At 32.4% G+C, this 69805-nt stretch overlaps 2 protein-coding genes across 4 annotated transcripts; both read right to left on the reverse strand.

Annotated features, from left to right (window-relative positions):
- Positions 1-14308: 14308 nt before the first annotated feature.
- On the reverse strand, positions 14309-24726 carry LOC106671040 (alpha-protein kinase 1-like). Its single transcript, XM_014401800.2, has 6 exons — positions 24690-24726; positions 22829-23001; positions 21092-21327; positions 18775-19061; positions 18451-18622; positions 14309-14686 (listed from the first exon to the last, which is right to left on the reverse strand). Exons 1-6 carry the CDS (start codon positions 24699-24701, stop codon positions 14475-14477), a joined length of 1092 nt encoding a protein of 363 aa, XP_014257286.1. The 5' UTR covers positions 24702-24726; the 3' UTR covers positions 14309-14474.
- Positions 24727-41902: 17176 nt separating this feature from the next.
- LOC106671071 lies at positions 41903-60459 on the reverse strand. Of its 3 annotated transcripts, none has more exons than XM_024227342.1 (3): positions 60213-60459; positions 45947-46068; positions 41903-43768 (listed from the first exon to the last, which is right to left on the reverse strand). In XM_024227342.1, exons 1-3 carry the CDS (start codon positions 60285-60287, stop codon positions 42754-42756), a joined length of 1212 nt encoding a protein of 403 aa, XP_024083110.1. In that variant the 5' UTR covers positions 60288-60459; the 3' UTR covers positions 41903-42753. The 3 variants fall into 3 exon arrangements, with proteins under 3 accessions (XP_024083110.1, XP_024083109.1, XP_014257359.1); XM_024227341.1 differs by lacking the exon at positions 41903-43768 and adding an exon at positions 44025-45205 and having other exon boundaries at positions 60213-60452; XM_014401873.2 differs by lacking the exons at positions 41903-43768; positions 60213-60459 and adding exons at positions 44025-45205; positions 51102-51223.
- Positions 60460-69805: the final 9346 nt, after the last annotated feature.

The raw sequence follows: 69805 nt of genomic DNA on the forward strand, positions 1-69805 counted from the left end.
AGTCGACAGAACTTGGTCATATTGGTCTTGATGTCAGTTTTAAATGCTCGTCATATTTCGCCCCTGTTTAAAACTAACAACAAAATACCATTGCTATTAGGTAAAATTTTAAAAAAGTCATAATTACTATTTTAAAGTTCTTCGGGAGCAAAATGCAGGCTTCAACCCAATATTATTAAAATATTTATATCTATAAATCAATCAAATATAAAAATTAATCAAAAATTATCATGACGAATTGTTGAGTACGTCGATTTTTGTATTAGGGTTACTTTTTTTGAACTACCGATAGAATAAATGTTCTATTCTATAAAATATAATTGAAAAATATTGGGCAAATGTTCCTCTCATATAGTAGAGTCCTGCTGATTGGAACTGATTAGGACCGATCATTATTTAAAAAACTCAAATTATCCGAATAATACAGAAGCAAGTAGTGAACTAGATCTGGTAGACACACCGTAGCAGGTGTTATAGGCACGTGTACGTTGAAAAATAGGCAGGAAGTTTTGAACAAGCAGGACAAGGGTGATTGGTGTTGTTAAGCCGTGTCGGATCGTTTTGGTCTGCCTTTCCTTACAGTTTATGCTTGTCGGGTGTGTTTCGGCTTCTCGCCATCTTCGGTTTTGGGTAAAACCAGCAACTGAAGACAGGTCAAAACGCGACTGACAGACCAAAACGCTCAGAAAGGATCAAACACAGGTTCGTCACAACTCAGACCTCGCGATTTTTGAATGATAGTGCAACACAAAAACTATAAAGGGTAAGTTTAACTCATGTTCCCCCTATTTTTTATTTTTATTTATTTTTGATCGGGCGTTTTTGGGAAAAACCCCTACGTAATAGTTTATCATTTGTCTAGTTTTTCAACAACCGAACAATTTTGATCTAAGCAACCGTTCTCAAGTTATTTCTAAAAATGTCAACCCTTTCGGAAAAACGGAAGGTGAATCGCGCTTGAGCTACATCCAGAACGTTATGATCATCAACAATAACTAAATGGTATTTCTCGCAGCCAGGCGATCGAACAGCACGTTTAATCGTGAGACTTCTTCGTGTGGTCTGCGGGGTGATGAACCTGTAATTTGATCCTTACCGATCATCTTGGTCTGCCTGTTCTTGCTGTGTCAGAAGTTTATCGGCATTTCTGGCAAACAAGGGCAGCAGTTTTCCGACAAGCATATGAAGATGGCGAAGTGCTGAAACCCGTTTGACACATCAATACATCTAGGATAGGCAGGCTAGGATGTTCGAAAACGACCAAATTACATAAAATGTATCGTTTAAGTTCAATTATATGCCTTAATTGATTGATTTTGCTGGCTTACAAACTGTATATAATATGTAACATGTTTACTAAGTTTATCTGACGTTTTTCTTTTGTTACTGTTATCGTCGATAAATGAGGATTTACCTTTGACTGAGCATTTTGAGGTAAAACAAGGAAAAGGCAGATTGGAAACTCCCTGAAGATGGTGAAAAGCCGAAATGGTCCTGACTGACCCCTAACCCACCGAGGATAAGCGAATCATGATGATCGGGAAAGATCTTATTTCAAGTATAATAATATTGTGTACAACGCCCGCGCAGGGGTTACGCAGAGAAAAGTTGCTCGATGTGCCCCACATAATAGAGGCGGGTCATGTCTTGACATCATATTGAGGCGTGTAGGCATGCCGAGTTTAGGAATGGTTCTCGAGCATGGCAGTCGTTTTCTGGGTCCCCTGTGCAGTTTTTTATAGGACGTGGGAGTATTTTATTGTATATTTCTATGTGTTTTGTCATTATTTGTTTGCGTGTATTTATTAGTGTGAGTGATGGGGGGGGTGATGGTGAAATATAATGTCACCATCGCCCCTCAGGCAGTGTATGTGTTTAGGGTCGATGGCGGAATATTTATAAATGTACCTCATCGACCCTAATTTAGTTAGATTATATTTTTATGCATGCTTGTTGGTTGAATATCCTCCACTTAACAGAATGAGTGCAATCTATGAATGTATTTATTTGTGGGACTGATTTTTCAGTTAGGCTAGATTATAGTTTGCATGCGTTTGGGGCTGAAATAACCTAGCTGCCGATAGCTCGCATTGGCATGGAAAATACGATCCTTGGCATTTGGCTTAAGGGGGATACTAGCTGGGTGGATGAACTCCCTGATGTATAGACACTAAGGTCAGCACATGGGGAATGACAACACGTCGGGTTGAAAGTCCGAATAATACTGTATAATTTATTGTGGTTAAACAGCAATAAAACGAAGAATTAATGCAACAATTTTACACAATAAGGCCGCTTTAATGTGACAGAGGAGAAAACAATTAAAAAACTAGTAATTTGTATGATAATATGTATTTGTATTGTACATATTTTGCGTGAATGTCGAAGTATGCATGGGTGTGGCTGTGTCGGAATATCAAGTACCCACAGGCCCACCAAATTAGTATAGATATGTTATATATTTGTAGTATGATGAGAGGGACGGGCCATTGGCATTTCGTTGGTACTATACTTCCGAAGTGTAGTGGCTTGTCCAGAATGAATGTATTTATTAGCGTGAGAGGTGATGCGTGAAAGGACGTGGCTGTCGAGGANAAAAAAAAAAAAAAAAAAAAAAAATAGTAATTTATATACATATTTTTTAAAAACACTACTAATATATTAAATATTGACAAAAACAGTGACAAAATTTAAATTATCTGTAACTAAGGTTTTGGCTAAAATAAAAAAGTCAGTGTCACAAGCGGTATTCGAACCCACGACCTTCGGCTTAATACGCCGCTGCTCTACTTGAGCTATCGTGACTTCGATCCACTAACTTCTGTTGGAGTGGATCAAAGTCACGATCGCTCAAGTGGTAGAGCAGCGGCGTATTTAGCCGAAGGTCGTGGGTTCGAATCCCGCGTGTGACACTGACTTTTTTATCTCAACCAAAACCTTGATTAATTGAAAAGAATTTATTTGGTCATGCGGACCACGAAACCTAATAAAATTATCTATAACAAAACTTAAAACTAATCAAATGCTCATTTAATTAAATACATATATAAATAGTATTTTTAAATTCGACGAGGTACAAAAAAAACTAGTTCTCTATTCTGGGTTTCTTCCTTTACCTAGCGCAAATTTAAAAGTTCATGTTAAAAAATAATTGGTGTTCTACACTTTAAGGATGTGATTAGTCTTAAAAATTTGTGTTTGCATGTGTTAACACTAAAGCTCAGTATGAACTTGTGGTGTACACCGAGGTATTTTACACTGCTGGGCCATGCAACGTTAGAATTTTAAATACTTATAGTGTCTCTTCAAAAGTATCTTCTGGTGAATAGAATTGTATCATACTGCAGTATTAAACCTAAGTTTCGATCTGTATCGAAAGTTGATAATCCTATGAAGATTACGAATTATTTTGTTTGCAACAGAACTTACCCTCCACGATTAGCAATACAGTGCTATTGGGTTGTCCGGAAAATAATGCAGGATTTTGGTATTAAACAAAAAAAAAGAAACTAGTTACTTTAAAGCAATGTTCTTTAATCAAAATAATTTNCAAATGAGTATCCTGTAAACGTAAACAGAATATTTTATATAGATTTTTTTTAATGAAAACTTAAAATCCTGCATTATTTTCCGGACAACCCAATACGTTGACAGAGTACTACACAATTCGACAGTCAACTATTGAGAGTGCATTTAAAAATTCATATAAAAAAATTGGGACTAGAACTTGAACTGAGACACTCCAGATTCAATTGTTTGGATTTTGGATTTATGGGCGCAAATCTGCACATGTACGTTCATGCATGTGCTGAGTGAGCCTATGGATTCTCGTAGTCCCCCGGCAAATTCAACTTTTGCTATTTACAATAAATCGCCGGCAGACTCGAGAATACCACCTCGGGTGCTGTCAACAGCTAGGTCAATTCAGACGAGCCAAGCAGTTCCAAACACATTCGTACCCACGTTCATTTTTAAATACATTCACTCCTATTTACATACCATTCATTCAATTAGGGTGATAGAGTACTCAATATTCCTCCATACACACATTATACAAATAGCCTAATTAAAGGCCGTTCGGGTACTCGATATTCTGCCATCGACCCTCTCACATCACATACTCACGCTAATAAATCAGTTCACTCTCCACACAAGTTTTTACATATTATACATCTAACCTAATTGAGCGGGTACTAGATATTCCGCCATCGACCCTCTCATATCAATCATTTACGTTAATAATTACATTCACTCTCAACACAATCTACATACCTATGTTTAGTTTATATAATAGAACATCCCTGTTTTCTTCAAGCATTGGAACCAGAGTCAGTTTTGTTCGGTGATGAGACAATATTATTTGATGCAAACCTAAATGTTTTTTCTACTTAAAGAGCTGTACATTACTCTGAAAATGTAGATAGGAAAATTGTATTTGCACAGACAAACCTCTTCTCTATATCGAAGAACCATCTCCGTGATTTTTTTTTTCTGCAAAGAAAGTTTGAGAAGGTACAGTAAAATGTAATAGCAAGGTAGAACGCAGTAAACGAATACTTTTACAACAAGGAATGTAATATATGAAATACTAGGTTGATACTATGATGTTAAAATTCCTTGGAAATGTTAAATGCTTTAAACATAATATTGCGTTTGTATTTATTATTAGCATAATCTTAATCCCTTTGGCTTCCTCCATTGACTCACTGGAATACAGTCCAGTTGCATCACTTAAGCAGGTTAAGCTGTTTAAATAAAATATTTTGTATTTATTTCATAATAATTATTTAACCAATTCTCTTCGTCGTCGTAACTTCCTAAATATGGTATTGGCAAAAAAAATCATAAACGGTGTATCTTTTGAAACAAGTGCTTTTATCAAAAGATACTGATTCTGTTTATAATTTTACAGTAAAACTCTTGGAACTTTACTGTAATAGAGCAGGCAGATATTTTGGTACAATTTTTTTTACTTAGCATGCCTATCTTTAATTTTAGAATTTTTCATTGTACTAACAGCTGAAAACTAATTTACATGCGAATTGTAATTCACACAAGTTATTTACTGCACGCTTGATAGAAGATAAAACCAAATAATCTACTGCCCCAAACCCACAAAAGAGAAATGAATTGATTGTATTACAAACAACGCTGTACCAGAAACAAAACGACCATCACCACGTTTAATTTGACTTTCACCAGTATCTACAGGAGGAACGAACACGAGGGAGAACACGCAAACATACTCTGAAGTGGAATGGTTCGAAAGATAAAGGACAAAAAAACGAGAATGTTCGAAGGCGATCGCACCGCTGACAAAACATTTTTGAATGAAACATTTCGACGTTTGGATAATTTATTTATTTTGTCATCTTACAATTATAAAACAATTTTTCTTTTGATGATGATTTTTGAATAATTTATAAATTTTCACGGTCTGTATCTACGTCATTCCAAATAAATTCGAAATAATATGCGTCATTTTGTTGATAGGGCCAGAATGCTCGTCATAGTTCAAAACTTTTAAAATCTTACCAGGAAATGTTTGCAAAATGAGATCCAAATTTCCTTCAAAATAGATCAAGGTTTATTGACCTCAACATAAGAAATTGCTAATTTATGGGCCCACCCATTCGCCATTGTAATATTTAAATTTTTAATATTTTTATATCTATTCCTGATACGATTGATGGAAAGTAATATGCCCACCCATTCACCATTGTAATATTTAAATTTTGAACATTTTATTATATCTATTCCTGATACGATTGATGGAAAGTAATATGCTCAATTGTCTTTATTGTTTATATTCCTATAAAGTTTTACGATACTGACTTTGTTAATTGTCCCTAATGTTGTATAGCTAATTAGATGAAGCAAATTAAAATTAAAAAGTTTACTTAACCCATTTTTGGTTAAATATATTCCCATATAAAACGATTTCTTAATTTTCATCTTGTGTTTAATGAAATAGAGTATAAATAATAAAGAAAGATTTATGGAAATTTTATTCAAAGTGCAAAAAATGAATTAAAAAATAATTATACCAAAGAACCATTACATAGTAAATAGGTAAAATTCAAGCGAAAAATAAAACAAACGTATCTCTGCTAGTTTACGTCAGTATGATTATATAATCATACTGACACAACAAATATTTGTGAGAAATGCTACTATGTAATCATATTAATAAAATAGACTGATAACATTTTTTTCATTAATGTTGTAAAATATGAGATTTTAACGTTATTTTACTGTAAAAATACTATATTAATCTACCTCTACCTGTATATAGGCGTTTCTGATTTGTAAAAATCTGAATATCCCTCTGTTATTTGGCAATAAGTAAATAACTGCAATCAAGCTACGAAAATGTGAACTTACAGCTAACAAAAGCTCTAAAATGTTAGTAGCAACAATATACAAATTGCTTTTATGGCGTCATCGATATGAAGGGGGCATTTGATAACATTTCATACGAATAGATTAAAGCTGGGGCTTCCGATAAAGGAATAGAAACCTTCATCTATACAATGGATAGATTGCCCCTGCTAAGCCAAAAGTTAACTTGGGGACGAAAGAATACGGGAATAAGCCTAACTGTGAGCATCACGTGGCAGTCGACTTACCACAACCATCTTTCAAGCCGAATATTCAAGCCATAGAAACATATTTTCATGAAGTAAACAACAAATATCTCAAGGGTGCAACTATAAAAATACTAATAGATGACCAAGCAAACTACGAAAGGAACTGCTTAAATATCCTAATAAAACTGGAATCCACAAAGAGCCTAACGCTAATGTGGATTCTGGACCATGGAAAAAAATGTTAGTCCGGTCAGTTTCGCCCATATCGTTTGATGTGTTTGTGTGTAAGATGATGTACAGTAAGAAAGGCACAAACATGAGCATAAATTGCGCTGCCATTGCAAAGACATAAAAAGACGTAGATAGACTTTGTTAAGTTTTTCTGACAATTGTGGGAATGGCAATTAAAATACTGTTAACTTCAGGAGACTTTCTACTCTCCCGACTATCGTTTTTCAGTTGTCATAAGAAAACGCAAAAGATTTAAACAAATCCCTGATCCTTGGCTCCTCTTTTACACGTTAGTTAAGTAAATAAGTATAATGGCACAATGGTATGATAGTCCTGTACCATTAGTGAGCATCACAAGGCAAAAATAATTTGAAGCAATATAAATTGGAACGTGATTGTTGCTATTACGAGACTCCTTTACAAGTGAAACGTTCCGTGTGGTCACGAAGGTCTCAGTTCTGGAGTCAACAACTTCTTTTTTTTACCAACGAGACTGGCAGCACTTTTACTAAAGCAAACATGGCTTGTGTATCTATGGAAATAACTTCTCTGGTTCAAAGTCATTCATTAAGCAATAATTGTTGTTTTTTTAATATTCACCTTATTGTGATGACATTTCAATCAAAACTGGCACGCTTTATTTATTTAACCTTTTCAATGCACAATTCTTAAACAAGACGCTTTCTTGTAGAATTTATTGTCTTATTGGGAAACCTCAAAAGGAAATAGAGAATCACAGATAGTTGTAATTTTAGGTTCAGAATGCACTGACCGACTTGGAATAATCTATGCGCCACTTCTTTTCTTTAACAAGCCTATTTGATTGTATTATGTTTTGAAGTAAATTCTTACTTTAAAGGTAAAACAATTATTTTATTTTTCAAAGAAAAAACATTTTTTTATATTTCACATCGTGAATTGAAGTTTTTTGTGCCAGAACAAAAAGATGGCACTCCTGTCCTACAAATCTAATTACACTACGACCTAATCGTGTAGTCCCGGATAAAACATTAGACTAGTTTTAGAATTTCATCAGTATTCAAACGTATCATTAAAAAATTTGCTTACAATATGGTAGTTTTATGTGTTAAATTCAAAGCCAAATTTTTAAATTTCTTTATAACCCGGCGGTGCCCAGTTTTAACACATTATTTTGAGTATACATATGCTATTGCTAGATACGAGCATATGTGTAAATTAAATTAACAGAATTGAATGTTTGATATAAATGGTTGTATTTAGTCATCATATTAGATATTAACATATTACTTTTGGTTTGGATTATCTTGTGATTACTGTTGTATTCAGTGTTAAATTCATTGCAAAGGATAGGATATACAATGTTTTTTGAGATTCCATTCACCATACATACGAACAGCAAATCCCTTGGGTTCCTGGAGCGTGCAACTTGTCCATGAGAATACCTTGTGATTTGTTCATCATTGCTGTAAAAGCCAGCTTAATTGGAAATTGCAATCGTTTGAATTGGAAAGGCAATTCTGTGGGTATCATTGGTATATGTTTATTAGCACAACCTTACTTTTGAATTTTAGTAAGAGTATTAATATTATTCTACAAACAATATTTGAAACAACAGTAAAATAAATTCTACAACAGAGAGTCAAAAAGTCAGAATGTACATTAAACATTATTGGTATACTTACAAAACTTCATTTCATAATACAACAAAATCACCTGTATTAATATCGAAAAGTAATTAACGACCAAAACCTTAATAAAAAAAAGAAAACTCGGGGCTGTAAACAGCTAGGTTATATTATCCCACAACGCAATCAGTTACTAAAAACAACCATACACACCCTAACTATAAAATTATCTATTGATTTGCATGCGTAATCGACTATTGTCATGTTGTTCATTTCGATAACAATAGGGAAAAAATTATCTTAACTCTCCAATTCTTACTCGACTTGGTTCATTCCGTGTTTCGTGATGTGATGATTCAGTAGCATGTGAGTGTGACATATGAAATATATTTTGATCATTTCTTTGTGCTGTTTCTTCTTCTGTTTCATTTTGTCTTTCATCTTTAATCCTCTTGGCAAAATTTGTGAGATGAGCAGTATTTTGACTTTTTCGTGGCATTTTAAACCACAAGCAATTCAACAATTTAATTGAAACTTACAGAGTTCGGTAAAATAATGTTTAATAATATTTACATAATTTATAATTGATTATGTAAAAAAATCAGATTTTGTAGTCTTTATCTTTGTACATTAAGTAAACGTTCACTTGGAGTACTTTTCCTAATTCTGATGGTTTGGCTTAGTACAATGCTCATCGATCACGCCACATGCAGGTAGTTCGTTCTCCTACTTACACCACTACTGCCTATAGTAAAAATAGAACGGTGAATTTTGTATCTTCCTATCTTTACATCAGCGAAACCAATTATGTAGTTTTTGCAATTATATCGTATCAGTTTTGCAACTATAACCTATTCAATAATTTTTGCGACTATTGACTGTTAGCGCCTCGAAAACACGGGAAGCGTTTTTTTTTTTTTATTTAATTAGGAAATATCATACCTGGAGCCAAAGACTGGACAGCTGACAGCCGTGAAAACATGTGAAAATGGGCGCCACAAATTCCTGAAATCGCTTTTTTTTGTAAATTCTTACACCCATTATATGCCAAGTTTATTTTCTCTAAACCCGCTCGGCACCAAAAAGCAAAGTGTGAAAGTTACCTCGAAATCAGTTTTTGTTTTTATCATTAACACATATACGAATATAATATAGATAAACTAATAGCCAAATGGGCATACAACTACGTGTTCATAACATAACCATTAAGCAAAGTATAATATATATAAAAAGTAAGTAATATACATTTAAGCAAAGAAAATAATTATTTAATAAATAATAACTTAATTTTAGTTTTTTTGTTAGAAAAAGGTAAATATTTTTCATTTTTTCAATTATGTTCTATTAAAAGCAAGCTGATAATCATTTCCTGGTTTGAACATAATTTTGTAAAGTATCTCTTGATATATTTTATTCCAACGGGGGAGAAACTTGGATATGAAATTAAAATGTAGATCAGGGAGTCATTGATAACTCCTCAAAGAGGACTGTTCTCCTCAGAAAGGTCTTTAGCTGAGTTATTATTTTTAATTTATTAATATACATCTTTACAGTTAGGTCGTGTTGTGTATTTCCAAAGCTAAAGATAAAACGAGTTGACGTTACTATCATCACCAATACCTTGTAAATCAGAAATCAGAGAATTGACATTAATAGAAGTAAATTGTGATAGGTAGGTAAAAAATTATTCTGAGTTTCTATTGATAAGCAGGCACCACGTTTATCTTTGTTCATAAAATTTCGCACTAACACAACAGTCCATTTGGTAAAATACTCCTATAAATGTGTTGTTTGATGTAAATTAAAAAATATTAGATGAAAAAGATTGCGTATTTTTTTACATTACACTATTAAAAAAAGAAGAAAAGTTACGGAAATAAGATTCGAATTCCTGAAGGAAAAATGAGGATGTGAGGATTCCATTGGCTGACGACTACACGGCATTTAAAAACAGGAAATTCCACTGCAACATGTTATTATTATTATCAATGATGCTGAATAAGAACAGCTTGTTGGATGGATTGTTTATGAAAACACAGGCTTGTAGAAATATCTATACTTAGGGTAAAAATGTTGATAAAGAGCCCACAATATACAGAAGTTGGAAAATAAAATAAAACTAGATGTAACGTAATGTAACATCAATAAAGAAATGTGTAAGCTATTTAGAACTGTTTAAAACATTTATATGGCTTGTTATTCCTCACAAATTGAACGAACTTTAACTGAATTATTTTATTTGGGAGTTTACGAACCCATGTTATAAGAATAAATTGACATCCATACGGAAAATTACATTATATGCCGTCATTACATTTCAAAAATAAAATCAAAACTAGCTGGTACAGTCAGATACAGTAAATATTACTTAAACTTTTACAATAATAATAATTGGTCTCATTTTGTCTAGATTAAGACGAGAAGGGATGTATTGAAAAGATACAGTAAAATATGGAAAAATTTATTTTATGTATCTACTGATTATTTAGGAAACTAATAAAAACATTAATAAGACAATCAAATGGGTAGTTAAGTTTATCTGTAAGAATGTAATAACAGTTTTCTTAATTTTAGTTCTTTTGTTACAAAAAGGTAAATATTTTTCATTTTCTCAGTTATGTTCTATTAAAAGCAAGCTGATAATCATTTCCTGTTTGAACTTAATTTCGTAAAGTATCTCTCGATATATGTCATTCGAACGGGGGGAAAAATTGGATATGAAATTAGTGTGGATTATAAAGTCATTGATAGCTTCTCAAAGAGAACTGTTCTCCGCAGAAAAAGTCTTTAGCTGAGTTATTATTTTTAATTTATTAATATATATCTTTATAGTTAGGTAGGTTGTAGCTAAAGATAAATGTGTTGAAGTTACTATCAAGTCATCGCCAATACCTTTGTAAATCAAAGTTTTGACATTTTAATAGTAAGTGTTTGTAATTTTAGGTAATTAAATAACGGTTTTAGAAGGTCCAAACATAGTGAAGGAATAATCAATTTGAGCACGACGTCGTTTCGACCTGTTAAAAGGGCGAGTTAAAGAATCCAGATAGTTATAACAGATTTCTAACCACTGATCTTCGAACTCATTAAGAATGTATAACAATTAATTCAACATTCTCTTAAAATTTTTGGATTTTATATGGAATTTCCTAGTTTCTAATTTCACAGAGTATTTGAGGGCATTAAATGAAATGTACACTCGTTTTTTTATAGAAGCATAACTGACCTCTTTCCAGTACACAAGCTTAGGCCCCAACACGGATATGTCCAGTAGAAACGAATGCTAAACGACGGATGGCTTCAAATTTAATTTTCGTTCAGGAATTTTTCTAGATTTTATGAAATATAATATTTGCAAAGTTTTTATGTTAAACAAAAACTACTTGTACGACATATGGTGGCACAGTTTAAATTGATTTTTCCTAATTGGCAATGCAATTGTCACCTTTACAGTATTATATTGGAAACATCCTTGTAAGACAAAGTAATTAGTATTCATAAACTACTACATTTGACAATATAGCACATCTTTATCGTTGAAAACATCTCCTTAAAGAGTGAGTAATTTCATTTTTGAACAATTAACAATTGACTCCACCACTATGAACATGAACATATATATATATATANTATATATATATATTAAAACAATTTTTACACAATTGATGATGTCAGCGTAAATATTTGTTGTATAATCGTATGAAAGTATGTTTCAACATTAAATAGTACTTTCTTTCGTATATTAGGCAAATGCTATCGCAACAGAAATTAATCACAAGTGAAAGAAATGCATAATTTATCTTAGTTTACCAAACAATTAACTTCGTTAAATGGATATTTTATTTGAACTGACGAAATGGCCAAATGTATCTTTTAAACTTATTCTAGCTTTATTTCTATTTGATCTATAAAGTTGATTTTCTAGGTAGAATTTGTTGCCTAATTTTGCCTACGTATTTTATCATCACCCGGATAGTTTCCCAATTGATGGTTAATTGATTAATAAAAATAAATTCGACCAGGCCATCTTGAACTTATTACTTTTCCCTAATGATCCACGGTTTCATTACCAATTATTTCCGCACGTCTACTTGCACAACATTTCGTTACTTCTGCTGCTTTGTCCGACTGTTGGGCATGCGATTTCAGCCGGATGCCGTCAGTCACATTGAATGTAATTTCGGAGATTTGCGATTATGGAAATATGTAACAACCAGCTCTGGTGGAACTGAACAAGATAAAAGCGAATTTAACGCAAAAATGGCATTTTAAGTAATGTAATGTTTCGCCAACTTAATTTAGACTTATTGTCCATATTTTGTTGTTAAAATTCATGACTTTTTTCTTAGCGCCCAAGTATTGTATATATTTGAATAGATAAAACGTTTAAAATGCATTTATGTATTGCATAACAAAGTAAAAGCATAAACCACATCAGTGACCGAAAATTGAATTTCGCATCAAGAAGTCTTAATTACGATTGAATAGATGCAAGAACTCTCTCATTGGTTATTATTCGAACAAAACACTTTTTATTATTCTCTCCCTCCCTCCCTCCCTCTCACTCTCTCTCCCTCTCACACTCTCTCTCTCTCTCTCTCTCTCTCTCTCTCTCTCACTTACCTATCTCCATCTACCTCTCTATCTCCCTCTCTTTCTCCTCTTTCTCTCACTTTCTATATCTATCTAACAATCTCTCTCTCTCTCTCTCTCTCTCTCTCTCTCTCTCTCACTTACCTATCTCCATCTACCTCTCTATCTAAGTCTCTTTCTCCTCTTTCTCTTTCTCCTCTTTCTCTCACTCTCTAGATCTATCTAACAATCTCTCCCTCTCTTACTCTCTAACTTTATTTATGTATCTATTTATTCATCTGTCTATCCCCTCTCTCTGTTTCTCTACTACACACGCTTATTCATAAATTGAACATTTTTAATTATTATTAATTAATTATCAATTCTGTCTCATTTAATAACAAATTCTGTCTCTTTTTCTTTCTTCTTTTCTAAGGTTCTTATGCTTTCTCTCTTACTTAGTTATTATTCGAACAATACACTTTTTATTTCTCTCTCTCTCTCTCTCTCTCTCTCTCTCTCTCTCTCTCTAGCTCTCTCATATATCTATCTATCATATCTAGACATCTATTATCTATCTTTCTCCCATCCCAACGTTCTTTAAACTTTTTCTCCCTCACCTTTCAACATTCCTGTAAATCCAATTCTGAATCATTGCAACTAATGACGCTCAAATATTTCACGTTAAAACAAAGCTAAAATTGTTCATATACTTATAAATCGATCTTAAAATTTTTAAACTCTAGAAATTAACGTACATTTTGAAAATTTTCGATGGTTTGCAATGGTGAAATAATGTCAGTATTTTATAATTAAAATGAGAACATATTAATCTTAAGGATTCGTTTAAATAATTTCTCAAACAAAAAATTTGATATATTTATGTTGAACAAGAATGACAAGCTCCAGAGATAACAAATAGACAACTAATGATGGAAAAATAACAAAACCAGTCTGCCCACAGCAAACGGCAGGAAAAGATTATCAAGGGCGAACAACAAATAGCCCAAAAATTGTACAAATTTGTCTTGATTTTTTAATGGATTATCTGCCCAGTTTATATTTTGTATCATCGAGTATTGTTATGATAATAAAGTTTTGTTCCATAAGTCTTTTTTATTTTATTTTTATTGATCGATATAAGCTCAACATTGCACACGTAATACGTACATGTACTATATATTATTCTTTACTCTTTAATAGCTAGTTATTATTTAGTTACTTGCCGAAAAACATGACGTTGTCAGTCCTTTTTTAATTCATAACTACTATTTTATGGTTATAGTATGGGTACTTGTAATAAAAAAATTGATATAATTTAATTTATTTATTATTGAAAAAAGAAAATCCAAACGTAATAAATTAGCTTGAAAAGGGTTGACATGTTGGCACTCGTTGGTTGTCGAGAATTCATCGCGTCACTCGCCAATCGTCGTTGGATGAGGCGCAAGGAATCTCCAAGAATTCTTACGGCTTAGTAAGGATAGAAAGACGTCCTGGGGAAGTACGACCTGACTTTGTCCTGGGGTTTTCCCGGTTTCGTACCAGCGACGGCAGTGGCCATCGGGGCAGAAAGGGCCATTCCTCCTGGGCCGACGATTGCTGTTCCGACGGGAGCTGCTGCAGCTACTCCACCCGGACCTGCTACGGAGACGGCTTGGGGTTTCGCCTGGGCAATTGACGGTCCTTCAACAACAACAAAAAATACAATACATAAATGTACACAAAAATACAAGTAAAATATGCCAAAAAGTATTTGAAACAAAAATAAACATGAAACTTGATATGTAAATTTTTTACAAAGAGTATGAAAGAGAGAATATAGTACTTAGTATATATAGTTTGAATTGAATGGCCTTTCTTGGAGAAACATAACAATCATTACATATAAACGATAATAAAAATAAAATACTTACCATTAAATAGAAATTTGAATTGTACATTATTTAAAAAAACGCGCTTGAAATCATGTCATGAATTATATAAATTAAATTAAATTATCTTGCTTTACATCTACATATATTTTTCTGCAGTTATTTAGACCTTTTAACATGTAATATTCTTTGGATAATTAAAATCAATTTTATTGAGCAGATGTCACTTCTTAAAAATATTGCTCGACATCAAAAACAAAAATGTATACCATTATAAGTTGTTCCTGATATGTCAGATTAATGAATATATAATAATTTTTATCATTATAAGGGTTAAAGTTGTACAATTTTCATCTTAATTATATTTACACGAAGAACAATAAAAATTTACACATTTTTCTCACTTGTCAAATAGTAAAAGCATAACTGAAGTGAAAAAAAATATGTTTATTTATATAGCATAATTGTAATTCTCCTCACTGAAGATGGGGCAATGCCGAAACGCGTTTGAGTAGTTCTACAAACAAGCGAGGGAAGACGGATACAATGCCGGTTTAGCATGAGTTCGCCGACTCGCAGACCAACACCTAGCATTAATAATTGTAATATATAAAGGTAAACGTTTGCTTATATTGTGGAAAAACTGAATTCATTGAAGGGAGATTTTTGGTTAATTGTAGAAAAATATTGACGATAATACTTCTATTTATATTGCTTGAAATTTTTAACACTATAATTTATATTCCAATCCTACATTTTGAAAGGACATATTCCTTGGCTAGTATGCAAAGACCATAAGATTACTAAGATTATTAAAAAATAAATAAAAAGCAAAATAAAATAATTATCATTTTGTTTCCATTATTTCATATAGTTAAACATTCATATGGTTCATAACAGGTTAAACTTTACAATCGAACCGTAAGTTTTCTGAAAAATTGATTATAAAAAAAATAAACAGTCGTTTCGTTGAAGTTGCTATTTTTAAATGTCAACCGGTTTTCTTAATGTCTAAAAATCCCCGAGTAAATTACAAATAAAATGCTTGGTATAAAAAGATCACCGCCTACAAAATTTCCTTTTTTTCTACGAATTTAATGGAAATTGTTTTCTTGGGCCGGGTCTTTCAAGGATGGCTATCCACCCACCTAGGGTGGATACACTCAAGTTTCCGAAGGGCAACTTTCCACTGGACACAGTCCAAATACAACTTGTTAATTTATCATTTATTTTCGATAAAGTAGCCAAAAAAAGTCTTGTTCAAATACGAGGTAACCAATTCAAATATAAATTTCACAAATCAAAACAAAAACTAAAGGACTGTATTAAAAATGTTAACTTTGTTTATATGTGATCTATAAAATTGGTATATTTTGCCCAATAAAAATATTTATTTTAAAATAATAATTCTACCTTTAATGCTTGACGGGCCGTGAGTGAGTAAAACAAAAAAATATCGTTTTGATATTAAAAAAAAGTGTAAAATTTATACTCAAGAAATTAAACTATTCATCTCAACTTAAGCACTTAATAAGAGGCAATCAATGTCAATGATAAGTAACTTTTAATTAAAAAAAGAAGAAAACACGGTAAACAGGATTTCCTACGCCATCAAAGTATGAAAATTGAAACACCTACAGAAATATTTTTACTTTTCTGTTTCGTTAATGGTCAGCCTTGGACTTTGAAAATTTCTTTTTTTATTAGTGCATACTTGATAGTTGACTGAGTATTGGTTTCATATATTACTTAAATATTTATTATTTTTCCTACCTTATGTTCTTTTAAATCCAGTTAATTATTATTAATTTGTCCCCCTGATATATTCCGAACTGTTAGTTATATGAACGTTGTGTGGCATGTAGCTGCACGATTAATTATTAAGATAATCAACAAATCTTTCTGTTTATGAGTATGTAATACGATCTATTTTTAAATACAGAAAAAAATTCATTAATTTTTTATCACACAATACATAATTTTCAAACCTTATAATCATTTTAAACTGGCATCTTTTGTTAGTTAAAACAAACGCATAAACATGGGTATTTGTACAGAAGTACATAACCATAAATTGAATGTGCTAGATTTGTCATGCCCTAGAGCTTAAAGCGCGATCTTTGAAAGAACGAATAAAGTAGTAGTTTCTCCTTACAGTCTTCTCTGGAAACCCAAATTTTAAGCAGTTTTTTTTTACTGTTCAAAAAATGCTTTCACAGAAAGACTATTTCCTACCATTGCCCTGCTGGGGCAATAGCTCCCTTCTATAATCGGAATCATGGAACGATCTGATTTATGAACGTGGGAGAACGGATTACGAATAGCAGATAGATAACAGGCGAACTGTAACATTGGATGTTCACGACGTTTTTGTTTTCTCATACTATGGGTCATTTTGGACCCCATCCTGGCTCACCACAGTGACCGATAAAAGGTACAACATGGGATCACGGTGAGAACTTAAAACACAAATTAACTTTGACAGCTTTGACGATAGTGCAGAAAGATATGTCGATGAACTGGCTGTTCGCTTTCTGAAGAATGAAAAATTCCAGCTACTTCTTCTGCTCTATATTTGCTAAACCTACGCACATCCATCGTTGCACAATAAACAAAATGTATTCAAGTTAAAATTTTCGTCTTGCATTGTTTCAGTTGCAGCCATGTATGTTTGAGCATGAGGGTTGTAGCCAAAATGCCACAGAGGGCTGTTAAAACTGCGCGGTCTAGGGATTTCTGGGTATCATGAACGGTTATCGAGTTAGCTTTGGGAGTCTATAAAATATAATTGACCGTATGATAGAACCTCACCCTCACGTGGCAACAAATCCGATATGAATTGAAAAATCTGTCCTTGTAAATAGATAGTTCAGTTTATTGTTTATTGTTTTAAATCAATATTTTCTTTACCTCAACTTTTTTTGCCTACTACAATGCATTTCTTACTTGAATTGAACCATTAATTATTTTCTTGTGGTAGAAAAAAAGGTAAACGCCTTGCGCTGTTGTAAATCCATAAAATTTGGACAATTAAGGATTATTTCCTATAAATCCGTATTGATTGGTGATTGTGGAAGTGCAATAAGTCCATTGCGGCAGTTACGGTACTTTTCTACAACATATGCTTCTTTATCGAGTAAAATTTCAATAAATATACTAAAGAATTGTAAGTAGTATTTTTTTCTTAAATGTTGAAGCGATTTAAAGATTTAAATATTAATCAAATTACTCATATAAAATGATTAAACTATTCAAAAAAACAATTTGGACAAATGTTCCCTAACAGTTCATTAAACACTTGGTATCCCATAAACTTTTTTTAAAATTTAAATAATCAAGCAATATTATATCAAGTTTCTAAAGCTTGCAATAAATTCGATTGTTTTTTCTGGAAATGATGTTCATGTTGCTCACGATTTATCCAATCTCCATAACTTTTAAATGTGTAAAATTCAACATTAAAATTTGAAACGAAAAAATTCGTGATTTTTGCTTGATTTTCGATTTGGTTATAAACTAACTTAACTTAAAACTTTGATTTCCTATATCTAAATTAGATATTTTGCCATTTCTTACCGAGTTCTTCAACAGGGGATTCAACGGAAGGAGAAACCGATGAACTGGGTTCTTTGCTGGAAGCCTCGGTGGTCGTAGTTTCTGCGTTGGCGTTGGGCTGTTTTGCCTCTTCTCCGCCTTTTTGCAACAATTTTTGAAATCCAAGAGCAGCACTGCCGGGTTTCTGGTCACGCTAAAAGCCCATCGAATTAATCAAATTTCTTTTTTGTTAGCTTCTAACCCACGGTTTTGAAGTTAAGTGGCAATTAAAAAAAAACATTACTTCATGAAGGTATAGAAAAAATTTAACTTTTATTTTCAATAGAAATCCTTTTGTACAATTACCATTCCCAACTGAGCGAGATTTCTGTAGTGCAACTGGTTTTGGTTTGGGCTTGAAAATCCCGGCCTTGGTGCGAAGTACGGTTGAGGCTGTCCGAAAAGATAATACCTCTGCTGCAGGTGCTGCTGTTGCTGCTGTTGGAGGTGTTGTTGCTGCTGCTGGAGCTGCTGTTGTTGCTGCTGGAGCTGCTGTTGGGTCTGCTGATTCGGTTTGTTCTTAGCGCCTTCCGGCTCTTTCTCTGCTTCTACTGGCATAGGTGGCTTCTGCTCCAGCTTTTCTGGCTTTTCTTCTTTAAAAAAAAAAAGAGCAAACCACTTATTAAAAAGACAATTCAAATGACAACGGATCGAGAAATAGTATTTCATTGTTTTCCGTCCGGTTTTAAAATAAAATGAAAATTGATTACTTAAAATCGAAAGTTTGATATTTTTCCAGGTTTACAACCACGAATTGATACTATATGTTTAAATCATTTCAATTTTTATGGCATTTACGCACAATAAGAGATTGGGACAGAAAACTAATTTTTAAGTAGGATCCAATCAAAAAATTGCCTAATTTACTAATTTAACATTTTTTAATGCATCCCTTTGAGGACTTTAACCTCGATGGCAATTCCCGGTAGGCGGTACGGGCAACCGGATTGCTCTAACGGCATCAACCCACGTGATAATCAAAACATCCACCCTGTAATACGATTTAAAAAAAAACTTTTTAAACTGCAATATAATTAAAAATAAATTTTTAAAAGAAAATTTGGAACAATATTTGTTACGTGCGCTAAAAAGGATTATTATTGTAACATCTCAATGAATTTTAGAACAGACTCTGCATGTTAAACGACAAAATATATTTTATTGCTATGTTATAAAAATGTTTGAAAATTAATAGATATTATGCATTATTGGTCACAACAAGCTTATACACCCCCTTGAACAGACGTCAATATTTCAGGGGGTTATCCTGCATGTCAAATTGAAGTATGTAAAAGGTTACAAAATAATGAAAGTAATATAAAACAAACAAAAACACACATGGTACAAAATTGCACGTAAATAAAAGCAAAAAGGTTGAGTGTAGTTAAATCTGTCAGCAAACTATGACTGGCTTGTTCTCTTGAAGAAGGTAGACTTTTTGAATATTTAATTTAATTTTTTGAAGTTTTATTTTTTCTTTTGTTAAATTTTGTACCAAAGAGTCTTTAATTATTTTTTTAATAGAAGTTTCAAAATCTTAATAATTTTGTAACCGAAAGGTTTTAGAATTAAACGTTAATTTTAAATGGGTGATAACTGACCGTTGGGAAATTAAGTACATTTGTTTGCTGTTCATTATTAGGAGCTTTGTTGCAAGCTCTACATCTATCGGTATGTACAGAACTAAGAAAATATTACTTATACTTCAGTCAAGAACATTGGAAACTCGTAAAAACATAGCAGTTTATCTTCTAAATGATTCTGTATTTTGTTTGCTTAAGGTTACAATTAATAAATCTCATAGGATTTTCAATGCTCTTTCCATTAGTGTAATAAAATTTAAAGTAGGATTAACAAAATTGTGATAAGTCGAATTAACCAGAAAAGTGAAATATCTCGAACACAATTGAAAATCAGGCTTTTGGCAATTAAGGTTTTTAACTCCAATTTGTTATGTAGGATAACCTCCTGAAGTATTAACGTCTTTCACGGGACACCCTGTGTATTTAATTGTAGCCATATTTAACAATCCCTAGCATATTTAATTATAATCCTTATCCCTAGCATATATGAAATTTCATGTTTATTTGTTTACTAGCTTTTACCTGTCTTCGTCCATACGGAACTCTATTTAAAGTACCTTTCAAATGCGATACAAAGTGCTAGTATGGCTTTCTAATATAGTCCCGTTTCTCAAATTCGTCACTTCTTCAGTTCACTTCGGTCTATACATGGTAAACAATTGCCCATAAGATCTCCATAGGGATGGAATTTCAATAACCTTTTCTTAGCGGCTATCCATATCATTGTAGGAATGCATTGTCGAAATTTCAGCCCTTTGGATCCAGCGGTTTAGTTTGTGTGCTGTCTATCAGTCAGTCACAGAACTGTTTTATATATACAGAAGATAGGGATGGAATTTCAAAAAAATCCTTTCTTAGTAGCTATCCATGCCATTATAGGAATGCACCGTCGAAATTTCAGCCCTTTAGATCCAGGGATTTGGTTTGTGACTCAGTCACGGAACTATTTCGTATATGTAGAATTATGTAAGGTAGAAACAAATTCAAATGAGATTTCAACAGAAATATTAATCGAATATTTTTAGTTGTTTTTAGCATACTTGATGGTTCTTGAGGATTAGTAGCGCCAGTAGCACCTTCAGTAGGCTTTTCTGCACCACCTGCCCAATTGGGAAAATAGCTGCTGAATCCATTCCACAAGTTCACGACGCCATCGATGACGCTTCCTCCTTGTCCTCCCTGGCCTCCTTCTTCGTCAAAGATAACCTGGCTTCCAGCAGGCACGACGTACACCAATTGGTGTGGGCCGTAACGAATTCCTGTGTTTACATTGTTCCTAAACATTCGTTTTACTGTGTTATAGAAGAAATATTATCAGCAAAACGTGACTATTTAAAAAAAATCATGATTGCGTAATATCCAATATAAAAAGTACTCATTAAACTATTTATTAAACGAATTTGCAAAACAAAAAGTCAAAAGAACAACCATATATGGACTATTGACTGATACCAGATTTTATTTTACATTAACAATGCTTTGTTTTCACAAATATATCTGAAAGCTTTAAAAATTCTCAAAAATTTGCCCTTGCACTATTTACGAACGGTCAATTGACTGTGAAAACGGTCAGAAATCCATTCATACACCTTAGACAAAAGAATACGTGGTGTTCTGCATTACAATCCTACCACTGTACTCAATAAATTGACAAACAACGAGTTGAATGGGATTACTAAAACTTAGATCTACAAAAAGCCAGACAAAATAGCAAACGAGCTGACACAGATACACAGAAATACAAAAAGCTGTGGACTTCATGTCGTCCGATATTAAATTCGAAGATCCAACTCAGACACACTCTCACTCTATCGTAATATATTTATTTTTTGCTTACTAATCTCTTTCGCTCACTCTCACTCTCTCTCTCTCTCTCTCTCTCTCTCTCTCTCTCTCTCTCTCTCGCTCTCTCTTTCTCACTCATTAATTCTCCCCTCTTCCTTTATTTATTTCTGTTAACTTAAACATGTGGTTGTGGGTTTTCTATATTTTCGATCCATACAAAAGAAATTAATTAAAAGTACGGATCCAAGTATATTATATATTTTGTAACCATGAAAAATAAGGAGTAAAAAATAAAATAAACTTGCGCCCGCGGGCTGGAATGGGCTACGTGGTTCATAGAATAGAATTTGGAAGATGAAAATTCTACTTGGATTACTTACGTTTGTTATCATTAAAAACCATCATCATCTTTAAAAATTGTGAGATTATAAATGTTTGCGAAACCTCTATGAGTGCAAAAAAGCTATTTTGTGCAAAGGTAAGCTATTTAAAATTTAAATTCTTGAGATAAAGAAGCCCACGTTTTGATGTTTTGTACACTGGAATCTTGCTATGGACCTAGTTCTGGGTACTATTCTATTACGGCCTTTTGAAATTTACATTTCAGACAGCTTTGGCTGTCTATATTTGAATTTTAACTGCAGGTAAACCAACACATAATTTTACACAACACACGGTGTAAATAAAAGTAAACTGAATGGGCGATTGTTTCTATTAGGTAGGCTTGAAAGAGATGTATCGTACTACACAAATGCTAGAGACCAGTACCTACTACTCGTCAGGATAAGACATCAGTGGCCGGTAACTTGGCAGATCCGTAAATTAAACACACACACACATGTATACCCTTTATATTTCATTTGTCATATTTCAAACAAACTTCTCCTATAAAATCCCTTCAAAATGACGATAATACTGTCGCGTCCAAATACACTACAATAAATAATTCTTTAAAAAATATATAATATTAATAGCATTAAGTTTTTTCTTACGGAAGAAGCTGGGTGGCAGCAGGGACTTGATAAGGTAGTTGTTGTGGCACTTGGTAGGCCGTCAGCACCTGCTGCTGAACCGGCAGAGGCTGCGGGTAGTAGAACTGCCGTTGCTCCTGGTACGTACTGGGGAAGGCGGTCGTGCAGGCCAGCCCCAAAAGCGCAAGTACTACCTACAAGAACACGTTTTTGGTTTCCATTTAGCCCATTGATTAGTCTTAGAGCAGATAAAAAAACAACAGGGAAGGGTGTGAGGCTGTTCAATTATTCGGATGGAAGAACAGATAACAGATCATGCCGCCTGAGGCCAAATCTTTCCTTGTAAGCTTCTTTATGTTAGGAATGTTAATTACAAAATCTTCTGTATCATAAACATCATTCTCTATTACCAATACCGTTACGCATACGTTCTCATTACTTTTTTGTCTATTTATTACTATTTACCGTAACACTATTAATACTTCTAGTACAATTCATTGAATACTTTTTAAGGAAATGTTTTGAAATTATTTTTATGTTTTGTTTTTACGATCATTAAGTAAAATTGTAGTGTTAATAAATACGTTCATTTATATACATTATTCGTAGTTGTATTAACAATATAAAACATATTAAGTCATATGGTATTTAATAAAAAGAACGGTAGTACTGTTTTGCTTACAGTAATACTTTAAAGTAATTTTAGGTAGGTTTCTTTGCTATCCAATAATTTTATTAGTACTCAACCTAAAATGAACAAATAATAACGTGGCTGAAAGAGTGACGGTACTTAATAAATAAATCGGCAGGGCAGGAATAAATCAACTATTTCAAATTATGAAATGTGGACAAATGAAACTTTATTTATCAAAACTAAGTAATCTTTAACTTAAGACTTGGAGTAACCTAAAAATGTCTTTTCTTATGTACCGACGTACCTATGATGTCTAGGTGTCTACCTATGAGGTGAGCTAACAATTCATTAACATTAAGTAGGAATCAAAAATAATAAACTTCAGTTATACTATAATTACAGGAACACGTAGGCAAATTTTAAATTTTGTTAAGAACGAGTTTATTAATTTTTGAAATTTCTTCTTGAGTTTTGTAGAGTGATCAATAAGTATTTTCATACATTCCTCATAGTTTGGCTGACCAAAAAAAGTTAACATAGACAAAACGTAATGATCGGAAACGACCAAGTTGCACATTTATTACTGTACAATTAATTTGAAAATCGTAATTGCATTAAAGACTTTGCTGACCCGTTTAACTCGGTGAGGCTTTAAGATTCCCTAATACGAATTCCAGTCACGTAGACAACGGTCCTGGCGGGCTTCCAGTTTATTTTATTTTTCCCAGTTTATCGGACTATTAGTCCAAACAGAAGCAGGGGGTCTGTCGTAAAAGATAGTGTTTAAACTTTATCTATCACGATCTGGAATATTAAAGTTAGACTTTCTGCATTAACCTCGGCAAGAAGACAGTGGTGATCTAGTTTCCGTGACTGCTGAAAATTTTACGACATGAAGCTATCTGCAACATCCAAGGACGCCGACGTGAATATTTCTGGGAGCATCGACCTCTTCGGAAGACGACTTGATTACAAGAGACACAGTTCGAGCCCGATCCGATTCTACGTAATTTACCACTCGTCGCAATGAAGACGACACGCTATAGCCATAAGGAGAAAAAGATAAATTTCGTACCAGGCAATTAAAAACAATAACTTTTCGTCTTAAGAATTTTCATCATGGCGTTTTGGCAAAATCATATCCCACGTCAGATTGGAACACCGAAAAATTCAAATTCGACGTATTTGAATAATTGCCGAATTAGTAAACAATGACGAGACCTGTCATGCCTATTGTATTTCACTTACCTTAGTGATCATGGTCGTGTCCTGCAGCAGAATGCGCTGTCGGTCTACCGGCAGAGAGTATATATGTGGCCGGGGTTGCCTCCCACTCCCTCCCCGTGACAATGCCCACCAACCCCCTGGATTATGGCATTGTTTTACGCCCTGGATCAATTATTGCAATTAATAGTTGGGTAGCTTTGTTTTCAGTTCAATTGTGAGATTGGTCGGTGCCGCGCAAAGGGAGGGTGATGGAAGGAGAAAAGAAGAGGAAAAGTTTCTGATGACTCACATTGGGATCATTACTCGGACACATGATGGATTCATCCACATGTCATGAGTGCGCAGCATCTACCGAGGTGAACTTCAAGCTATTTCAATTTGCAAAATACTAGGACTGTTTTATACATTCTTATCTGACAAAACAATACACTTAACAAGAAAGATTTAACATAAATTATCACATTTTAAGCACGTCATTAACGATAACTGCTAACAGCAAATACTCACCCATGAGACACCCATGGCTTAGTTGGTGCGTTAAAAACTACCTGATCAACTTTTGTTTGAAATGCAATTCCTCATTTTTTCACACACTTTGAAAATCCTTTCCATACGAAAAAAATTAAAACCCGAAACTCAACAATTAATTGATTTGTTCTGGAGACAGATATGTTTTTCGTCAGAACTCGATAATATCAACTTATTACGTAGCTGGTTAGAAAAAGGAGAAAATTAAAAAATTAATTCAATAAAATACGATAATTTAATTTGTTTTGCGTTTTTAAACCCAAATTTAAACAACAACAATTACTTTCTGGTTTCTGTGATATTATTTTAGAAAGGAAAGTACTTTCAAAAATTCATCCTCCAAAATTCATAGATTTGTCTTTCAGATATTGAAGTTTTTCTTCAGAACTCGATCATTTCATTTTATCGTGTAGGTGGTCAAAGAAAGGATAGAATTGCAAAGTTAATTGAATAAAATAAGAAAATTTAATTGTTTTGATTTTTTGTAACTTAACTTTAAACAACAATGATCATTTACAAGATAAATTCTAATTAAGAAACTATCGAGTTCTGAAGGAAAACTTCAATATGTGCAAAACAAATCAATGAATTTGAGGATCAATTTGTCTTCACACATTTTAAAAGTAATTTCCATCCTAAAAAATACATTATACCAGAAAGTCAAAAATTCATCGATTCTTTCTAGAAAGATTGCAATCTTCTTTTCAGAACTCAATAATTTCAATTTATGGTGTAGCTGGCTAAAAAGAAAAAGAAAATCGAAAAGTTGGTTGAATAAAATATGAAAAAATAAAATAAAAAGCATGTCATTTGTAAAAGCACAAACGGTTTAATATATAGGTACATGATGCTTTTATTTAATAGGCTTATATAGTATACTAACGTTTAACAAGTCGAATCTGGCAGTTAACTGTGAGCTAAGGCAATTATTTTGTGAGTATGTGTGTGTGTGCTTGCCTAAATATATAATAATAAAATATTTGTTTGGAACGATAAATTTTATGAAACTAGACCGCTTAAAGATGTTCTTAATATACAATTAAAATAACATTTTTTTTGTATTCTTCGTCAATGTTGAAGTCGTAAATGCTAATATATTACGTCTTAAAAGAACATTTTTTGAAATTATTGATTAAATTTAAAACGATTTCGTTGAAAAGGATACATTTGTTACATATAAAAATTTATTTGTACGCGTGTGTGATTTATCTAGAAAGCGGTAACGATCAATTACAGTTTAATTATCCCGCATAACACAGGAGGAAATATAACAATTTTTTAATAGCAATTAAATATTTCTTGTAAAAAAATTGATATTTAACGTCCAATAACATATTGAAAGCTTTACACATAAGAGGAACTATACAAATTAACAAATGTTTATTTATGTTTCCTACAGAGAACAAAATAAGGTTGCTAGTCTTCGATGAAATTTTTTGTTTCCCTTAATAATAGTCTCATATCAGACCATATACCCTTTTTATATCACCTATGAATTACCTTTATGAAACAAATATTAAATAAATCTGTCAAACAGGTGTAAAATGCATTGAGATAAAATTGTCTCTAAAACGTTGACTTGTAGAAATGTTGTGGGGTACAGTTTGCTTTCCCTCCAATAAATCCCTGGAATGTTTTAATCATGAATACTCTCTATTTTTCTAAAATGTACTATCTTTAAAACAAGACACGCACACTTTTGTTTGTTGAATTCAATTTCGAATGTTAGAAACGAAATTAAAACACTAAAAACGTTTCGTGATAGAAAATACTGTCGGAGTTAAGATAATAATGGAAATTATCTCGATATGATATTGCATTTGAAAAAAAAACACCATAAGTTTCAGTTTGATAATACATGTAATTAATGTTAATAGATAATTATATGTATAATGTTGAAAAATATATTGTACAAATTTCACGTTCATACCAAAGACATTATATGAGTCACACTCCTCCCTACTTATACCCTGAGTCTATACAAGAATATTTTTTAAACTCGATAGAGACAGTTTCATTTATTGCCATATTTTTAAAAATTATTACCAAACGAAACTTCAACATAAAATAAAAATTTGTTAGAATACTTACACTAAAACGAAATACAAAAGAAAATTAAGGAAAAGAAAAAAGAAGATGCTTCATGCTTTCGAGAAATATATCTTGCATAAATCTAGAACTTAGACACTTTTATTAATTCTTCATAAGGTTTACATACAGATCTGCTTATCATATGATCATATTGCTAACTTTGTGAAGTATTAATAATTGTTTAAAGTCCTGATGAAATGGATATATTCCTCGAAAGCTTGAAGAAGGAACTGAGTGTATTTCTTTTCTTGGAAATAAACCTTATCCCTCATCTTGTAATAAACAATTTTAATATTAATTATATTGTATTATATTAATTATATCGGGATAATTTATAACTATCTAGATAAAATCTATTTTAACTAGTATTTGCACATTGGAAAAAGTTAAGTGTTTTTTTTAGGAATATAGATAATGGCTACTTTGGTATATTCGAAACTTATTGCTGATGAGTCAAATGTAAAATTCGTAAGTTTTAACGTGGGTATGTGTTTGGAATAGATTCACAAGTTATTTGTGTGCCCGAACTTGGATACCTAACTTTTAATAAATAATTTAGCTCAAATTCCATGATTTTTGTGAAATATTTTGCAACGGGCTAATTCACCGAGTTCGTCAACAAAAAATGAAAACATCAAACATTTTAAAACGCTCCCTTAATGCATTAAAGTCCCCAGGCGATTCAGTAAGCAAGGCTGATGTCAGTTTTAGGCCCAGTCTTATAGTTTCTTGACCCCTCGGCGAACACCTCTCTACATTTCGTGTGTTCTACCGAAAATCTCCAACCAGGTCTAGTGGTCTAACGGATTTTTTTGTTCAATTTTCAAGGAATGATAGACGTTCGAGAAAAAAAAATCTACGCGTACAAGATTTAATTATATTTACACTAGAGTGACTTGCTGTTGGTATTCGAGTACCACCTTCGTTTCTACGACGTTGAAATCACTCTTGTGAATCGTCGATCGTCTGTTCTCCGCATGATAAAACATCGAAAGTGAAACTGGAAAGATAAATATAAAATATTTATATTATTAAATAATTTATCTGAGAGTTCAGAGAAACTCAATAAACTAGTACAAATTATTTTCTTTTAGGTTTATTTCATCGATATTTGATAGAATATCAAGAATATGATCGTCTTGAGAAAAATCCTATTAAGTTATTTAAAATAATCAAAAAGAATAATACCCTCAAAGACAAAAAACCGGACACTTGTATTTTGTTGTTTATTTCAAACTATATGTATATATTTATAACGTTATAGTTATTACAACATACTTATTTTAATACAAACCAAATTAAACGAGATCAGACGTTCATAAGTTTTAATAAAAATATATTTAATTATGATAGTTTGGAAGGAATGTCCACAAAACACCGGAAAAGCAATCAGTGATAGAATAAATTGTGAGTTAAATTTTAATCTAGGTAAAACGCGGTTATTACAAATAGACTTAGTAGAATTCCTAATGAAGCTTTTTTCAAAATCTAATTTTAGTGGCAATTAAATGTGCATAAATCGTTATTTAGAGATTAAAAAATATTATTGTTGGTGTATTGGTTGGTTTCTTTGTAGGTTAAAGTTAAAATGAAATGCTCTACTGCTTTTTTGCATATTTTAACAAATATTCTGTAAGGAAAGTAGGTCAGAAAATGTGCAAAACTTGGATTTGTGATTATAGCGTTATAAAACCCTTAGATGCTTAGAAATTAATCTTTTGACTGATCATTTCGACGACCGTCATTGACTTCCTAGTGCTAGCTCTAACATCATTTTTCTCAAAGTTTAGTGGATTTTCATGATTGATAATTCCTTTTAAAAAAATTGTCAAGTGCATTTTATAACTGTATCAAAGCGGACTATTATTCTTTCTTTTTTTTAACGAGGATAATTACTGACAAATAATTTGACAATTTTGTGTCTTCTATCAAATGGTCCCTTTGACGTTAAAATCCTTTTAGTTATTTTTGAATTCTAGCCGTTTCAATCAGATATTCCGATAACGACTTCTCAAAAATCGGAAAATTTTTAGGGGTCAAAAAATCGATAAATTTAAATTCATACAAAAATTGATATTTAGGGATCGCTGGAGGTGCTAATACGAAATTTCATATTAGTTTCACGAAAAAAAATTACGACCTAATTTACTTGAAAAATATTTGGTTTTCAGAAATTTTTTGGTTATTGATAACTCTGATAGCTTTTACTTCATTTTTATTGCAATACATACAAAATGCTGAAAAAAGGTACATATACATAGTTAATTTGAGCAAGTCGAACGGCGAAAAAACGGAAAATTTCAACTTGAAAATTTGTTTTGCGAAACCAAAGCCTATTCACAATAAGCGGCAGATACATGTCCGCTATTTTAAAGTGTAGAATCACCAAAAATTGTTTGGTTCAAATCCGTGCCACACCAATCTGGAAGTCCCTATGTAAATAGGCCAAAGGCTTCAACAGATTCTGTTGTAGAAAGTAAAGCAACAGATAATCAAGATGAAGACGCTGAGCCTGGATATACTACTATATTGTGTATCCACAAGTACTTGTTTAATACGAGTAGAATATTATACACTCGACTATCTTACCATTATGACTAAAGAAAGGGGCTATTGCCCCAACAGCATTATAATCCAATCAAGGCTTAACCAACTGAATTAGAATTAGAACTAGAGTAGAAGTTAGAATTACATACCGAAAAAAAATTATCCAATAATCCATATATATAATTAATATTGAAATAGGGCATTTTGGTTGAATATAACATACAATAGCACAATCGACAGCAAAAAAATTCGGAGAAGCAGTAAAAATTCCAACACGTCCGCGATCGTTCGGTTGAAGGCAGTTATAAATAATGATAAATACAGTAGTTGATTAGAGTCTATAAATAATTTAAACTCAATGTACAAAGATCATTTTCGACTAGCTGATTATCAGACTTTACAACATAGAAAAAGCGTTTATGTTGTTTTAGAACGAGGGGTCTGAGTGGGCTAGATTATCCAAATCGTTCTCAACCAGAAGATTCTTTTTAGGATCGAACGACCCAGGATTTTCAACGTGAAATATCCCATGGCTTATCTCTCAAAAGGTTTACTTCTCGAGCGAATATCTTAAGGCGAAAAACCGGGTGGGTCTCCTTATCTTCCTGAAAGGTCTGAAATATTGCTAGCTTTTCAATGTTCTTTGCACGTACAAGTATGAGTAGATTATCTATAGTGTCCATAGTAAAAAAAAGAGATAGATAAAGAAAAATGTAATAAGTGGGCAAATAATTTATCGGGAGGTTTGATGAGAAGCTTTTATTAGGTCATATTTGCCAGAACCGTTACATTCACACAAAAAACATATATTTAATGTATGTATATTTTCAATTTTTAATGTAATGTAAAATATAAGTAAAATATGGAAATGAATTTTTTTACAAACGTATAGGTTACCTTTGGTTCATCTTTTTTCCTTATTTGTCTTGTGCATTATCACCACCAATAAAACATCCTTTTGTCAAATTTGTAAGGTTATAGTAGTATTGGAATAATGACTATATAATAAATAAATAATATTTAATAATTATTATTGAATTGCGTTGTCCTCTGTGAGCTAAATAAACAAATGATTTTAATAGAAGTTCATTTTCATTTCAGTTGTCTTATTAAACAAATAACTTAAAAATGAGCACATCAATTTCTGAGTCAACTCGTGAATACAATCAAAACTAATTTGTATTATTTGCACTCATGCTTTGAGTTGTTAAAATTTTGTGTTTTTATGATGGTTTTATTTTTTTCCATTTATGAATAGTTTAGATATAAGCCAATGATATTATTTAACAATACTGTTTATAAACTATGTAAACAATGCTAACTCACCGGTTCGAGATGAAAATTAGCAAAAGGTAGAATGAGCTAGTTTTCTAGGGTCGAAATTCCCATATCTCAAGAGAAGATTGGAACATTCCCGTAGATTTAAAAGAAATTAATACAGCATAGCTATTAACAACCACAAAGAGGGTTGGAATACAAACGGCGAAACGTTTTGTAAGGTCTATTATTCGGCAAGGCTTTCTAAGGCATCCAGTCAGGGCGGATTTCTTCTTTATAACAATGCTTTTTAGGAGCGATTGGCATCACGCAGCGACTCGTCTTTAACAACTCTTGGCCAACAACCTTGCTAATTGTGTTTAAAGGCGTACTAGGTTAAGTGTATCAACAATTTGGCCGTTGGGTTTTTATTAGATCTATTGTTAAACGTCAAAAAAGGACCATTCAATTACGTATCGAATACGAAATGTATGTGTGAACTATTAACAGTTTCAGAAGAATGTAGAATCAGTACAATGTTTAAAATTACTTCAAACTAGTCTAAAAACAAAATAAAAACTAAATTAACTTTGATCCAACTACCGTAAACAACCATAAAATGTTTCATAAATATATAAAGTGAACCATAAAATGTTTCATAAATATATAAAGTGATATTTCGTTTTGAGGTTGAGATGAAGTCATTTGGTCGTTTCTTATCATTTTTGGTCTGCCCTATGAATCCCCTGTGAAGAACAAATTAACAAAAGTATATGAAGACAAAACTTTTCGAAAACGCCCAAATAATCCAAAATAGATACAATGTTGTAGAATCTATGTGGACGATGTTGACAAAAAAATTCCATACAACCAGAGAAAAATAAAGAAGAATTATAAGTTATCACAAAAAACGTGACAAACAGAACGCTTGTGTTCAAACTTCCACTAAAAATGGCATTAAAAGAGGAAATAAAGGGAAACAGGTTTGTCGGAACAAGATTAAGAGGTTCAGGACATGTATTTGGAGATTTGTTGCTTTTTAGTGCTCGCAGTTTTGAACGGTACTACCACTATATATTTTTATAATATATCTAACTATATATCAAGTTAAGAATAAGCATTAGGCACTTAAATGCTTAGCAGAACCACAGAAGATAAAATGCAAAACCTTTTCCACTAACATGGGATCATTCACCCCGATGATGAAATCTGTGTGAATAATAGACTATAGATGAAGTGCGTTTAAATTTTTTAAATTTTTTTTTTAATAATTTTTATTTTGAATAACACTATGACTATATTTTATTTTATCAAGTCTGCCAAATTAGATTAAATTGTTATAAAACTGGTTCGGCGGGTTAACGCCCCCGGTTAAGGCAACTAGATAATTTTTGTTTGAAAACAAAAGTGAGTATTATTTTTATATTATATATTTCTTAAATCTAAGTATGTTAATAAAAACATCTCAAGTACTTGATTATATTGAATATATATTCTTGGTAAATATATCAAAAGAAGTGTCGTAGTGTTTCCTTCTGGGGAGAATCAACAACTAAATCCTGTCAAACGACTTTCGTCCAAGGGCGAATCTTCTAATTTTTATTTTTAACATTTCCAATTTGGCCGGGCCAAAAAATACTCCAATATTCATAAATTGCTGGTGATAACGACACACCTGCACCCCTTCTTTACTTGTAATTTATTGTCTAATTATACTCCCAACTACTTCACATTCAATCTAAACGGATTATAAGATACATTTTGAACTTGAATGAACAAATTTCCGATGACAATAGCATATTATAAAATATAATTATTGAAATATCTTATTTTAGATTAAAGTTCATTGTACGATTTTAAAATACAGAATTAAAAAAGTACATATATGTTATTCTCATAATTTTATTCGGCAAATATGAAACAAATAGCACCTAAAGTTTAATCCATAAAATTATTTGACGTTATTTTTTTAATTATATAAAATTGTAAATACAAAGATATACAATTAAATATAATAAATAAATATATATATATATAAATTATATTTCTTTATGTAAATATATTATTGCATATTCAACTATGCAGTTGATCTACCTTATTTAGTAGTTATTAGTAGTAATGTTTCCAACTGTGAAGTAAATCCTACCTGTTTGTCAGGATAACTTTATTTAGAAAATATATTTGTTAATATTATACGTTAAGAGATGTATGCGTGTGTATTATATAAATATCTTTTTTTATTTAAAAATCTGAGACAGTTGAAGTGGAAAAAAAATCAAAATTCCTTTGCCAAGTTTTCGAATCACATCCCTCTTATCAGGATTTTTAAACTATTATGTATTAATAATTCACCAGGTTAACATAAACATCTGCTCACAATGTGTTCATATTTGTTAACCTTGATAAATATAATAATAGTTTTAAGTCCTAATGAAGAAGATATATGTTTTGAAAGCTTGACGAAGGAACTGTGTGTTTTTCATTGCTTTCAAACTGACTTTATCCCTAATTTCGTAATACAAAATCATAATATGAAAGGCTGATATCATTTATATCGAGATAATATGTAATTATAGTTGGAGAAATATAGCTTTTTTTAGGATTATAGATAATGACAACTTTGGCATATCAAAACTTATTGTTGATGACTCAAATAAACATTTAGTAAGTTTTAAGGTATGCTTTTTGGCTGGATATCCAATTGTTGTGGGTGTACGTTTTCCCGGCATTGTTTTCCCGTTACCAAGTAGTCCGCAAGGGGGGAGGGTATGTTAGGTTGGATTGCGTCATATTTGACTATGATTCTATATCATAGATGACCCAGACTATAAATTTATGCAGTAAACTATGATGCCAATATTAATTTTAATGGAATGAGATAAAATGTAAAATATTATTTTAAAACAAAAAACATGAATCTGCAATGATGATGATGAAACTGATTTATATCAGAGCAGAGGGACCTTCTGAAAATTTAAAATATCGTGTGTAGGATACGAATAAACTCTTACATTGGGTTTTATTGAAATGTCGTGAAACGGATACGGTACGGATCGAGTCAACGGACAAAAATCCACTAATATGCGACTTTATTCAAATCGCGTAAAATCCCATTATCTGGGGTTCTAATGAGCTTTCCATTCTCATTCTAATCGTACACGCTTTCAAAATCTCACGTACCCACGGGACGTTGATTTATGTACGATCTTGTAAACTAATTCAAGGTAATCGGCGAACGTTTTCTATTATTCGGGAGATTTTGAGGATTCACCCAGCTGCTGGAAAACAATTGCGGCATTAAAAAGAAACCAGGTCAATATGTTGTGACAGTGCTTCGGTAAAAATGTAAATTAGTCGTTAAAGATTGCATAAATGAAAATTGGAAATTTTGGAAACAATTGTTTGTTGTTGGTGTTGAAATGTTCTAGGGAAGAGTTACTACGTCGATAAGGTGGATGCGGCCCATTTCATCTGAGTAATCAAGAGCGTGACTAGGAAAACATAAATCGACGTCCATAAACATCAATACCTCAGTTGATGATAAGAATATTTTTTTATAAAATAAATGTGCTGCACATTGACAAACGTACACTACTAGATTTACTACATGAAAATGAAGATCCTGATAACGAAATTAGCAGTTATCCATTCTTTTGCTGTTTTATTAACTATACTGTCGACTACTAACATTATTAACAAGCCTGTCATTATTAACATAGCCTGTTGATATTCTTCATACGATATACCGGTCCTTATCCTGACCGTTGGCGTGAGGCGCTTGTCATTCCTATCGAAGAGGGGCGAGGTCGCCAATCACCGCCACAAGCTCTACCAAACTCATCATGTTGCATACGTCATTGCAAAACCCCTAGAGCTAAGCAGCTCCGCTCTGGAGTCTTTCCAGATCCTTCCAGTCGTTCGAGTGTGTCTGGCACCAGAATCTTTAACTGAAACTCAAATCCTTCCTTTTAGGACATACCATCTCATCCTAAAATCCGGCTTTTCCAATTGTTTTGTTCACGTTATCTATGAAACCTCAATCTCTTATCTCTGGTGTTTTTCATGCCGTTACTTTTCAGTACATACACGGCAGACTGCCATCGTACACCATACAACAATCCCTTACACCAGGGTCTACAGGTGAAACTCTCATCCTTCATTTCAAAATACATACATCTCATCGTAAAACCCTTACCTATCTGTTCATATCCTCTGTTATCCCCGATCTCAACCACTACAATCCATGCTATACTCTCTGGTGACCTCTTAACACTCTAAACCACTCACCATTACCTTTGCTGGCGGTACAGCAATCCTCTCTACAAACCTAAATCCTGTTCTAGTAGTTCGAACCCTCCAAGACCACCCTGCATCAAATTCCACTTCCTCTGGCAAATTGGGTAAAATCCTTTGGAATGTACATAGATAAAAGTTTCTCAATTAAAAAACCGGGGTAAGCCAAGAATCGAACCCAGAACCACTAATCGGGCGCCGTAATCATTCGACCGCCCCATTGAATTTCCGCTATGGTGGCAAAGTTCTGATTAAAAAAATTAGTACTCATAAGAAGTTTAAGCTGCAAATAATCAGCGTTCGTTACAAAAACAGTTTGCAAGTGAACAAGTTTTTTTTTTTAGCGATTCCTCTAGGTAGTAGTTTACCTACTACATAAGGTATGCCTCCTCGTCATGAGTTCCCTCAACAACCTAAAAAATCTTTATATTTTCATTTACACTAGAAAGCAATTAGATTTCAGATTATGAGTCGTGAAGTGACCTCGTAGCCAACGAATCTGCAAAATGAATTCGTCTCGGTTCTTTTACGGGCGAGGATTATCCACATTGACTCACTGGCTTTTCTCTTCTACCTTTTGTCTGGGGTTTCATTGACCCGGGATAAGCCATGAACCCATACGTGTACAAGGATTGAAAAGGGGATATTCGGGAAGAGTTAGATTGATTGATCTTTCAAGTTTTCCAAGAACTGCCGGTAGAGAATGATGGTAGTAAAAAACAAAACAAACATTTATTGGACGGTAATAATATCTATTCATTTTTTACGCTTCACGATGTCGAATAATTTCAACCTACATTTATAAAGGTTCAAGGTAAGTAAGTACTTGTGCATAAAGAAATTTTATCCAAATTAAAAAAAAATCGTATTCCTATATACACTTTATTACTTAGTATATAATTGTTATATTTTACTGCTCTTACTAATATTTCAAGCAACGTTTTTCCAGTACCGCGTATATTTTGGGGTAGGTAACTACTCCAAAATATGTGCGGTACTGGAAACAAACATGACGCTATGTCAGGATATAAGCAGAGTGTTTCAAGACACCAACTCTTTATATTTCTGTGAACTTTTGCTTGGACCACGCATTGATTTATTCCAGAGGATCAACTTGGGAATTTCAGCTGTTAAAACTTAAAAGAGAAACTCTTTATAATGTATAAATCTACTAAATTGAAGCACTATGATTGAAAAAACGCACTTAACCTTAATCGTGTGCAAAACTTTTGGCATAGATACTATTTTTGGCCTGAATTTTTGACAGATTGTGAAAAATTTGGTAGCATTACCGAAAACTTTTCTAAGATTGTCTTCTACACATAATAAATACAGCTGGGAAAAAAACAAGTTCACAAGAACACGAATTCATCGTTTTGTTAATTATTTAACATGATTAAATCTTTCTAATTATTATTCATTGCTATAATGTGAACATTGCAAACTACAATTGTTTCTCTAAATTGTGCGATGAATATTTTTATTGTAACTGCCTTCCATAACTCACAAATCTAAAAAATAATTGCCATCTTGAACAATATACAAGAGTCAATACCATTGTAACATTCGTGTTTATTGCCTATGTTCGTAATGGATTAATGAGAATTGCATTCAAATGAAAACGAAAAAAACTTTTTCTTCTACAACTTCGCGTATTGTAGATTCAGACAAATTATATTTATATCCATCAGCCTATAAATTGTCGAGATGCCTTACATGGGCAAGAGATAAAATAAGTATAATGTTACAGGAGAAGTATTGGATTTGCCGAATATAATTTACATACGTCATGTATTACACCGCGTTTTGGTTTTTGTTTTTATATTCTGTATCAAACTGACACATACAATGAAAAATAGCGTGCAAAGTACCATCCCATGACGAAATGTGCTTCTATTTGGTAAATCTATACGATATTTTTGTCTTGTTTCTTACTATGATACTGAATTTCAACAGAAAAGCCAATCGATAATAAAAATTTGTCCGAAATTATAAAGAAGCTTATCACAAATTTTCTAATATAAAAAAATCCATCGTTCATCACTGTCCAAGTCTGAATAAAATATTTTACTGTTAGCGTTGACCACATTGTTTTACCATAACTATATTTAAATTATCGACTAGTTTTTTCTTTTCATGGTTGGGTTCATTAGGGTCTATTCTTCACTATATCCTGTTTAGATGCTAGAATAGATGGACATAGAATTTCAAAGATATTTACTAAGTGTAAAATACATTTCTGTTTACGATTCCGACGTTACCTTCATATATTGATCATAGACGATCCTCTAATTTTCTTCGTTAGTAGTCAGTGTCTGAAGAATATATTTCGTAGGCGTGGAACATTAGACAAGCTGATTTTTATAAATTATCGCCTTTACAATAACAATTGAGAGTTCATTTGTTTTCTTTTTCTTATCTTTTTTAGTTTTTAATAGTGCTAGAAATAGTTACTAACCCTTATTTAATAATGCAAAAAATTAACACATTGCTACGTTTTGTAGGATGTTCTTGTACCTTTTTCTTGTTGAGCGTAAGTTATATGTGATCCTTCAGTTAGCTATTTCCACGCAGCGAAATTTTTTCGTAAATAATGGCCACCTAATTGTTGCTTTGCATACCGATGTTTATATTGTAGGTACAGGTTTTTGAAGCAGTGATTTTTACCTTATGTGGTGAGCGTTTTTTTGTGTACATACAAAAATAAGAATATATGTATATCTTTTTCTTTGTGTAAATTTTTTATACAAGCCCAAAACATGAGCAATCAAACTCATTAGGGAAGAACAACTCGGTCTTTCAGGCTGAAATACATCATCATCAATGCTTTTGCTTTACAAGGTCTTAAAAGAGGTTACACAGGCAAAAAAATCCTCAAAAGATTGGATAGCCAAACAGCTAATAAATTAATTAAATTAAAGTTTTTAAACTTTACTTCAAACAGCAGCCATTTGTCGTCTAGATGGTTTTGTTATTTTAATCTTAACTGCATCTATGTAATATATTTTACAAGATTTTTTCATTCTTCCTATTGTATTAGCATGTAAAAATCTCATAAAAATTAGTTGATGAGTGCATCCAAAATCTCCAATACCTCGGAACACAACAACGTCATATCTTGGGTACCAGAACCACAAGGGAATTTTGGGTAACGGAAAAGCAGACAAAATTTTGACCCCATTTGTAGATTATGAAATGAGGAGGATGAAACTGCCATATCATCGAATGTGAAGCAACCGCTCAATGGAGACACCTGTGATAAAAAGAAAACCCAGTTTAGTAGCAACGACAAACCTAGACTTCTTAAAAGAAGGATCGAGTCGATTGCACTGGACTTAAGAACTCGGAAAGTTCAATAAGCCAGAAGGCAGTGCTTGGGGAACAAAAAACCCCAGTTCCTTGTAAACATCAGCATCGTTATCATGTGTAAATTTATAAATATTTTCGGTGTTTTAAAACTTTACTTCCAACAGCAGCTATTTGTCGTCTAGATGGTTTTATTGTTTTAATTTTAACCGCATCTATGTAATTATATCTGTATGTAATTAAAGCTATTATTGTTGTATGTTACACGTTTTTTTCTTTCTTCTTAGTTGTTGTGTCAAATCTCTTTTAATTTTACATGGGCAACTTTAGCAATTATATACAACTTTATTGTCATATTTTTATATACAATTGTCTTCGTGGTGTCTGACTCCCCTCCTACACATTCAATCATTTAATCGGTTTATTGATTAATGACGACTGTCTTTTACCTTATTTTTTTAAATGGCATCACCCAGTTGTCTTCCAGTCGTGAATGTTGCATATTCCCGAAAGAAACTTTGTAGATGCCATTGGAAACGTGTCCTCGTTTATAAGTATGTAATTTAGATGTAATGTAAAAAATAGACAAGTAAAAGTTTAAAAATTTATTTTAATACGGTACAAAAGAAAAAATTAGACATTTAGTAGTACACGATTGGGTAGTAGTAGACAGTCTGAGGTTGGTAAACGCTGTAGACGATGTGTTGCGGCTTGCTACCTGGGAATTTTCCAGGCGACAGAACCAGATTTTCCGCTCCTGGAATTCCGGCGACTGCTGTGGCAATCGGTCTGCTCACTGCAAGTCCTCCGGGTCCTACGACGGCCTGTCCGATGGGCTGAGCAGAAGCAACTCCTCCGACACCGGCGATGGAAACTGCGACTGGTTTCGCTTCGGCGATCGATGCATTTTCTGGAGGTTGATTTATAGCTACTGAATCGTCTGGGTAAGAAGGATTCTCTTCCGCCACGCCGACATCCTCTTCGTCCTTATGTCCCTGCGGCACCCTCCGCTCGCCGGTTATGTACATTTGCCCGGAGGGGTGAATGACGAGGAAGCGGCCTAGTGCTCCTCCGTAATAAGCCAGTCTTTGCACTTCCGAAACCCCCCTCGACTCTAACCTGAAATCGTATATAAAGAATGGTTTTAAAATTTTTTAATAAAAAATCGTTTCTTTCATTTTCATTACTAATTCTCGAAAATATGTTACAAGTATGATGTTTGTAGTATTTAGCGACCGTTAATTAATGATTATTTGGAGATCGTGAGATGCGGTCTTGTGTGATGTAGGTTTAGAAAAACATTATCTTATTGTGCCAACTTTTCATCTTTATTTAGATCATCTTCAGGGCTCAAAGTGTGTTTTCTGTGCAGATGTGTGTCGTGTGCGACTTTGAGCCCTGAAGATGATCTAAATAAAGATCGATACGTTGGCCCAATAAAGAAAATGTTTTCTAGACCTACATCACACAAGACAGCATCTCACGATCTACAAATAATCATTTGTCAAGTTTGTTAATTCATCAACTGTTTTATCAATCCTGCATAAACAGATATACATCTGCTAGTCAGGTAATTCGTGGTTCATTTTTATAGCATATTTATGATTTATTGTCCCATCGTTTGAAATCTATTCTTTGATGTTTTGTCCCATTTCATGTTTTGCAGACCGAGTAGCCACGGATTAATGGTAAAGTACACATTGTCTAATCAACATTATTTATTTCTTACCTACCTCAGGTAAGAAATGAAATATATAGTTTATAATTTTAAAGGAAATGAAGTGATTATGGGTTTGCCATTGTGCTTGATTTACACTTGCCAGTTTGCGTTAAATGAGAAAGTTCGTTAAACTAGCTCTGTTCCAAACATTGACTGTAATCAGCTTTATTGTTGGCGATTTAATTTTATATAAATTATTTTGGATAATAATACATTCATGACAAATGATTTTAAGGAGAGTATCCGTTGGATTTTATTTCCAAATTTGCCGAAAAGAACTTTTCGCTTTAGGTTTCCATACCGACACATCATTGGCGGATAAGATCAAAAGAAATGAAGAGCCTTTCTTGAACTATTTTTGAACAAAAAAATGGAAACCTGGCGGAATACTTAGTGTTAGTTTAATGACTTGTATAAAGTTTATTATTTTCTACCATCTACGCAAATGTAGACATTTTTTCAGTGAAAATTGGGATCATAAGCTATTTAGATTTAAGCGGACGATTATTTGTGTGGTGTTGCTTACCAAAATGTTTCGTCTTAGTTTTGTTATTTTTATGACACTATCTACATCTCATGTATTTTTTATTTATAGAATATAGAAAGATCTGATCAAATACACTAACGAAATTTTATAAGTTCGTTCTAATATGTCGCTATTTCAGATGTTCCAAAGATTTCGGCAGACTTCCATTGCAATCTTGGACATCACGATGTATGCATGATCACAATTTGGCCAAATATTTTAATGAAAATATTTAAATAAATAATCATCATTAACCGAAAAAATAACAGTTTAAATTTAATGGATTGCTATCTTTATCGATCTCCTCAGAACTCAATCAACACGGTACCGTTCTCAAGTCATTTTCCAGCCCAAAAACCTTTGTTATTTTGAAGAAATCTTCACCAAACGTACTACTAACGACTGGAATTTCAAAATATGAAAACGACATATAAAATAGACGATACCGGCAAAATTGTATGTTGCATTAGAAAAACAGATGGAAACAATGCCTGATAGCTTTTAAATCTCTTCATTATATTTTCTATGCTATTAAATTTTAATATATTGTGTTTTAACAACTTTAAAATAGTATCGAGATGAGCATGCTTAAAAGACAATGAAAATGAGACTTTTTGTCTTTCGACCCAAAGATTATGTAACAACAATCTTCAGATAATCATTGACAAATAACGACAATGATTAGTCAATACATTTAGTACTTAATAGTGTACTATTATTTTAAAAATCAAAAATATCTATACATTTGAATGATTTAACATAAATAGATGTTAGAAAGAAGTGAAATATTCAGATAGAGGAAATTATGTATTTAATATTATTGCTATTAGGCACTAACGTTTCTATATATTTAATATTTACCAAATTACCCCCTTGAAAAAAATATTGGGTTAATAACCTGCACATGCTTGATGAAAATAAACCACCTTACTAATGAGTAATGAAGGGTTAAAAGAAAATGCAAGCCAAGTGATAACCATTTTTATTTTAAACAACAGTTTTATGCAATGTAACAATTTTTCCCCTTCAAGATGAACCTCTATTTGTCCTAATTTGTTTACAATATATTGTAAAAATTATATATATTTTCTAAATCAGTTTGCACAATTATTTTCAAATTTGTTGATAATACATTGCTTTCAACTAATCAATATCAGCCTTTTTTTGCGTATACATAGGTACAAATTATTATATATCGTTAACCTAAAAGTTTAAAAGCATTAGTATTGCTACTACACATTCTAAATTACCCAATTGCTTTTACTCATATTCCAACTTTATTTCAATATGTTACATTGTCATCCTTGTACCTTATGCAATGTTAGTTTCAATAAAGTTACCTTAACCTTCAATAAACCACTCTAATTCATTTCAAACAACTCTAAAAAAATATTCAATAGTTATCATTTGCAGTACATAAGTGAAAACAGCAATACATTTTTGGTTTAGGGGATAAACTATTTATTGATTTTTTATTTTCTTATAATTAAAAAAAATAGAAGTACTTAAATTATTAATACTGCTTATTACACATTCAATACTTTTGGGTACAAATAATACTGTTAAGATTCTAATTCATGTAAATAAAATTAGTTGTGACTGTTACTGAATTATCACAATTTGAAAATAAAAAATGTAAGAAAAAAATATACCTAAATACATCTTAAAACTATCTAGTTGGAAAAATAGAATGCCCATTAAACTAGAAATGAAAATACCACTGCATGCAAATTTAAAATGTTTCTCAAGAAAAGATCCATTTCCAGAGGAATATTTTCAAGTTGTTAAATTTATTAGTAATTGTTGTTATTATTTGGTTACTCATTTTTGGTATCATTTGAATATGAAATGATCAGTTTTGGATGAGCATGGGCCTGCCCACCAGGGCCAGCGATAGCGACTGCATCAGGGTCAAAATCAATATCGACTGGTTCTCCCTTTCTGAGAATAGCTTTTGCGATGGGTGATGCTACTGCAACACCTTTCGCTCCAGCCACTGCTTTGGCAACAGGTCGAAGTACAAGACTTGTCGTTTGATCTTTCCCCACAGGCACCGAAGCAACCATAACAGGAGAATCATTAGATTGTTTGTTGGGATTTTTCAATGAGTCCTCATGTTCACGAAGGATTGTGTCTTGAATTTTTGTAACATAATCAGTAATGTCACTTTGAACATCATCACCAAATGAATTAATATTTTTTAAAGGAACATTCCTATGGAATGAATTGTAATAATAAGACTGTGATGATGGTGTTCTTGTGTAGTATTCTATCACTGGTTGCCCATGTGAACTACTTTCTAATGTTGTTTTTGGGCTTAAAAATCCAGAGAAAGGAAATTTGGTTGGCTCTTTATTCTGAAAATAGTGGTAAATATTTGGGAAATAGTGGGGGAACAATTGCTGTGATGGAGGTCTATATATCAATGATGATATTAGTGGACGGTTTGGTTTTTGATTTCCTAAGCCAAATGTATGACTGGTGGCAGATTTATTTGTGTTTGTGGTGTTTGTATTATTCAGTTCAATTTTTTCAGGGACAGTGACTAGTGTTTCAGTTGTTTGGGGAGCTTGAGTCCCTTGCACAATGGTTTCTCCTTCTTGTTGCACAATCGGTTGCTGCACAATTTCGCTTGGAGATGGGAATGTTGTGTTTTCCTGAGCCTCTTCCCTGTTCACTTTGGACTGTATAAGTTTAATCAGGCTTGCTACAGGCCTTCTCCTCTTGGTTGAAGGCAATTCTGCTGATAACGATTCAGCAGGCACAAGTAAGGCATTATAGTCTGGGAAGTACATCAACACCGGTACAGCTGAATTTTGAATTTGAAGGTACCTGAAATATATAATTAAGCTTTGCATATTTCTTTTATTGTCAATTAATTTTTTAAAATTGTAAAATGCTTAATTTGTTCACAGTAAAGAAAATTTCAGGGTTTTTCATTAAAGAAACAACAGGTACAATTAATTATAAAAAAATTTATTACAGTATATTAACTTGAGCAATGAATATTTCATTCATTTATGTATTAAAAACAAACTATTTACAGCCAACTACTTATAATTAAGAAAACAAATGAATTAATAAATATATTCGATTGAAAGGAACTAGTAAAAAAATTCATACATTTAGTCACAGTTTTGATGTTTAAACATTTTCTTCGTCATAATTTACAGTCTTTCAACAGTTGTGGGCATTGGAGAATGAGATTTAAAATTGTAGTACACTACAGGCCCATTAGCAATAACCTTACCACCTTTTGGAAAATCAAATTCTGGTCCGTTTCCCCTAGATATCACTTGAGTTTTTGTAAATGAAGGAATTTCAATTACTCTTCCTCCTGGTCCGACCACTGCTGTACCATCAGGAGTCGTATAAGCTGTACCTCCAGGTCCTACTATGGCAGTGCCACCAGATCCTGCAGTTGCTATTCCTCCTGGTCCTGCAATAGCAACTCCACCTCTTCTCACTTTCAATCTCATTATACTTGGGGCTGCATCACTACTACGTGAAAAGTCATCAACAAAAAATTTATGATAATCATTATTTGCTGGCACATCTCGTTTGCTTCTGGTCTTGGCTGCATTCTTTTTGCACACATCAGCCTCAGGACCATACTCGACAACATTAGTAAAAGCTGTCCACATCGCATTGAAAGGGTTGTTAAAAACTATTGGGAAGTAGTCATCAAAAATTCTATTCGAAAGTTGTTTCATACCTAAATTTTGTGGACCAAAAAAAGGCTGGGGATACATATTTGTTGGATCTTGATACTGAGCTTGTACACTCTGTGCAAATGGAAACATTTTATAACCCATCGCTGGCTGTATGAATGTTTGGTAATGTTGAATTCGCCTTATTACATTTTTTCCTGGACCTGTCTCAGTCGTTTGAAATGCTTCTGGATAAAAATTTTTAGTCGGAACATCCAAGGAGGGATCAACGTAATCAAATTTTGAATTCCCACCTCTCGCTTCTATTCCAAGTGCTCTGTTGAATTCATCAGCATTAAATTCATAGTCATTATAATCCATATTGTTTGGAAATGTGTTTTCATGTTTGTAATCTTTTTCCAGTGGATTGTTATCTGCACTTCTTTCAACTCTATTAGTGAACTGGTTGTTTTGCTCTTTGAGCAGACTGTCCATTGAAACTTCCTTAACTACTGCCTGCGTTTCATGTTCATTGTTAGCATCATAGACAAGATGAACGGGAATCTCAGCTCCATTCTTGAATTCAGTTTGTTTTCCTTTGCGACTTGGTTCCTCAACCCTACAAAGGATAAACTATGTTACTTATCTTATACAATATGGCAACAGTTAGGTTAAATATTTTAAAATGAATTAATTATTTTTGTGAATTGTTATTTATTGCATATAAACACTTGAAAAACTTGGGTGAATGCTTAAAAGAAGTAATATTCAACTATTGAAATTAATTAAACGTCATAATTTTTTCTCGATAAATCTTTATTTTTTCACCAAATCTTTCGAGTGGAAAAATACTAGTTAACGTATGATAATAGAAGAGCAAAAGTTACAAATATTATTTTAAAATAAAGTTGTGTTAAATCAAACATTTTGTTATTTAAAGTTAAAAAGCTAATATTGCCTAGAATTTTTCTTACCTTGTTAAATATCGCCGCCTCCAACGCAGATCTAATATTATTTCACTAATCTCCTTTTTTCCAATATTCCATTTCACTAGTATATACACACCAATAGTACTTTCGTCCGTTATAAAATATACACAAAACTTGAAAATAATCGTGGGAAGAGAATATGGCGAACTTTGACAATTGTGTTACCAAAGTGAGTATTATTAATTAAAAGTTATTAGTAGGACAGTTACTTGTAGAAGGGTTAATGAAGTAAAAAACCGTTAGTGAGTGGAAAAACTAAAACCTGTTATATATTATTATGTGCAATTATACAGTTACCGATTAACAGAATATTCATAAAACAAATGTCTACTTGGCGGATATAATTTGAATTTCTTTTGAAAATTACTTACGGTAGGTTTGCGACACTGGGCTCGTACGTCAGGTACTTCAGATCTCTTTCATCTCTCTTTTTTTCGACTCCGTTTTCAGGCCTTCCGTACACAAACGACACCAACAAGAGGAAAACGGCAACCTGTAAAATTGGAGCAGTCATTACTAAGCGGAATGAAATGTGGGATACTGTTCTAAGGTGTCCTGCCTGTATTGGTATGCGAAACTAGTCAACGCTGAGGATCTTACATAATTAACCTTGCTATTGAAAAGGTCCGATGAACCACGAAAGAAAAAAGTTTATTTTCTATTGGCTCATAATTCGCATTCAATGTCGAAGGAGTTTTATTTTTTGCCTGTCACTTTGATCCAAAATAAAAATAAATTCTTTGCTTTCGACAAAAGTAACACGTTGAAAGTTTTCAACTATGAAACATTTAAAAAATGAACTATTTATAAAATCATTAATTCGATAAACGAGGAAAACTAATGTCGACAATTTCATTACAACTAAAGTTCTTCCTCAATGGATTTTTGGCGAAACGACAGTGGAAAGAACTGATTGGGAGTTTAGAATGTGACGGGGCGGTTCAAAAACCTCGTTCGGCACTCCCAGTAACTAGCATACGTCATAAAAAATTGCCGGATACAATTGTAGAACAGATTGCCATTACAAGACTTTAAATTTTTGTCCAGAAAAAATAATGAAGTTACCTTTAGTATTTTCACCAAATCCCTGCTCAAATGATAAAATTTATAAAAGAAAGGGCATTGGTCCCGAAATAATTATAGACAATAAAATTTTGTGAAGTTCAATAATACCAATAATGCCCCCATCATATGATGAATTCCACAACAAACAAAATAAAAGATGGAATTCCACATTACAGAAGTATACAATATACTTGCAGATCATGGATGTTATTAAAATTTTAACAACTATAAAGCAATTTTTTTATAAGCAATTATATCCACTCGTCATAATTCATATCAGCCATTAATATTATAATTTTGTAGTAAAAAGTTAGAGATAAGACCAATTTGAAAGAAAAAAAACCACTCAGTTTCTTGTTCAAGCTTGCGATATCTCTTTTCATCGGGATTTTAAAATTATTACATGAAACTGTGTTGTATGTCTGTACCTCACTTCTTCGTCTGTTCATATTTGTATTGAATATAATTTGGACATGTGTCAGTTGAGATTCCGAGGAATATTGTGTACTCTGGAGCAGCACGAATAAAGTTTGGTGTGCGGATGTAATTTATTAGCGTGAATGAAGAGGCTTATTTCACAATCAGTCCTAGGAATATTCAGTACGCAAGGGCAGTGCGAATGAAGTCTTGTGTGTGAATGTAATTTATTAACGTTAATGGAGAGGCTTATTTTCCAATTACTCCGAGGAATAGTGTGTACTTAAGCAGTGTTAATAAAGTGTGGTATGTGTGAGTAATTTGTTAGGGCGAATAGAGAAGCTTCTTGCATAGTCACCCCGTGTATATCGAATACACTGAGTTAGCATGAATAATGTTGGTGTGTGAATGTAATTTATTAGCGCGAGGTTTCTTCTAAAGTCACCCCGAGAGAAATCGGGTACTCTGGGGCAGTGTGAATTAAGTGTGGTGTGTGTGATTGAAATTTATTTAAGGTTTATTGTTAATCTGTCGAGGAATATTGAGTACTTTGGGCTGGCATCAATAAAGTTTGATGTGTGTGTGTGTGTGTGTGTGTGTGTGTGTGTGTGCGAGCGCGTGCGCGTGAATGTAATTTATTAGCGCGAATAGAGAGGCTTATTCTAAGTCACCCCGACATATGTCGAATATTCTGAGGTAGCGTGGATAAAATTTGAAGTGTGTAAATGTAATTTATTAGCGTAAATAAAAGGGCTTGTTTCTTAATTTCCACGAGTAAATGGAGTACTCTGAGGAAGTATGTGAACTTGATTTGTACTGACAAGACACTAAGGTACGCAAGAGGATAATGAAGCGAAGGATACTTTTTCACCCAAAACCTAATTGACATGAATAAAACGACTGCCAAAATTAATTAGAAGGCTTAAAACGCGAAAGGTAAAAAAAAGCATCAAAGAAGGATGGCTGGCGATTGCCAGTGTAGTAAGCCGGCCCCAAAACTATTCACAACATACATCAGGACTTTAAACTTGTTATTAATTGTTTAAAAAATTAACAAATATGATCATGTAATAAGTAGATATACATTTTAACCTCGTGAATTAATAATTGTTTAGAAGTCCTTATAAAGGGATTGAATTCGTTAAAGTGACACATATACACAGAAAACACACTTTGAGTGAGTACAAATACTTTCATTAAACCTACAAATTCTACATTGTGTACATCATTGTACAAATCATAGTCATAAATTATATGTACTTGTATAATTTAAACAATGTTTATAAATCCAGGCCCTGAAGATGATCTAAATAAACGTTGGAACGATAAATAAAATACTTTTCTAACCTGAATCCCACCAGACCGCGTCTCTCGATCTTTAAATAATCATAACATTACGGTCGCTAAATATTACACATCCCTTGAAAATTTGACGAAGGAACTGACTGTTTTCATTTCTATCAAATGAACCCAGCCCTATACTAAAAATTGTATTGCAAAATGCAGAAACTTCTTGGTAACGTGCGGAACAAGCTCCAAACCGTTTACACTTTTTAAATTTAACAGAAATAATCAAAACTATGTAATCAATAAATTATATATAAAGTATATAACAATAAATTATATAAATTTAAATGATTAATCATTAAAATCAGTCAAAATATTCGAGGCAATCGTGACTCACGGTGGGTTTTGCGAGAACGCGCACTATGAAAAATCAAAAAAAATTTTTTTAAATGTTTAAATGTTTTTTTAACATAAATTAATAATAATCAATGTGTAAACCTTGACAATATTTGATTGTTATTGTATTTTACTAAGCGAACTGAAATTACTACCAAAGGAACCTTTCGCCAAAAAGATTTGTTTGGTATTCAGATCTTAAAAGAAATTAAAATTTTTAAAGACTCCATATTAATTAAAACCCTACCTTTTTCTACGAATTTTTAAATAAATAAATGGACCTGTCATTTCGATTATTTATTGTACTGAAAAGACCGGCCCAGCCTATTAAATAATCATCAAGTCCCGTAACATAGTAGTTAAACTCTCGTTCAGGTTCATCCTCCCTAAAGTATTTTTTAATTTAATTCAATTATTAATTTATCTCAACTGATTCGTTATCTCAACTGATAAAATATGATGCGATCAATTTTCTCCATCATATTTGTTATTTATGCGAAATATATATTATTCTTAATAAAAAAAAAAGTGTAAAATTTAACTTTAGTCTATTTAAGCTTTTAAATTTTAAATGTGTTCGATTCAATTTCAGTTTATTTTTTAATCTAATTAATTTTAAATGCAAATTTTTTGCCAGTTCAGTCGGACAATCTGTATTTTCGGGTTCTTGCTGAAATAGTTCGTGTCTCGCTTTTCAAAATTTAGTTCTGTTCGTTTTCTTTTTTCTACTCCGCTCTATTGTTTAACACAAATGTTTAATTTGTTAATATTCATTTAAACCATGTTCACGTTTGTTTCGTGCATAGTATGATTTCATCATTCCTATTGTCTCTGGCGTAATTTGGCGTACGTAAAATTTCGACGGTTGTGAAGATTTCGTTGTTCTACTGTCGTGTCTACAATTATTCCCAGTCTTTTTTTGAAATATGATTGGTCTGTTTTTGTTCTAGTATGACCTGATGTGTTTTGGTTTGGTATATTTAATATTAGTCTTTAATATTATAATTATGTTCTTAAAAAATCAGGATAAGACAAATTTGAAAGAAAATAAAAACCCTCAGTTCCTCCATCACGCCTTCGAGGATTTCCCCAATTTTCTTCTTCATCAGGACATTGAAAATATCTACTTATAGTTCTAAAACTTGTGGTTTCAGACATAGTTAATTGAGAGTTATAGTTGATAATTGTGCCTTATGTGTGTACAACGGTTAAGTTTGGTAAACTAAAATTATTTTGAAATACCAAAGATAATCAAAATAAATCCTGGAAGACTTATATTGATGATTTTTTTTGGATCCTCTGGGAGTTTTTAAAAACCTTTGCTGTAGTTATCGACCCAGGTTGTCCTAGTCCGAATTGACTATTTTGACTGAAAATTGTGCTGTTTCAAATCTACCTGAACAAATATAGAAAATAAATACTGTTTATTGTTCAAATATAGTATACTTTAGTTTGTATTTGTGTTTTGATGTTGACTATGATTTTCTTATCGTGAATTGTGATCTACTTTCGTGTAACTTCGGGGATGTTTATGTGAAACCTGTTGTGTAAAACCACTCCACCATTTAAAAAACTGCATTTTTTCCTAAAATGTCTAACGAGTGTATCATTGACTGGATTAATTAAAAGGGCAGATACCCCGCAGGGTTTTCACTGCCAAGGACATGTCAAACGACGGCAGTGACCCAGAGCTCGTTCCACCGAAGGAACCAGTCGTCCTTTGCAGACGCCGGGTGTGGTCCCAGGCTAAAATTGCTACCTTGGCCGTTTCGGGGAGTGCCGGAGCAAATCCGCTACGGATTTACGAAGGGTAGCCCCCGCGTATGTCCTATCTGATCTCAGATTTGCGGCAGCATCGCGTGGGGGTAAAATCCAGAAGTTGTGGCCGTTGACCTCCCTGCGACACGTAAGCTTAAAGCTCTTTGAGTTTTTTTTTGCACTTCTCGTTTTTTTTTATGCGGGCGTCAGGCAGAAGAAGCCGGGCTAATAGGTGAAAAAGGCCTCATAAATTCAAAAAATAAAAAGTTTCAAAACCTGTTTACATCCCGAGCATTGAAAATTTTAAAATAATTGGGAACGTCTCTGTTAAACAAAAAATTATGCAAAACGGTCTCATTTTTTTTTTTTTTTTTTTTTTTAAATCTAGGCAGTCTTGATTCCCAAGTCTACCCAACTAATAATAAATTCGGTTAGCCTGGAATAAATTTTAATATAATATATAATAAATAAATAAACATATACATTTACAATCAACTTCACCACATTTTTTATTAATATTTACATAATAGTAGCGTACATTGGGAAAGAATATCGTCAAATTTAAAAAAAAATGAAAAAGTACAGCGAAGTGTTGGTAAGTACCTTCATGATCGGACAAGAAGTCGGCCGTTCCAGCTACAAGAAGAGACTAACGTAGGATAACAAGTAAAGTTTGCTTTTAAAACGCAAACCAGTTCCTGGAGCGGTGGGGGCTCTCCTTTTCTTATAGAATCCTCCTACCCTCGATGGAACGTCTTCACGTCGGCTTTGTCCTGGTGAATGGCAGGAAAATCTTGTCGCCAAAGATGTTCACCCTCGGCAAAGAGAGGGTTGGAATTTTAAGTTCTGGACAAGCAGTTTAATTATACGGAATCGAAGTGCAAAGAAGACGTCCCTTTACTTTTCAATCCTTTTTGCTTATTACAAGAAACTAAGAAATTATTAGAATGATTGGTTAATTATAAGGTACAAAATATAAAACATCAAAAGTTCTTCTTTGTCCAAAGTCGGATCACATTTTCTGGAAATGTCAAGGTCTTTGCCAACTGCATATTCTTCTTAAAATAATTTTAGAACAACGTCATTCCTACTTATATTTTTCAAATTGCCGACAATATAAAACATGAAAATCGGTCATTTTAATGAAATTGATCAAATTAATAAATTGACAGCATTTGTTGGGTTTTTCTGGTTGTTGGAGAATCCGTCTAATCTGGATACGTTTCACGATCAAACGGGTTTCTTCTTACCACAATGAAGAGCTTTTTGGCTGCGTGTTTGTTACTAAATGTTTAAACTTTACAAAAAATAAAATACTATAATATAAAGAATTTTTTTCTTTAAATAAAAACAATAGATTTGAACCATGGGAAACACTGGAGATAACGAAAAATGGATTGATATTTATAATTTCAAATCACGACTTAACCAACTTAAAAACTTGATTATATTATTGCAAGTAAGTTAAATGACTTTATTTTGCATTTGAAAAAACTTTGGGTGGTATTTCTTAATTTATTTTTAGCAATTTTTATCAATGTTAAAAAAAAAACTTTAATCAATAACATAGCAAGATTTAGCGGACCTAAAAATGTTAACTGAACTTAACATTTTTTATTAAAATTTGATTACCAAACTGAAAATATTGATAATTCTATACCAAAAAGTTAATATACATATCTTATATCGATAGTAGAAAAACAATTAAAACAACATCCTCAGGAATAAAAAGACACAAAATAAAGTCAAAGAAATTTATTGAAATTAATAAAAAATTAATTACATAATTTCAATATTACATTTCCATAATAAAACTATTTTCAATAATTTTGTTGCATTTGTAAGTTTTGTTTTTCTGAAATAAATTAATTAAATAATGACAATAAATCGTATAATGCTTTGCATAAATGTAGTGATAAATTGAAATTGGGCCTTAAAGATTCCAAAGAAAAAATAAACAAAATGTTGTAAAATTGACACTAATTTTCATTCCCTAAAAGTAAAAATTGTGTGTTCGAATTATTGCTAAGTTTTTAAATTAAAACTCAAAGATACATTGAAAAAAATAACGTAAGTTAAATGTTTTTGTACAACTAAACGATGAAACGTGCAAAAGATAATTTGTAGACAATATTTTGATTCTTACAGGTTTTAAACAATCAAATGCAGTGGGGTATCACCTAATCATACCCAATTAAATGCATGTAAGAAGGTAATATAGATAATGTACATTATTTTTAAATTTAAATTTATTTAAAATTGAAAAAATAAGCACCAAGAGAATTATTTCACAGGTAATTGATAAATAAAATAATATAAGAGATTCCAAATCTGATCAATTTAATTTCATTAATTTGTCATTACTATGTAGAGTTTTTATAACTTTTTCTATTTAACAATTTGATTTTTGGGATCAGGACTGTGGTTCTAATTGAAGTAACTGTATCTTTTTCGCTGGTCGTTAATTTTCCGTGTGATTCCTCTAATTATTTTTTTCGCAGCCATTTAACGCAACTGCACAATGTATACCTGGCTAGGAGATTTAGCAGATTGGAAGCTCATTTTCAACTGTAATAAACGAGCTACAAAGATAGTACTTTTAGTATCATGTTCGTAAATGTAACTTGATTTCACGTAAAATGTTTTAATAACTGTACCTGAATGTTTTTTTTACACGAAAAATATGTAATCGTGCGTAGAATAAATGAAAAATTAACCAAACAGTTATTACGCTCGATTGGAAGATCGAACATCCGGCTAATCTCGATTCTTTTCACGGTCAGACGGGTTTCTTCTCACCGTAATGAGATGGTGCCGTAAGAAGTCGGTGGGAAGTGCTCAGTTCAATATTTGTTTTATTCCTCGTGAGAAGGTTTTGACGAGAATTCAATATACAGTTTTACAAGAAACTAGAAAAGAAGCCACCTGCCGAATCTTACTTATTTTCATGGTTAGAATGCATTTTGTCGCCTTAGAGTGGAATTTTTACATTTTACAAATATATGCGCATTTCCTGCTCATTTCAAGTCAAGTTACACTCTGATTTATGATTATGCCAATTTTTGGTGTTTTAGATCCTGTGATTTTTTTCGGCTTGATGCCTTCTTTAAAGTTATTGCTTACCCTTGTTCTACCCACACGCACGCCAAAAATTTTTTTTTTCGTATTTAAATGTGCTTTTTATTACTGTAGTAAATCCCTTTATAGTATGAATTATATACCATATATTTTATCTTGAAGGTTTATTTTGTTTGTTAGAACTGAGACAACCTACACTATAATTTTGTTTGTTGTTTGTTGTGCTCTCTCTAATAATATAGTACATTTTGATTTTAAATAGAGTATTTCGTGTAGTTTTTCGTATAAAACGAGCCAGTATTACGAACTTGTTCTGAGTGTAATAAAGACATGTTGAGAAATGATTCAGTAATTCACCTGCTTTTGGGCGAAAGTACGCGCAGGTGCCCCTTATGCAGAGATCTGTTGCTCGATTTGTCCCACATAATTGAGGCGAGTCAGGTCTTGGCTCCATACAGAGAGCGTGTAGGCATGCCGCCGGATTTAAGAAGGATTCTCGAGCCAGCAATCGGTTTCTCGGTCCCCTGATCCGTTTTTTAAGAGGACGTTTGGTATTTTACTGTATGTAGTTATGTTTTGGGTGTTTTACCGAATTATTAGTGTGAGTGATGATGGGTGATTGTGAAATATAGTCACCATTGCCCCTCAGGCAGTGTGTGTTCTTAGGGTCAATGGCGGAATATTTATACAATTATATTATTTTACAAACTATGTCTTTTTACCGTTAAATGTATATATAATATAATTAAATTATGTTAAGAATTGCTTTGTCACCCATCTCATTTCTGAGGTTACATATATCTGTGTGTTAATTACAGCCATATATTTTTTTGTATTTTAGACTTATTTTTCTATTGTACTTATTTTTGTATTTACTATTTTTCATTGTATAAATTAATTATTTTTACAGCAATAAGTTTTATGTTTTTTCCTTTTTATATATTAAATTTTACATTATTAGTATATATTGTTAAAATATTTTAGTATTATGTACATACTTTGTTTTACCTTGTTGTATATTTATGTTGTTTTTATTTTTCATGTTTATATAGATATTCAACAGTAAAAAGTACATGGGTTTGATTAGTTCCAATACATCTCGAATGAAGTGAATAAAAATAATTTGTTTATTTTTAATATTCCAGAGTCCTTTTCTGTGGATATAAATGAACGCATGAACTATGATACAAATATTATTACAACCACTTTGGCGTAAGAAGACCAAGAAAAAGTTAATATTGTTACAGCCTTCAGACTTGTTAAAAGTTTTACAAACAGTAGTTGAAAGTCATACAATGCGACTTCGGCTAAATCGGTTTAGTGGATCTTGCAGAAGTTAAAAATTTTCTTTTGCGAAAAGTCCTGACTGTAATAGGAAGAGATATTTCACTGCTCTGCAAACTCAATTAAATATTTTAATGGATATCCGAAAAACATTTTTCATTTCAAAAAACGGACAGAGCGCCTGATTTCATCTTACCACCAGAACGTGAGACTATTAAAAATTAACTGGATCGAATCAAGTTTGCAAATAGTACTGATATTTATGATGTTTTATGCTCGAACTGAAACGTGGCTGTCAGAAGGTATTAATTCAAGAGAATTAGGTTTTAATAATTAAGTGATACATCTTTATGATCGATCTCATGATAATAGTGATAAAACAAACTGTGGTGGTGTTATATTGGCTGTGAGTAAAATAAATCAAGTAGTCATGTTCTTGTTACTGATAAATCTAATGAACATTTATTTGTTTGTCTTAGTTTTAATTCTTTTTTCTTGTATGATTTTTATATTTCTCATAATATTTGGAGATTGTACTATTTCTTCAATTGAATGAAATGAATATGGATCAATTAGGAGTTGTCTTTATACATATAATCAGTTTATTGAACTTAATTTTTTATTAATCTTAAGCAATTAAATTTGACACCTAATAATAGTGAACATATTTTATATTTATTGTTACGCAATATTGATTCACAACCTCTGCGGAAGTTAGAATTACACGAACGTTAGTACTAGTTATCCTGCCGTTTCACTGAATTTCACTGTTCCAGCATATCAGAAATTATATTAGATCTGTTCATGCGCTAAATATTAAAGCCGCACATTTCTCAACATTTAATGAAAGAATTTTTCTAGTCGATTGGAATGCGTTGTTTGCATGTAAAAAGGTTGATGATTGTGTGCAAATATTTTATGTCTTATTTGAAGTTATTGATAAAGTATGCCAAAGATTGTTATTTCTATTGATTCATATCCACGATTGTTCCATGCTGAGATAAAATCATTGAAAAAATATTTTTAAAACATAAAAAGGTGCTCATATAAAGAAATAAATTCTGTTGGTGACTATACTGAGTTCTCCATGTTGCGATTTGAGTGCAAAAATATAAACAGAATCTGCCGTAGTTAATATATTAAATCCGTTGAAGAATCTATTTCAAATAATCTTAGCAAATTTTGGACATATTCAAAGAATTTGAAATCTTCCTCAGTCATTCCTAGTAATGTTTGCTATCTAAATAAAACTAGTACCTCTGAAAGTTCTGCAGTTAATCTATTTTCTGATTTTTCAAGTGTTTATTCAATTTGTAATATTAATAGGCCGACTAGTTTATCGTTAACGATCTAAATCTTAACTTAATACAATTATCCTTGTCTTATATCGTTAGAAGAATAGATCTTTGTAGCCAACTAGTTGTATTAGTCTAACAAAATTCCTTCCGTTTTTCATAAGAATGCAGAGGTATGGTCTTTCTTATTTTGACAACTTATTTTTAACAAATCATTGAACTCCGGTATTTTTTCAGACACAGAATTTAGTTACATTAAACCACTTCCAGAATCTGGCTATCCATCTGAGTTTACCAATCATGGTCGTATTATCTCCTGAAATATTAGACAACGTAATAAGACAAGCAACAATAAAATAAAATTTATTATCATTGAAATAAATAGTATTACTTGTAAAAACGACAGGTGTAATGCATGATGATTGAACAATAATATGGCATCAATATTTATTTCCTTGTAAATAAAAATAAATGTAACATTTATACTGAATTAACTATTAGTTTTATAAAGTTTCAATGTGGTTTGTTTCGCAAACTGTTTTAGTAGTTCACTGGACAAATATTACAGGCTTGAGTGATTGCATCTTCACAAAACCGGTTTCGCTGCTGATGGAATGTCACTTAACCGTGTTATTTACGTGTCAAAAAAACTTATCGGTCGTTTGATTGGTTTCCATTTTATAAACCCTTTTTTCCTATCGTTCTTGAAAAAAACGTCGATTTTGTTTTTACTTGTACCAAAACAGTTTTGTAAATAAAATAAATTTTAATTTATGTTAACGTTAAACAAACTTAGACAACGAATTCAATCAATGAAAACAGAATAAGACATATATTAAGACATAACAATATATATGTGGGAGACGAAAAACAGTACTACTGAAAAAGAAAAGTACGAAAATTAACTAAAAATATTAAGAAGCATACATGCCACAAGGAATACAACACAGACACAATCAACGAAATAAAAAACATACAGAAAAACAAAACGACACTAAATTTATACACAAAGAAAAAAAACGTCCAAACTGGCAAATCTAATTTGTAAATTAGGTGTTAAAACTGCACTTAAGACCACGAATACAATCGAAAACTATTAACTGTAAGATTCAACAAATCAACTCACTACTTAAAACAATACACCGGCAGACTGGACGAAAAATAATAGACAGACACATAGATCATGTAAGGCAGTTGAGGGACAATTATTGAAAATCAGAGTACTCGTCTCATCTCACAGTAAACCATCAACAATACAGACTACTTCTTACGTGATACTACTTCACGAGTTCAAAAAGGGCGAAAATTGAACAAAATGGATGAAAACTGGAAAATATGCAAACGCAACACATTTAAAACTAAAAAACTCATTAGTACAACAGTTAACATACCACCATTTCACCGTTGAAAACACTATACTAATTAAAAATAAAAAGGCTCAATGATCACAAAGACCAACCGAAACAATAAAAAAAAAATTAACCTACTAAAGGCAGTAGGTACAGACAAACATAACACTATCCACAACACCCCACCCTTACGACCACATGAAAGAAAATTACATAGACACCCTAAAAATGGCGAAATGCATAAACCCATCTGACAGACAGAATCAGCGAGGGGAGGATAGACAGACCTAGATGGTAGGTAATTATCAAACTAAAATATTTTAGTGTAGATTTCTCCGCTGGCCTGCGTGGTAATAACCTGCAATTTGGTTGTTACCTATCATTTTGGTCTATTTATCTTGACCCTGTTGGTCTATAAAGCGCGTTTCGGCATTTCACCCTATCAAGTGTTAAGTCTGTATGATTTTTGAGAAGTCCAGTCTATTTTATAAAGTCGTAAAGGATGAGTGCGTGCCTCAGCATTATCTTTGTTTTAGGTGCCAACGGTAAATAATTTTGTTTCTATTCAATACGTACCCTGACTACGTTGTAGCAATAACAATAAATTATTCACCTGATCTTTAAACTTTCTATTTTGTTAACTCTTCCTTCATTAAATTTTTCTAATTATTTAATACCTATAAATTTATAAATAACAATACACTTATTAATTACCAATTTTTTGCATTTTTTATAATAGTAAGAATTATTGTCAGATAGTCACGTCAGTACGTATAAAAGGCAAAATCTGTAAAGAAAATTCCAAATAGCATCCCTTCCCTTGTTCACAAGTTCACGGTTGAGTGCAATACTTTGCAGATCTTTTAAAAAGAAACAAAGAACGTTCCAGGTTATTTTTGGCCAGTGCCGAAATGAAATGGCGCCTGATGAACAGCCCATCATTAAAGGCTTGGTTGTGCCCTAGTAATTAAGTGTATCTCTCCTACTGTGTCTGTACTATTAAAAGAATCTTTTCTGAGAAATTAATACTGTAATGCACCTGATCCTACTGTCATTTGGATTAAATTGTTGTTGATAAATAATTTTGAAGCCTTTTAAATGTATTACCTAACAACGCATAGTAAAGCAGTAGTGTTTAATTGTGTTTTAAAACTTCAGTTCAGTTTAAAATTCAGTTTGCACAACGAATGTCTAATAATCAAAATATTCCATAATATTTTTCATTTGAAAAAATTTTTGTCAGGCACACAAAAGTCGACATTTTAAATAATAAGTATGAATGATGTGTACAACATCAACTTAATAAAAATACACCTTATGCCAAGAAAAGGTTTACACCATTGTTTTATTTAATAATTTTTATTTGTTTAGTTCGTACCTTACAACATTGGTTTTTATTTACGTATAAAAAAATCAATCACATTTGTAATATACAGGATGTCTCATGACGTCAAGAAAGAAATGTTATCAAATGAGCTTTGAACACACGTTCTTAAATTCGCAAAGGTCAGATTATCAGTGCAAAATTAACTGTTAATAAAAGTTGCAACATTTTAATGACTAATTTTTTAAACCATTTGTAAGCGAAAAATGAATTTTCTAGCAATTAAACGTTAATTTTACACTGGTTATAACTGACCTCTGAAATATCAAGTACATGTGTTAAAGGCTCGTTAGTAGGGGCAACGTTTCTGTAAACTCTATATCTCCCAGTATTTACAGAGCCAAGAAAATCTTATTTAAACTTTAGACTAGACTTTGGAAACTCTCAGAATTTATATTTTAACAGGTTTTGTACTTTGCCTGCTTAAGAGTACAATAAGAAACTAATGAACCTTATTGGATTTTTAATGCTTTTTCCAGTGATGTAATCAAATTTAGAGTAGGATTAATATTTTATGAGATAGGAGACTTCATGGAAAAAAGTTGAAGTAATACGAAAAAAAAATATCTAAGAGAATAAGATCATAGACATAATTACATCTGTTCAAGGGATGCTCAGTTGAATGGACGGTGTGGTGGTAGATGCATGGCTAAATTCAAATTTATTTATTATCCGTGTAAATCATTAAAAATAGTTTCAAAGTGCTTTTCTTTCTGTTAAATTCGACTACCCAGCAAGATGTCAGAGTTGTCACACCAACTCCTCTGCTCTTGAGAACAAAGAGCATTGCTTTGGGGCGTTTCTAGACACTTCCTACCCTCGCCTTGTTGTCTTATGCTGAAATCTGCTTCATATTGTGGTGCGGCAACATGTTCTCGAAAATCAAACCGATACAAATGGCGTCCTACTAGGGAGCATTTTTTTGTCCCATCCTTTATATCATATATACTGCTGACCTACCTGCATAGCCAATTTCATCATCACAGCCTTCTCGGACTATACCGAAATTATGTCCTCTAATTCGAATTCTATCCAAACTACCTCCAATATCCAAAAAACACTCGAAGACTGGTGCAAAAAGTGGAGGACAAGACTGAACGAAGAAAAATGTACTCAGTGTACGTTCACATTTAAAAAATAATCTTGCCCTCCACTGTACATCAACAACAAAGAGTTATCGACTTCCGCTCAAGTCAAATATCTAGGAATACTAGACAGCTGTCTGACGTGGAATCCCCACCCAAGTCTTAAAAACAACAACTTAAGAAGAATTGAACATCTACAAACAACCGAAATCCGTCATGACCGACAACACCTACCTTACCTTATAGAAGACTTTACTGCGACCAATTTGGACGTAAGGAGTGGAACTGTGGGGTCCTGCCAAATCATACAACATCCAGCGCAGTCAATCCTTCCAATCAAAAGTCCTTTTACAAATCGTCATAGCTTCTTACGTCACAAACCTCACTATCCACAATGACCTCAATATTTCTTTTATCAACGAAGTGATCCGTTCCCGATTCCAAAAGTTTTACACCAACTTCTCCATCTATCCTTCTGTTCGAGCCCTTTCTACTCATTCCTATCCCCAGAACTGGCACGTCGCTTCAACCGACGACGGCCTCGAGAAATCCTTGCCTCTGAATCCCACTCTCTCAGGGCCAGCATAGGCTGGCTACGCGTGACATGGTCCTCCGGGTGCAGCGCTGGCATTATACTTTGTGCTGTGTGAAAAAAAGTACTGTGATCATATTTCTAATATGTATAAATATGCGTAAGCCACAAATAAATTTTAAAAAATCTCTGATCCCTGATATTTTATATCAGCTGTAATATGAAGGTTGATATCAGTCACATCAAGATAAAACATTTCGTTCAGGGCAGTAATTTTCTCTTTTGTGGTTTGAGAATTACGGCAAGAAGCGTTGTCCTGTATAAAAAGGTTATCTTTATTTGGAAAGCAATTCAACCAAGAGGACCGTTTCAAGCAACACGGTTAAATATGATTGGCTATTTGCATGTCCGACAATCCTCCAGAGTTGGTAATATCCAGGTGCCCCACATCATTCCTCAACTTCAATTTTGCCGTTTCATACGGATGGCAATAATATTTTAACCCACTTTAAAATAAGAGCACTCGTCAGGTACGTCTTTGGCTGTGTCTTTTTGTCAATGGGATTCGTTTTATTATCTTAACCCATTTTAAGTTGATTTAAGGGAGTTTCCTTTGAACTGATGCGCGTTGAAACATTTAAATTTTCTTTTAGTTTAAAGGTTGTTGTGACCTGACCATCCTTCGCAAGGCGCTGAATTTCCTTATTTTTCAAGCTTGTCCAGCTTCGATTAGGAGCTTTCTTCTTATCTGTTTTACAAATTTTCGCCACCCTGGTATGACCTACAGACTTTTTTTAACACTGAGTTTATATTTGGTTAGTCATTATTTGATCAACACATGAAATAAAGATGAGAATCAAGGTCTAATGGTGTTTCACTGTTATGTTCTTCAAAAATTAAAATAATATTTACAACACTATTTAAAAAGTTTTGTTTTTAATTTTACTTTTCGTGGGTTTTCTTTTAATTTCCACATTGAAAATGGGAAAAAATAGTTTCACCGGGTATGAAGTTAAACTGGGTCGGTCGTAAACCCAGACAACATTAAGGCTAGAGATTAACCTAGATCTTTATGAAAGCAAAAGCTGATTAAGAAGTAATAAATTCTTTAAAGATAAAAAATGCCAAGCCAAAGAAATTTTACACCAAGATGGGATTTTTATTACGAATTTTAAAACATGAATTCTAATTAGGAGCCCCTTGAGCTACGTCGGAACTGTTAACTTTAGATAGAGAAAAATGGGTCAAGTATTTTTTTTATTATTTGAATGATTCGAGCTACAACGTCATAAATTGACTCTACGTTGAAATAAGATGACACCTAAACACTAGAGATTACAACCAACGTTGTACTTTAGAAATAAAAAATAAATAAATAAAAGACTTTGACAAATATTTTTCATCGTGTGGTAATTAAAAGGTTCACTCAATTTATTTATACACTTGATATTGTTAATATAATATTTTATGATAGTTTGTTTTATTTTTCAAACAATTGTTCCTATTAATAGTTATACAAATATTACGAATTTTCTGTATCTTTATCTCCTTCTTCTGCTTAATAGATATAGTGTTGAGGTAGGCGGAACAAAGAAAATACATATTTCATTTACAGATACAATATATACAACTCTATTAACAAAAATATAAAGAAGAAAGGACAATCATAATGCATATTAATAATGAGTATTTAAATAATTCCTCAATTTTCACGAAAATATCAGAAAGCTACATATTCAAAATTATGAACATCTTCCAAAGCTATAATGCACAATTGACCTTTGGTTTCTTTGTTCACTTTTGTTGGTAATGTACAACGCTACAATTAACCGCAACAAATAAATATAATCACAACCAAAACCTAACCGTGAAAAAAGGGCCATTGTTCCAGACCCTCTCCAAAAAAGTCAGCCTATCAAAGTAGTGATATCTGGTGGCCAAGTCCGTTCTTTTTTTAGTCCATAACCTGAGAGAACTAAATGACAAGATAAATATCCAGTCTCTCTAACAAAAAAAATCATCCTCTCAAAGTAGCGATATTTTTTTATATTTTTAGTGTTTTTTTTTAAATTGCTTAACATTTGGCTAGTTTCTGAATGAGGAATGAAACATCAGGGCCATGTGTGCTCATACAGGAGAGGTGAGTGAAGGGAAGGTGGAGAACTCTGAAAAAACGCAAAAAGTTCCAAACTCCTCATTTCTCATTTGAAAACTGGCCAAGTGAGGGACAGATTGAGCAACCTTTCTCTGCATGCTTTGACGCAAAGGTAAGTGTCCGTGGATCAGCTTCGTATGACCTATTCTTAATCGGGTGAGGATGAACCTTCTTCTACAAGACACCAGGAGTCCTCCTAGGACCAAGTATCGACAGTGCTCTTGACATCTGTCGTTATGGCATCTATTAACATAAAGTTATCACGCTGAACGCTAAGTTTTTTTTGTTTTTTTTAACTTTTTGCCCTTCAACCTTTATACAACTAAGTTATGTTTTAAGGTCGCTATAGTTTTATGTGTTTCTCTTAAGCATAAACAGGGGCATAAAATATTCTTTTGTTATTGTGAATTAAAACCAATTGTATTAACTAATCACCATCTCGACATCATTCGCCAATAAAGCAACAAGGGCTACACGCACAGGAATTAATCAATTAATCCGTTAAATGAAATTCCGCTCCACCTTATGAATAAGAGTTGACAATATAGAAGCGGGGGGGATTTGATTGCCACGATCCGTCCGACTAATCAAAACACAATGACGCCTTTATCAAATGTGATCCGCTGTGACGACGACCCGTCAGCATCAACGTAACGGTAAACAAATCGTGTAATCCAAATCAACTTCTTGGTCAAGGTAAATAGGAGCTTTGTAGCCTTCATTATGTGACGACTCCATTGATGTGGGCGTCTGTGGATAAATGACGCTCTTTTACTGGGCAATGTCAACATTGCATTTATCGGCCTTTCAGACCTGGTAAGTAATTTATTTCTTCTGTAAATTTCTTCCATAATATCTTATTTTTACTATTCTACTATTGAAAATATATGGGTCAATATTTTAAAAAACATGATTACCTATATTTTAATTTTTCAATTTTTACCACAAAATATTGATGGGGAGGCTACGGACGTGATTAATTTTAATGAAACTCTTTTTGTCGTACTAGGTCAAAAAATACTAGACACTTATTGCGTTCTTGTCAATATGATCTAGGAGTTGAAACAAAAATTTACGTAATTTAAACACTTTTTTTAACGGTTACCTGTTTTTGTTGAACATTTATTTCAAAATTATCATATACCAGTGGATGTTTCTGTTAAGATAGAATGGTAAAATAATAAGCAGGATCGTATTAAATGAGACTAGATATATAAAAAGTTACAAAAGCCAAAAAAGTTTACAGTAAACTAGGCAAAAAAAATCATATTAAAGACGATTTCGGCTTCGTTTTAATCTTCCTTTTCAACCATTAAATACGGATTTCCATACCAATAAAAAATATACATTTCTAGGCTAGATTAGCCTGGGGCTACTTTTGTTTTCTGACACACGGTATTCCACTTAAAAATTCATAACTCCTCTGGATTTTGTCTAAATTCAATGTAATTACAAGAGTTAGAAAGCTGGATTTCTCTTCTTGTAGACTGTCAACAACGAGTTCAAAAAACGAAGAAAAGGTTGAATATTTTTATTAGCAAGAAACAAAGTTGACATTAGTTTTTTGCACCTCAAAAACCCTTGATCACAAATGTTTCGAAAAATTTAAAAAAAATTACAAAATTAATTCCCCGATTTTTCCAAATCAAAAATAAAGATAATTTTGATACGACACCAGCAATCCCCAGGAACCTTGATAGACATCTGCATGTTTATAAACTACACATAATGGCACAAATTGGCCGCCATAAATAAATTAGGATCAGCAATTAAAAAAAGAGTTAAATTAGTTTTCTAGCTTTCCTACTTATTTTTCTCACTTATAATAATTAAATCTAAATATTACTGACATATCCTTTTTCTACTATATTTATAATGTTTTTGTGCAGACATACTGTGTGTACGGTTTTGATTTCCACAAAAACAACCGGCTCATTTATTCAATTTAATAGATTTTCGAAGCCTTGTAGGTGCTGGGCTTCCCCTTCAGACCTATAGACTCTATTACATGGTAAATTTATGATTAGTGATTATGTTAAAGTAATTTTTTGTTGAAATTGAAACCCTACAACATTGCCACAGTTTAAAAAAAATCCGACTTTTTTGTAATAATATTGAATTCGGATAAATTTCAGAGGTGTTTTGAATTTAATGTAAAACACAGGAAATTGGAAGAATGTACTACCCCCTTATAAATATTCATATCAAATTTCGTATTTAAGAGTTTTAATGAATGGTTAAAACGAATACGAATTGATTTTTTCAAAATATTATTTTTTGGCCGGTTTTACTTGAAGCGTCTTTTGGAGATTGTAACATTTTGTTTATGAAATCTCAGTTAATCTTATCCTGCTTGTTATTTTTTTATCCAACATTAAAAAGAAATCGATCGATTTATATACAGTTTTTGAAAAGATGGCAGTCATAAAGATGACAGAAATCCATATTTAAAAAATATGTATTTTAAAAAAATTCAAAATTCACTGTTGATATAGATATTTTGCAGATGATATGATATAAGAAACGTATAAAAAAATATAATCATCTTCTTCCATCAATTGAGGACCAATGTACAAATATTCACTGATACGCCATTGATAGAACCAAGTCACTAAATTTTCGGTTTGGGACATTTCATCAGAATATTAGAATAAAATTAAGATTCGGATCACTATTGAATACTGAAGAGAGATCATCTTTGCGTCTTCTTTTTTCTTGAGTCAGGTTTCTAAGTCCAAAAGGAAATAATAACGTCACACGGTTTCTTTTGATAGGACCATTATAATTACTGGAGAACACGTAAGAATAAGAATAATTTTAACCACTGGGGCGAGTTGACCTAGGTGGCCTGGGTATGAGAACGATTTCTTTAAAAGACCAAACTTTTATCTTATTTTTATTAAATTTATTTCTGCATTAGCCAACGTTCATGCCATCAATTAACATGTTATTTGCTTGCCATTATCTGTTATCTACTATCGATAATTAATTATGTATTGTGACGCAATATTTCTGCAAAGATGCGCAATGTCAAGTCGTGTTATAATGTTATGATGTAAGAGAATTAAGAAACCATATACAAATATCTGCTTGCTACCAATTTAACTGTGAATAACGAATCAAAATATAATTAATAATTTAATTAATAACCTGAACCAATTATGTTATTATAAAGATCATTTCAACTGTACTAAGTGATTCAGAAAGATCTTAAAAATATTAGTACGTTCTTGATCATACCATAATCGGTATATTATTATTTCGATTTAAAAATTTTTTGTGATTGTTTTAATGGGCTAATATTTTATTGTGTTCTAATACCATAATTATTGTATTATCTGGGGAAAAGAGTTATATTTGCGAAGTCGATATCTTTAAAAAAATTGTCCAATGTAAGGTATGATTATTTGACATCAGGTTTTTATGCTATAATTCCTAATTTATCGACGACGAAAATTTTTTTGGTTTAAATTCCCTATCGGTCAAGATTTGATTATCATCATTTTGCAATGGTCCTAACCAAACAGGGTTGATTTCTCCACAAATTTGCTCAAAAAACCAAAATAAGACCGATTGTTAGTGAATAAAGGGGAATGTAAAATCTTAACGACACTAATAAATAATTACCCCAAAGCCAAGAATAATTTTTAATAAAGTGTGTAATGGAAATATGAATGTATTTTGTGTTTTTGACATACTGAAAACGTATAAGGAATTTATGGAGTTTTAAAACATACTTAAAAACATACTTTTAAAAATACTTTTCTTTGAGAACTTTAATAAAACAATGATGCTACGTCATAAGTAACCAACGATTTGTGTCTGCATACACGAAAGAGGATTATTCTGAATCGTTTGAAAAAAAAACCTCTGGAAGAAAAGTTGCTGGAAATTAATTACAAAAATGGCAATGTGAGCGGCAACGTATTGCCTCATCCGACGAAGAGTCCTGACAGAATTTCTTAGGTTTATTATATGTAGCATATTTTTTGAAAGGGAGGTTTTTACCACGATGTAAATATTGTATTCCGTCAAAACGCAAAGACATTGCACTATCCATCATCTCCATCATTGAAAACAAAATCATCAAGCTTACTGTGGAAAAAATTTTATTATTAAAATACTCTCAGGAGGAAAAGTCAAAAAACTTGCTTTATGGGTACCTCAAGAAGCTGCAGTACATTGCCTTTTCTAGAAAAAGTAATAATAAAAAATAAATTGTGTAGGATAATCAGCGTTTAAAGGCTGACCAAGGCAGCGATAAATGTCGATGAAAAGCCAGGACACTTGCCAAAACCAAATTTACACCCAAAAAACTGATGATGACCTATGGAGGCCTATGGCTGGAATCATACACTATTTTTTTGCCTAGAAGTGTGACTATCCACCTTAGTGGCCAAATGCATCAAAAACTTAGCAAAAAACTGCTTTAGTAAATTGAATGTGTGTTTTATACTACAAGACATCAAACGTCATGTTTCAAGGGAGGTTGAATAAATTAAAAAACATATTTATTTAGAAATCGTGAGAGGCGGTCTGGTATGATGTAGGTTTCAGAAAAACATTTTCTTTATCGTGCCAACGTTTCGATCTTTATTGAGATCATCATCAGGGCCTGGGATTTACAAACNTCTTGTGGTGAAATGATTCATGGCTCAGGGTAATCATTCTGTGAATTAACCCTTTGGCCGTGTTTATTATTGTATGAAGAGGATGGTGAGATTTAAAGTGTGTTTCTTGGTTTTTGGTATCAATCTGTGATTAATGTGCCATATGGTTGTTTTATTACAAGTGTATCTAAACATGGTATTGTTGAAACCTACATCACACCAGACCGCATCTCACGATTTCTAAATAAATATCGATTAACGGTCACTAATCACCACACAAATTAAAAAACTTTTTATTTTATTTTTTAGTTCTGTAATTAACTGTAATTAAATGTAAAGGTTAACACTTGCACAATGATCATTTTTTATATTTCCAATGGTTCATGGCAAATATTAGAGGTTTTGCGTTTTCTGAAACCGTACCAGTTTAGGAAGATTCTTTTCGAAGTTCAACGGTCCTTCGTTATGCGGACAAACCTGTTTTGAATCGAAATGTCACTGCAATCTAAGTCTTCCCATAAATACGTAAATATTGCATTTTATACAAGAAATTAAGTCTAGGAATTCGGTTCAACCGGAAATCCAACCAGGGGAATAAATAAAATAAACTCACTATCGTCTAATGGCAGTAAAAACATATAAGTCTTACCTGAGACAATATATTTAAATATTCGACAAATATTACATGAAAACAGTAAATTATAGCTCTTTTTAATATATATATTTTCTTTTTTTCAATAAGCCAAAGAAAATTTTAACGTTCTGAAAAGTACAAAGAGTCCTAGCTAAAGTGTTGAACATAACACTACGTTTAAGCTAATATCTTGACAATTGTAACTGCTTATAATTATTATTTAATAACTGTGTTATTATGAACAAGGAGCAAAGACCGAGAAGGAGCGCAGCAAGGAATACGTAGATAACGACTTACGATCCCACTTACGAAAAACAACACGTAATTATCGCAAAAGTTTAATACCCAAAAAGTTTGACTTTTTTAAAGTAGAAAATGTAGAACGAAAATCAAAAAATCTAGAAATTGAGATATTTTACACTGATAGAAAAAAAAGTGGCCACTCGGTTTTTTAGTAAATACTTGCAATTGTTATAATTTTGTTCTTTATTGAATATTTTTAAAGAAAAACATAAGATATAGCTAAATAAAAAATTAAACTGAGAAAAACAATTTTACCAAAATGTTGCTATGGATGCAATGAAGAAAATATTAAATTCAGTGCGGAGTATTTCCTCCCCTTGTGCTGATCACAGCTTGCATTCGACGTGGCATCGGTTTTATGAGGGTGTCTATTCTTAATTTCTGCAAATTCTCTGGCATCACTGGGCGACTTTTTATCATCTTTGACAACTCGTCGCAAAGATGTTCGACAGGGGACTACATGCTGTCACTCCAAACATTGAACTGAAGTTTCAAGTAGACACCAACAATCATGGATGTATGGGGCCTTGCATTGTCATGCTTAAAAATAAAACAGTCACCAATTAACTGTATATAAGGATCAACTTCGTTTGATAATACATCTTCAATGTATCGCGCAGATGTTACGGAACCCTCGATGAAGATCAAGTGTGACCTTCCGTACAAATGCCTGCTCAATCCATAACATCACCACCTCCATAGCTTCTCCGGAGTGACAATGTTGCGGGGATATATCGCTCTCCTGTTCTTCTCCAAACCCTCTCTCGGTTGTCAAAAACCTCAAACTATACCTTCACTCATCCCAAAACAATATTTTAGTCCAGTTTTGTACAGACCAATTGAACTCTTGCGAAATTTAACCAAGTTTTTCTGTGTCTTGTCAGTTCTTGGCCAATAACAGGACTTCGCCTTACAGTGCATAAACTGACATCAACGTTTCTAACTTGTTGGATTCGTCGCTTGATCTCAACAGTGGTAGAACGTCGATTACGGAGTACATTGTACATTGTAACAAAGAAACGATCATCTCTCTGAGATGTGACACGTTGGCGACATGATCCATGCCTTCTTGAGTAACTTCCAGTACCTTGTTAGCGATGGAAAATCCTTCCGACAGTTGTTCTGGAAATGTTAAGCACCCTGGGTCCATAAGCTTGCCTTCTTCCATCTTTCAGCTGATTCTAGTCGAATCTATATCACTTAAAACCATCACTCAAATTTGAAACTTAAAAATGGTACAATATACAAAAATCAAACCACCATAATGTTAGAAAGAATCTTTACAGACGAAGAAGAGATTGACGTCTATTCAAAGATTTATTTACAAAATTCAATTAAAAACAAAAGGGGGAGATTTCATCTGAGTAATTTATCTCTAATCCTTTAAAACAGATCAAATATTGTAAGATAATCAATGTAGGATTGACTAAAATGTTATTAAAAATATTAAGGGTGGCTTTTTTTTTTTTTAAATTTCAGTGTAGATAATAGATAGATACTGAATATATTTAAAAAAAAGTAATTAAAAAAGAAGTAACAGAAATAAGAAGTAAGGGTTACCATGAGACATTACCATACCGTCCGCGATTTCTATGGAG

Source organism: Cimex lectularius, unplaced genomic scaffold (genome assembly GCF_000648675.2).
Source record: "Cimex lectularius strain Harlan isolate CLEC.00 unplaced genomic scaffold, Clec_2.1 scaffold179, whole genome shotgun sequence".
NCBI lineage: Eukaryota > Metazoa > Arthropoda > Insecta > Hemiptera > Cimicidae > Cimex > Cimex lectularius.

Excerpts from the sequence above, each read along its gene's own strand:
- LOC106671071 (XM_024227341.1), bottom strand. The coding sequence starts at position 60,287 with ATGTTGTATGATTTGGCAGGACCCCACAGTTCCACTCCTTACGTCCAA. Across the intron at positions 46,069-60,212 it reads GCAGTAAAGTCTTCTATAAG|GTTGCCGTTTTCCTCTTGTT; the intron begins GTAAGGTAGGTG and ends CCAATTTTACAG. Across the intron at positions 45,206-45,946 it reads CCCAGTGTCGCAAACCTACC|GGTTGAGGAACCAAGTCGCA; the intron begins GTAAGTAATTTT and ends TATCCTTTGTAG.
- LOC106671040 (XM_014401800.2), bottom strand. Across the intron at positions 21,328-22,828 it reads GCTGCCACCCAGCTTCTTCC|GAACAATGTAAACACAGGAA; the intron begins GTAAGAAAAAAC and ends ACGAATGTTTAG. Across the intron at positions 14,687-18,450 it reads ATCCCCTGTTGAAGAACTCG|GACCGTCAATTGCCCAGGCG; the intron begins GTAAGAAATGGC and ends TTGTTGTTGAAG.